Consider the following 72,089-nt stretch of genomic DNA (forward strand, 5'->3'; position numbering starts at 1 on the left):
TCCCGATGGCCAATCGTTATGTTTAGCAGAAGAACTTAACATTCAGAAGTTGCAAGTTATATTCAGAGAAAAATCCTCTAAACTTTGCATCAAATGTACAATATCGATTGATTATCGTGATGAACAACAACTTAAGTTTTGCGTACCCCAGAACTTACACATGTTCAGTGTGTGACAAATTTAGAGGCGACTTCAGATGGACACCGAGAAATATGCACCTCAGTTACAAATGTCGAATAAGCAGAAACTACGTAACAGGAAAGTAGACAAGTCTTACGAGATTAAACGTCCAAAAAATTGTGATTAATAAAAGCAATCTGTGTGAATTATCAGAAGACTCTTACACTTCCTAATATTTCAACTCATGAAGCATATTAAGGCAGACAGCTATCATTTTATTCCTTCAGTATTCGTGTGTTTTCTTATTTTGGTTGGTTGGTTGGTTTAAAAGAGGGGGGAAATGGACCAAACTACGAGGGCAGTTCAATAAGTAATGCAACACATTTTTTTTCTCGGCCAATTTTGGTTGAAAAAACCGGAAATTTCTTGTGGAATATTTTCAAACATGCCCGCTTCGTCTCGTATAGTTTCATTGACTTCCGACAAGTGGCAGCGCTGTACGGAGCTGTTAAAATGGCGTCTGAAACGGATGTGCGTTGCAAACAACGGGCAGTGATCGAGTTTCTTTTGGCGGAAAATCAGGGCATCTCAGATATTCATAGGCGCTTGCAGAATGTCTACGGTGATCTGGCAGTGGACAAAAGCACGGTGAGTCGTTGGGCAAAGCGTGTGTCATCATCACAGCAAGGTCAAGCAAGACTGTCTGATCTCCCGCGTGCGGACCGGCCGTGCACAGCTGTGACTCCTGCAATGGCGGAGCGCGGGAACACACTCGTTCGAGATGATCGACGGATCACCATCAAACAACTCAGTGCTCAACTAGACATCTCTGTTGGTAGTGCTGTCACAATTGTTCACCAGTTGGGATATTCAAAGGTTTGTTCCCGCTGGGTCCCTCGTTGTCTAACCGAACACCGTAAAGAACCAAAGGAGAACCATCTGTGCGGAATTGCTTGCTCGTCATGTGGCTGAGGGTGACAATTTCTTGTCAAAGATTGTTACAGGCGATGAAACATGGGTTCATCACTTCGAACCTGAAACAAAACGGCAATCAATGGAGTGGCGCCACACCCACTCCCCTACCAAGAAAAAGTTTAAAGCCATACCCTCAGCCGGTAAAGTCATGGTTACAGTCTTCTGGGACGCTGAAGGGGTTATTCTGTTCGATGTCCTTCCCCATGGTCAAACGATCAACTCTGAAGTGTATTGTGCTACTCTTCAGGAATTGAAGAAACGACTTCAGCGTGTTCGTAGGCACAAAAATCTGAACGAACTTCTCCTTCTTCATGACAACGCAAGACCTCACACAAGTCTTCGCACCCGAGAGGAGCTCACAAAACTTCAGTGGACTGTTCTTCCTCATGCACCCTACAGCCCCGATCTCGCACCGTCGGATTTCCATATGTTTGGCCCAATGAAGGACGCAATCCGTGGGAGGCACTACGCGGATGATTAAGAAGTTATTGATGCAGTACGACGTTGACTCCGACATCGACAAGTGGAATGGTACCGTGCAGGCATACAGGCCCTCATTTCAAGGTGGCGTAAGGCCGTAGCATTGAATGGAGATTACGTTGAAAAATAGTGGTGTGTAGCTAAAAGATTGGGGAATAACCTGGTGTATTTCAATGCTGAATAAAACAACCCCTGTTTCAGAAAAAAATGTGTTGCATTACTTATTGAACTGCCCTCGTACGAGGTCATTGGTCCTTTGTTCGTAACAAATCAATGCCAAGAGTGTGAGAATAAAATAGATGAGATATACAATGCAAAACGGAAAGACTACAAGAACAAAGGAAAGGCAACGAACACTAAAAGGAACAAAAGAGGGCAAGAGAACAACAGAGAGATTCAAGAAACAGTTAAAAGAGAGTAAAACAAGGAAGCAGATTACAGTGGCTAGCCGACCACGAAAATAAAAAGGAAACGCCAGCCACCCTGCAACACATCAAAACCTTCACCCTAAAAGCACTAGGGTGGAGGACACAGAGGGACAAAGGACAGGCGCTAAAACTCAGATCGAATGATAAAACGCATCCTCACGGATGAAACGTAAAACCAAATCAGCCGATGAGGCGTTGTCTGCTAAAATAAATGATAACGAGTCTGGCAACCAAAGATGAAGTCGCAGGGCACCCAAAGAAGGACATAGCAGAAGAATATGGGCCACTGTCAACCGCACCAACACTGAGGTGGGTCTTCACGGCGCAGGAGGTACCCATGGGTCGCCCATGCATGGTCAACGTGGAGCCTGCAGAGAACCACAGACTCCCTGTGAGATGCCCTCATCAAGGACTTCCACACATTTGTGGTCCTGTTAAGGGCTCACAGTTTGTTGTGGTACTGAGATTTTGCCATTCCATCTCCCAAAGCTGAAAAACCTTACAGTGTAATAACGAATGCAGGTCAATTTGGGGGGGGGGGGGGGGGGGGGGATGCCCATCTCCAGAAGTGGTTTCCATGTAGCCTGTTTGGCCAGCCTGCCAGCAGGTTCATTTCCTGGGATTCCGACATGACCAGGGGTCCAGACGAACACCAATGAACGACTGGATCGTTCCAGGGCATCGATAGACGCTACCAAAGGACGACAAAGGTAGCATTGGTCGATAGTTTTCAGGCTGCTCAAGGAGTCAGTACATAAAAGAAAAGACTCCCCAGGGCGTTAAAGGAGATACTGAAGAGCACAAGAAATGCCCACCAGCTCTGCAGTGAATACACTGCAGTCGTCGGGTAAGGAATGCTGTTCAATACGCCGCCGTGAATGTAGGCAAAGCCAACGCGACCATCAGCCATTGAGTCGTCGGTGTAAACCACTTCACAGCCCCAGAACACATCAAGAATCGAGAGGAAGTGACAGTGGAAAGCTGCAGTGTTAATGGAATCCATAGGGCCACGTGAAGGTCCAGACGGAGCTGTGGCTGAGGCGTACACCATGGACGCGTACGTGAATGGACCCCAAGTAGTGGTGGTAAAGGGAAGGACTCCAGTTCGGAGAGAAGGGACCACACGCGAACTGCAGTCGTTATTCCAGACCTGGGCCGCCAATGTGGGAGATGGACTGCCGCAGGTGGGAACAGGAGACAGTACTTCAGATGCTCAGGGGAACTACGAATGTATGGTGTGTAACTGGCGAGCAGTTGTGCACATCTGATCTGCAATGGAGGGACACCAGTCTCCACCAGTATGCTGGTCACCGGACTCGTCCTAAAAGCTCCTGTCGCTTGTTGAACCCCACAGTGGTGCACAGGCTTGAGTAAATGCAATGCTGAATGCGCTGCCGAACCGTAAACCACACTCTCATAGTCAATTCGGGATTGGGCAAGGGCTCTGTAGAGCTGCAGCAGCGTAGAGCGATCTGGACCCCAATTGGTGTTGCTCAGGCAACGGAGGGCATTGAGGTGCTGCCAGCACTTCTGCTTAAAATGACAAAGATGAGGGACCCAAGTCAATCGAGCATCGAAAACGAGTCCTAGGAGACAATATGTCGCCACTACAGTGAGTGGATCGACATTAAGGTAAAGTGCATTACACACGACTTTGCAGCCGAAAAGCTTAAAGCTGTGGGCTAGAGCCATGACTCCGCCTTGTGGATTGTTCCCTGTAGGTGCCGCTCAGCAACACCAATACTGGAGCAGCAGTACGAAATGCAGAAGTCATCTGCATTAGAGAAGGTGAGACAGAGGGCCCAACAGTTGCTGCTAGACCGTTAATGGCCTCTAAAAATGGAGACACACTTAATACAGAGCCCTGCGGGACTGTATTGTCCTGGATATGGATGGAACTATGGGAGGCACCAACTTGGACACGGAAAGTATGGAGCGACAGGTAGCTTTGGATTAAAATCGGGAGCAGGCCACTCATACAATGTGGCAAGGATATGATGTCGCCAGATAGTGTCATACGCTTTATGTAAGTGAAAAAAGACGGCAACAAGGTGTTGCTGTCTGGAAAAAGTTGTTTGGATGGCAGACTCGATGGACACAAAATCATCAGTGGTAGAGCGACCCTGGCGGAAGCAGCCCTGACATGGAGCCAGCAGGCCACGTGAATCCAGGACCCAACCCAACTGCTGACATACGATACATTCCAGCAGCTTACAAAGAACGTTGGTGAGGCTGATGGGCCGATAGCTATCCACATCAAGTGGATTTTTACCAGGTTTGAGCACCGGGTTGATGGTGCTCTCCTGCCATTGGGATGGAAAGACACCATCGCACCAGATCCGGTTGAAGATGATGAGGAGATGTCGCTTGTAGTCAGATGAGAGATGTTTAATCATGTGGATGTGGATCCGATCAGGTCCAGGAGCTGTGTCGGAGCAATGTGCAAGGGCACTGAGGAGTTCCCACTCTGTAAATGGGGCATTATAGGATTCACTGTGATGTATAGTGAATGAGAGGACGTTCCCTTCCAGCCGTCGTTTGAGTGTGCGAAATGCTGGGGGGAGGGGGTAATTCTCTGACACAGAGCCTCGAGCAAGGAGTTCAGCAAAGTGCTCGGCAATCGCGTTTGCAGTGGTAGATAACACACCATTTATGGTAACACTGGGGACACTTGTTGGGACGGGTACACGAAAAGACGTTTGATCTTTGCCCAGACTTGGGAAGGTGACATATGGCACCCAATGGTTGAGACGTATCTCTCCCAACACCCCCTCTTCCATCATTTGATAAGGTAACGAACACGGGCACGTAACTGGTTAAAGGCTATGAGGTGCTCCAGGGAAGGGTGCTGCTTATGCCACTGTAGAGCTCGCTGACACTCCTTAATTGCTTCAGTGACTTCCGGTGACCACCAAGGGACTGTCTTACACCTTGGGCACCCTAAAGAGCAGGGGAGCGCGTTTTCTGCCGCAGAAACAATTGTTGTAGTCACCTGCTCAACCATCACATCGATGTTACCATGTGGGGGAGATTCAGCAGTGACAGCAGAGGTGAGTCTCCCAGTCCACCTTGTTTAAAGCCCATCTGGGTAGGTGTCTGTGGGCCTGACATATTAGTCCCATGCTGCGACAGAGCAGAGTACAGCGAAGGTAGGTTGCAGGAATCCAAAATCATCAACAAAACACTTTAAGATTAATATAACACTTTATTTCTACAAAAAAGAGAACTATTATTTAAATTGTTGTGCCTCCTATGTGCAAGTGAACTGACAATCTATTACTATTCACAGAATGCAGGCAAAGTATTGTCTTTCTAATACTCAGTACTGATGTTTTTTAAGTCTGCAACCAAACTGGGCTGACCAACAATGGGTCACCAGTTAAATCAGCATTGATAGGAGGTGACAAACTCTGAGTTTCTGGAGGTGTGGTACTGCCTGCTTTTTCAATTGGCATATGAGACAGTACCTTCTCGATACTGTTTTCCGTGGGCCTGACGCTGGGGCAGTGAAGGAAGATGGGGAAGTGGTCACTACCACACAGATCGTCATGTGCTCTCCAGTGGATAGATGGGATAGGTCCTTGTCTTCAAATTGATAAATCAGTGACCAAATAACTACCATGGGCCACAGTGAAATGTGTGGCAGACCCAGTATTTAAGAGGCAGAGGTCGAACTGACACAGTAAAGTTTAAACATCTCTGCCTTGGCCAGTAAGCATGGTACCACCCCACAAAAGGGTTATGGGCATTAAAATCTCCCAGAAGTAGGAAAGGTTTAAGGAGCTGGTCGATCAGCCCAGCTAATACATTCAGGGGTACTGCAGCATAATACATTCAGGAGTACTGCACCATCTGGAGGGAGATATACATTGCAGACAGTTATTTCCTGTGTCGTTCTTATTCCGATAGTCACAGCTTCAAGAGGGGTTTGAAGGGGCAGAGGTTCACTACAGACCGAGTTTAATACATGAACACAAACTCCACCTAACACTCGATTATAGTCACTACGGTTCCTATAATATCCCTTATAGCTGCAGAGGGCAGGGGTCCGCATTGCCGAGAACCAGGTTTCCTGGAGGGCAATGCAGATAGCAGGTGTGAAGATTAACAGTTGCCATAGTTCAGCCAGGCAGTGGAAAAAACCACCGCAATCCCACTGGAGAATGATGTCATCATGACACTGGGAAGGCATGGAACATTCAATGAGGCAGTTTACCCATCAGAGTCACCTGCTGCCACTGACTTTTTTCCTGAGCAGTCTATATCCATTTTGTCTGAGGGTCTGTCGAGATCTAAATCCTCAGCAGACACAAAAATCTCCACCCCATCCTCAGACACAAAGCATGTAGGTAGCCGTGGTGTGGGTGCCACCGCAATTTCCTTGGACTTAGGGCTTTTCTTTTTGCATTTCTCTCGCTGCTCCTTGCGTTTCCCTGCCTGGGAGTACTTCACTGGCACAGTCTCCGGGACTGAGGATGAGCGTGAAGCCCTATGACCAGCTGCTTTTGGGCTCTATACCCACTGGTGGGTGTCATTTTTCACACCAGCAGAAACCTGGGAAGGGAGTGACCCAAGGGACCCCTTCCTAGCAAGAGAAGCTGAAGAAGACTTACACTTCTCCGGCTTAGAAGAGGGGACAGACGTCCCCGATGGTTGGGGGGGTTGCTGCTCCCGAGGTGGGTGGTGCAGGAGCAAGAGAGAGGGAAAAGCCCCCCAGCATCGAGGGGGCAGGTGTAGTCTTCTGGCTTTGAGAGGTGACTTGGATCGGTGGAGCTGATGGTGCCAGAACTGTTGCAGCGGCGGCGTAAGATGATGTCATATGCACAGGATGCAGGCATTCAAACTTTCTCTTAGCCTCAGTGTAGGTCAGTCGGTCCAGGGTCTTGTACTCCATGATTTTCCTTTCTTTCTGCAGAATCTTGCAGTCAGGCGAGCAAGGCAAATGGTGCTCTCCGCAGTTGACACAGATGGGAGGCAGAACACGTTCTTCCCATGGTGTGGCCAGGGAGGGGAACAATTTGGGGTCATACTTCAGTTGCATTGAATTGAACTCATGATCACTTAGAGACTGCTGGTGGACTACGCTTCATCACGAGTCATCCACCCTGACGCCACCCACTCTGACCTGGGCCCCTCTCCACGGGTGTCACCCAGCCGCAGCAAAGGCCACCTGGCAGGATGGCCATTGCCAGGAGTCCCGGTGCCCCAGGGGGATGGGCACCTACTCTTTGGCATGCATGGGGAGCTAACGGCACAGGCATCAGCACAATGATCCCTGTGTGGTCAGGGGACTACAACAAACAGGGTACATGGTGGCTCCACCACAACGGACTGGCTACTGTGCTGGATATCAGGTGCAAAGAAGTGCATGGTCATCGTCGACGCAGAAGGCGACACTGCATAGTGCATGGCGGAAAACACATCCAGGAAGGCGTCCATGCCCAAGAGATGGAGAATGGGCAGTACCGCAATGTGACGACGATAAAGTGGGCTAAAGATCTCAAAGCACGATGGACACGATGCACCATGTAAGGCGCACTTCCCCAACTGGCTTGCTCATCGGGAAAATTTTTGAAGAATGGAGATCAAACACTACAGGAAACCATCACATAAAGGCCAAAATGTGTGAAACTCCTTTTAGGAGCCTCTTACGACAGGAAGGAATACCTTGGGCCTATTCTAACCCCCGGACCCGCAGGGGGGGGGTTCTTAATTTATTAATAGCGCGAAACAACAATGTACAATCGGAACTATTAGTTCACCCACAAACAATGTAAGGTGGTATTTTTTATGTAACAACCTTCACGACTTGAAATAACAAAAACACCTGAAGGTAAGGGTTTCGGGCACCTAAGATGGCGAACATCGGCTACAAGTTTTTGACATCATGACAGCTCCCTTATTCTTACAGCTAACGCTAGTCTCAGAACACTTCCTGCAAACGTGACATCATTTCAACTTCAAGTGCAGTATTGACAATGGCAGGAACTGCTATCGCCGTTCGTAAGCATTCAATGTGGACCTCTCTAACATGGGTAACACATGCCTTTACCGGCAGAAATACACCAACCGGAATTGTCACTGGTTTACACAAGGATGTGTGAAATGAAATATTAGTGACAGAGAAGAATATAATGTTACTGTCCATCATTTCACTCGCAGGATTTTAAGTTGACCTCTTATGTTCCTGCCTAACCACATACTCTGAAGTCGGCCACATTTTCAGAAATAAACAATCAAATACACATTTCATCTTTCGTTTTCTGAAAAGACACAGATGTTAAAATTACATTGAATATTGCAGAAATACTGGTATTACATTCATAGTAAAAGCCAATAAGGTGTTGACAACAGTAATATAAAATAATACTATTTTGTGAGAGGTAAACTTACATTCTTCAACTCCATACACCACGACCTTACTTGTCCATTACACTAATGCCTATTCATGCGATAATTGTCTTTAAGTCTCTGTTATCATAGTACCTCTTCGAGGCTTGTATCATTGATGAGGTATTAACTGACATTTAATGATAAGGGTGACATGTTTACAATACATTTGCAATGAGTCATTGCCTTGAAACGGCATACTGCAAGTTATAATACAAAACAGTTGGATATGCCAAAATAAATATGGTGCCTCCCAAATCGGTTGGTGATAACACAGTGAGCCTCGTGATACCGTAGTGCATGTGACATCAAGATGACACCATGATTGCAGAAAGTACTGCGAGACAAGTGTTATCCTGTTTGCCTCTTTGAAGGTATTCTTGGCTGTTGATATTTGTCACTATTGACAACAGATATCAACAGCCACAAATCTCCATACTCATAACATCCACCAGCTTTCTTTAAAATTTTTTGTGCTTCATAAATTTTATTTAGTCCTAGCCGTACATGTTCTGGTTGTTGTCAACAGGTGCCGCAAGTGGTATTCCACTAGTTCTTTACTGTGATATCGATTGGCGAAGTAACGTCTTGTTCACCTTACTATTTCAGTACACTCACCAACCTCTTCCAATCCAACTTCGTTCCTCGAAGTGCTGCACTTACTGCTGGAAGTTAAGAGAACGAATCCAACATGCAAGTCTCAAAATAAATGAGAGGCTTCTCATTAAGCCTGGTATATTGTGTCAGCTGAATGTATCCTTTTTTTCACAACCTCAACACCTTTTGTTTCTCCCACCCGCTTCAGCCGGTCCTCCTCAACGCAGCATACCACCTTCCTACTCATTGACCTACTACTATCTGATGGCTCCAACCACACCTCTGCCCATCAACCAGCAACAGTACCTACACTTTGATAGCTTTCATACCAAGAACTACCTCCCATACAGCCTGGCTACCCAGGGATAGCCTATCTGCAGTGACAAGAACCCACTTGCCCAGTATGCTGAGGATCTCACCAAGGCCTTTTCAGACAGGCACTATCCCCCTGACCTAGTCCACAAACAGACTTCCTGTGCCATTTCCTCTCACCCCAAATCCTCCCACCACCCCCAAAAACCAGCCACAAAGAAGTAGCCCTGTCACCCATCAACAACCCGCACTTGACCTGAACCTGATCATTTGCTAGGGATTTGATTACCTATCATCATGCCCTGAAATGAGGGTAATCCTACCCAATATCCTTACCATCCCTCCTAAAATGGTGGTCAACAGCCCACCCAACCATCACAACATCCTAGTCTGTACCTATGGCACTCCCAATCCCAAGTCACAAGGATCCTACCCCTGCAGAAGACCCATGTGCAAGACCTGCCCAATCCACTAACCCTGCACTTCCTATTCCAGTGCTGTCACATGTTTATCCTACCCCATCAGAGGCCAGGCCACCTGCAAAAGCAGCCATGTTATTTACAAGCTCTGCATCAATCATTGCACAATGTTTTATATTAGTGTAACTACCAACAAGTTGTCCACGAGGATGAGCGGCTACAGCTAAACTGTGGCCACGAGCAAAGTAGACCACCCTGTGGCACAACATGCAGCTGAACATAACACACTTGATTCAATGGCTGCTTCACTACCTGAGCCATCTGGATACTTCTCTCCACCACTAGTTTTCTGAACTGCACAGATGGGAGGTCTCCTTACAACACATTCTCTGCTCCCATAAATATCCTAGCCTCAACCTAAGGTAAGATACTGTCCCAACACCCTCCACCCACCAGTTTCCAACCACTGTCACATCAGCTGCTCCCCATTCCCATCTCTTACAGTCTGTTGGCCACTCTCTCCCAATGCACCCACCCATCTTTCCCCAGTCCATTCTTTTTTCACCCTGTTTTCCCCATCTCCATGCCCCACAACCTCCTGCTTTCACTGTAGTCCCTGCAGACTCTGCCAGACAGCACCCCTCCACCCATACACTGCTATATCTTCCCCTTCCCCTTCTTTGCCCCCTCTACATTGCTGCTATCATCCCATGTGATAGTTGCATTATGGCCAGAGCTACCAGAGATTGCACTCATGTGTGCATGAGGTGTGCTTTCTTGTGTGTGAGAATGTTGTGTGTTGTTCTTTTTACAATGAAGGCTATGGCCAAAAGCATTTGTGTGTCTAATTGTGCCTGTCTGTAACTTAGCGTGTTATCTTTACTGTAAGTAACTATCTTTTCCTACATTGCTTAATTGTAGCAGGTTCTCTCTCGTCCCTGTGATGTCATAAGCATTGTCACATCCAGTCTTCCTCTACGGCATGCACCATTATTTCCAAGGCAGGACATAACAACATGGAATTAACTGCCCAACCAACAGGTACTGCAAACATGCAACACATCACTTCACCAGAGTAATATGTCACAAGATACACTTCCCTGTAAACAACATTACATAAACTACGTATTTGAGTGACATTCCTGTCAATGGGTTGTAATCGCCCAGTCTTAACAAGTGTATGCATACATTTTCAGATAGTTTGGTAACATTTTTATCGTTTTCCTACAGCCTTCCATCGCTGTGTGTGTTTCAGTATTAGATACATAGTTAATACTGCTAAATAAGCCATTCTCTATACATTCAGAAATTAAACAACAGGCAAAAGGAGGCACAATAATCGCACCTCATAAGATACTGAGAAATTCATACCCTATCTATCTTACTTGAACCAGAGTGTTTCTGTTATTCTGTCTGCTGCAGTGAAGTTCATTCTAATAAAGAATTATCCTCGTATTACACAGAGGCGAAACTACAAGTAGTAAAAGTTTTGGATGCTGGAGTCTACTACAACTGGTGAAAATCAGTGTGGTGAGGAAACTGAATAGGGATTTCTCATTGCACCATGAGACTCAATTTCACAATTATCCAAATGATTCTGAGATGGAAATTGAAAAATGTGATGGGCTCACCAGATCATATACTGTGCACTGCTAAAAATCTTGAGGTGTTCTATGGATAGACCAAATAATTCTGCTTTTAATTTTTTTAAATACATTATGAAGATTGTTATGCACAATAAAGCGGTGCTACAAAATGGCCAAATACCTGCGTACTTCACTGCCTTCCCATCTCTGGATGGATGTACAATCAGTCTGTGGATTTTGTACTCAGTAAAAGAATACCTAGAGATGAAGCGAAATATTTATATGTGAAATATTCTTCTGCCTGAAGCGAATTTGGTATCATAAGTAGAGCAGAGGAAATTACACACTTGACAGGCTTCTATTGACTGATTTCTACATACAGTGCAGTACCCAGTGTCTGTTGTGCCACTAATATGAACAGGTTACTTTTTATAATACTTCATATATTTCAATGTAGATAGTATGCCCTTTTCACCACACACATCAGCATGAGACGTGACATAGCTCTATGAATGTACTGGGTATTATTAGTCAAAGAGCAGTATTTACATTTGTGTGTTTTCTGTGTTATTTTACTCAAACTTGGAAAAGGATTACTCTGAAAGGTAACAAGTTTTCTTTCTTTGTGTACCTATTGACAACTCAACACCTCTGCTTTTCAATAAGTGGTCTCCCTTAATCTAACAATATATAGATTCAGTCATATATTCACAGCCAGAAAGAAACTGCCTACTTTAATACAAAAACTGAAATTTACGATCCTTCCCCGATTTCATCAGATGGGTCAGACAATATTGCCTATTCTGCAAAGGCCATGTTTGTTGATAAGACACTGGCATAGTGGATCATTCTAACCTATTCACACCTAAACTGTCTTGTAAGTTCAAACATGGCCATTTGGCTGCACAATACGCATACATTGTAAGTTTTTTAATCAGAACTGTCTGATATACAGATTTATAAAAGCCATTTGTCAGCGGACAAGATAAATGACACATCGCTAAATAACAAGCATGACAATTTTTTTTTGTGGTTTTCTGTAATACACACAATGGTATAGTCGCCAACCACTGTTACTTTCTTGGGTGAAATGGTGATAGGAACAACCCGAATATCAATAATTAGGACAAAATGTAGGATTTCTCATGATGTAGACAAAAACACATCTTAAAACTTTCTCATCCTTCTGAAAGATGAAAATTGTGTCTGGAAGAGACCCATTAACATTCAGTTCTTAAGTTCTCATATGCACACTAACACTCATTACCTACCAATGTAAAGCAGTGATTAATTGGAAAATTTCACTGCTACACTGGAGTGAGTCTGGAATTCTGAGGACCCCAATGCATCCCACATAGTTGACTCATCTCAGTAGCAACTGAAGTTGACTGTCTCCAAAGAGCCTTAGTTGAAAAATTTAATGCCCTTATTGGAAGCAGAAACAAATAATAATAATAATAATAATAATAATAATAATAATAATAATAATAATAATAATTAGTAGTAGTAGTAGTAGTAGTAGTAGATGTTACTATAATGGAAGGTGGTATAAGTGTGCCACACATTTAGTGGTGATAAAATTGTGCCTATATTTCAAACTGACTTGATGCTGTAGGTAAAAACTTTTGAACTCTCATATTTTACTACTGCAGACTGGGTCATATTTAGGTTAATTTTGATATTTCATTCCCTTATTACAGTTACAAACAGTAGTTCTGCTGATAGTGTCATATCTTAAAAGTATCTTTGTACATAGGGAACAATGTAGTTGTCTGCAAGGCAGAGCAAATTAACAGTGTAATGTAATAAAGCTTTGACTTAAATTTAACTATTATTTCCTTGTAAAGTTAATTTTTTGTGTAAAATTTTAGGAAAATATAAATCACATGAGTATTTCTCAGCATAATGTACATTTTATTCAACAGTGTTGACACCTCTTTTGAGAACAATTAGTTTCATGTAATGAGTAAAATTACTGAAAATAGCAACATTAATTTTTTATGGATCATGCAAGAAATGAAACTGTTTCACACTTTTAATGTTGGCGTGTTAATATCAAGAGGAACACAGAAGCCTGCACTGCAACAAAGAACATCAGAACATGTAACCGAATAACAGCTTAAGACACAGAAGCCCAGAACAACAATGAATCCATCTCAAAAATACAAACTCCCTCTCCAACAAAAATAATATCAAATGGTGTACCTTGAAAAACCTTACACTTAAAAGGTTGGTTTCAACTTCACATGGATTTACTAGGCATGGTCCGGTCCTACTGGAAATGGTATGCTGTTGCCTTCCTCCAACCTTCAAACCGAGTTCCCCATCTAGTTACAAGGGAATCTAGAGTTTTGTGTGGACTCGAAACAACAATGCAACTTTATGTTTTTCACACTAACCCATACTGTCGGATGTGAAATAATTTTTACGTGACAAATAAAAATCTTAGTACTGACTAGGGGTTGAAGGCAAGACCTTTGGATCTGTTGTCTGGCACTTCATCAGTAAGCCAGACTTAAATGTGGAAAATTAATGTGAATGTTGTGCAGTATGGGACACTTTAGACATAATTCAGACAGATCAACTTTATTTACATTTATACACCACAAGGTGTCTCACAGAAGGTGGATGACAATACACTGTGCAACTAAATAGTCTGCCTTCATGTTCAATTCACAAATGGTGCGCATGGAGCAAGACTATTGCTAATCCTTTGTATAAGATCAAATTTCTTCATTCTGCCAGCTGGTCATTTCATGAGATATGTATGGGAAGACATAGTGCGTAGCTTGATTTCCTGAAATGCAAATGGTTTTAACAGTAAATGCATAATGCCTCTCTTCTTCTCTAGTAATTTCTTCAGCCAAGGCACAATTCAAATATAGTAACCTGACAATCTGCCACCCTACTTTTACATAAGCTGACTTACTTCTGATCTCTGACATCAAATGCATGTGCTCATTTTTTTACTAATCAGTCTCATTACTAAATGTCTCTTCAGCAAATCAATTACTGTACATGACTTATGCTCATACTACTGTGCATAAACCTCCAGGATGGAGAAAATCAAAATATCTTAAATAAATATTTTTTAATAATTTACAGCATGTTACAAACATTTTAAAAAAATGTGCACTGTAACAAATATTGTAAATTTCAGTTCTTTTGTACAAAACAGCTTTTAAGACAGCACAGATAATGAGGTTCACAAGTTCTGAAGAATGTTTTGTCAAATACACTTACAGTCGAGTAAGTAACAACTTGTGACAATGCAATCATACAATTCATCCGCACAACACAGTGAAACGAAACAAACAATTAAAAGAAGTCACACAGTCCAATGTAATTCAACTCACATGGATGACGTGTCACATCAAATTCACAAACAACTCAAGTTCATGTGCTGCCAGAGTTCTTCACTTGCTGTAGTGAGAAACAGCAGACATGAGGATTGCAAAGCCACTATGGTTAATTTACACCAGATCACCAATGACGACAATTATTCAATAAGTTTCTTGGCTTTGAAAAATCTTCGTAGGTACAAAACCTGCCATGTCGCCAAACCCAAAAGACAGCACATACTGAAAATGCTGAAGTACAGGACTCGGCTATTTGTTGATTCTGCAAAAGAAAAGACGTGCTTCTCAATAATAGTACCAACACATAAAAAGCAAAATATTCAGACATTCACAACAGCAGAGCAAAGTAACAAAAATCTACATCCAGTTACAATGTGTATGGCATACAGTAAACATGACAGCTGTTGGCTGTATTCCATTTATTGATCATATGAGGAAAATTTATTATTTTTTATTCTTTCATACCCAATGTGCTTTCATTATGCAAATTGCAAGAATTTACAATGTAATTCTATTTGTAGGGCATTCTGTGGGTTCTGATGAAATAAATCAACTTATTGTTTTTTATTAAAACTGCTTTCTACGGGACTATCAAAACATTTCTTACTCATATTCTTCAAGTGAAGTCACACTTCACAACAGGTTAAATAAATATTTTCGGTTTATACAGCTGCCATATTAACAGACTGTGGCACAGTATTTATGAGGAACTGAATTCTATAATGAGATGGGGGAAGGGAAGGAAGGGTAAGGGTGAGAGGAAGACAGAGTGAGTGAGTGTGTGTTGGGGGAGAGGGAGGAGGGAGAGGGGGAGAGGGAGAGGGGGAGAGAGGGAGAGGGGGAGAGGGGGAGGGGGAGGGAGAGGGGGAGGGAGAGGGGGAGGGTGAGGGAGAGGGGGAGGGTGAGGGTGAGGGAGGGGGGAGGGAGGAAGAATTCAGCCTTCACGATTATGTTGTCAGAGCTTTTATTGGCCATAGTCTTGACAGTCTACTGCATGAACACTGAATGCTCAAATAATAGTCAGTGGAATCTCATTTATCAAGACTAGGTGGGGCCATAGATCATTCGGGTTATCAAAAATCCGAAAATTCTGACTAAATCACGACGACATTGTTTAAGTGCCATAAACACACCCACTGTCATGCAAACACACTAATTACATATAATTTTAACACACATTTCAAGCATATATTGAAGAAAAAACAGTTTTATACATTGAAATAATCAGCAACTTTCTTTTGAGCTAGAGTCATAGGTTTATGTTCAATAAGTTCAGTTGAATTTGTTTCCTATTAAATGTACAAATTGTATAGTGGACTTACAAAAGACTGGTCATAGATTAATCACTAATGTTACAGTACCAAATTCGGCAGCAATGCTTTTAATGAATACTACTCCATCCTTCCTATGCAGAGTATCTTTTCATCCACGGGCACTACCAACTTTTCTCTCTTTGATGATGTTTTACATTTGCAATGAACAAATGCAATACAGTACCATACTGTACCAGGATCTGTGTATGGCAATAGGTTGAATTTAAACCTAATGATTGTCATCAATAGAGACCGGGTTACATGCATCATAAAAACTTTAAAATATGCATGAAATATGCTTAAAAATGCATGAAAAGTGTCGAAATATGCAAGACTAGAAAAACATGGCAGTTATCGCGTGCATTATATCTCAAAGTCGAGCCTGTACATACCAATTATGATGAAGAGCGTTGGACATGCAAAAGATCGGTACATTTAGAATGCTGATGTCATTTTCTGAATACTTTCTAGTAGAGTTTAGGAAGAGGGACTTTCTGGGGTTATTTTTTAAAAATTTGCAAATCAGGGATGCACACTTCAAGAATTGTTCCTTCTTTGCTATTGTTGGTAACAAGCAGATGCGATGCATGTGAGTTGCAGCTAAACAACTGATATGTAAAACATCAACTTTGAGATATATCGCATGCAGAAGGGGCATGCTCAAAAACTCTAATATTTTATTTAAAAAGCAACATACAATCATCAATTTTTTTGAACAGCATTAACTATTAATTTATACAATTGGACCAAAGCATTATTTACAATTTATTTTACATTTTTCTACTATTGTAAACATAAACAACCAAGTACTGTCCCAAATGTTCGGTAGTAAGATTGTGTCTTTGATCACTCAAAACATTTTTATAAGCAGGAAAGGACCATACTACATCAACTGAGGTAACTGGGCGGTATTTGAATTTGGGTGCTATGTTGGCATTCACTGTTTCTGGTAAAAGTTCACCCGTCCCATTAATACAACTATCAATTTGGCACAAGGCTTCAAAGCCTGGGTTATAGTTTAAAATGTTTTCAAACTTTTCTTTAAGTTTTCTTGGGAATATTTCTGGCAATGAAGAGTTCACTAGAATAGTTTTATTCATTAACTGAATAGATTCATTCAATGCCAAACCCTGAGTTTCAAGCTTTTTAATACTTGCAGGTACATGGGAAAATGAGTGCTAATCACAGCAATGTCATTAAAAGCTTTCTTGCACTGGCAAACTGACAAGGCCTCTGCACTATCGAAGTCATTTACTACCATTCTGATAGCCTTGAAATGTTCATTGTAAAACACAGCTTCGACCCAGGTACCCCAATGAGTTATCACTGGTTCGGGAGGTAACATTTGGTAGTTTTTCTTTGTAGGTTTTGATGTGGACAGGAGCCTTCAGAAACACTTTCTTTGTTGATGAAATCCGTTTATTTACATTCACAAATGTGGAACATACTTCTTCAGCAAGGTGATGTACTCCATGAGCAAAGTACGTCACATGAATCAAATTGGGATAAAATACTCAAAGGGATTTTCCTGCTGTGATCATATACAGAGGTGCAACTGAAATAAACACGAACACCCTATTAACTGCAGATGATTCTGGAAATATTTTTCTAATGCCCTCATTCACAAATCTGGCGATCACAGAATGATTTACTTTTTAAAGTTCTTTGCAGGCCGCTGAATATGAAGAAGGCTCTTCTTTTACCGCACCAAAAAATACATTTGCAATGTAACAGCCACAAGTGTCTGAAGTTTCATCAACCGAAATCCATATAATGCTGTCCTTGAGTTCACTGCTTATTTCTTTCAGAACATTTACATAATTTGCAAAAACAGACATAATGTCTTATGGGATAACAGCAATCAGTGATTTTATGTTACTTTAAATCCGTCTTGATTGCAAATTTTTTTATTATTCATATGACCAGTTTCGGTTCATTCAGAACCATCTTCAGATCTGTAAAAATAATTATACTAATTTACTATTTCACGAAAGCAAATCTTTTTCATCCTATCTTATCAACATCAAATGTACCAGAACGTACCTGATATTTAAGTTACAGGAGTAACCCGTCCAATTCAGCAACTTTCACATGCTACGTCACATAAAATTGGTTGGCAGAGTGCACGTCATTTATATTAATTATGACACTATTACCGACAGGTGGCGTCTGGTACATTTGTTACATTACATTTGCACATACTGTATTCAGTAGATCTTTTTTATATTAAAAATATTTAATTAAAATATGTAGATGTCAAAGCTAAAATCTGTACTTGTCAGGATTAAAAAACAGTAAAATTATCATTTTTATACGATCTAACAGGCATAGGGCGATTTATATATCTATGGTGCTGGTGTGAACTTGTTTTCTTCTACGGTCTGCTTCCGTGGTTCCCGCCACTTTGGTGTTGTGCCGCGGCCGCTCAGTCGTCTGCTGTCCATCGCCGCGGGCAAGAGGGCCGCACAGGAGGGCCCCGTCAACGACGCCAGGCGTTGCACGCGTCTTCCGGCTTCTCCACCGCGCACCATCTCTCATCCCTCGGCCTGGATCTCCATACGCAACAGTTGTCATCTTAGTAGGTCGTCATAAATGCTAAAATAGGCGTTATGATTGAATTCGCTTTGTTCGTTGAGGATTAAATCCGGATCTTTGTTTTTATGGGTGTATATTTCGATCTCTTCTAAAATGTCAAGGAACCGTCCCTGAGCGGCCGCGGCACAACACCAAAGTGGCGGGAACCACGGAAGCAGACCGTAGAAGAAAACAAGTTCACACCAGCACCATAGATATATAAATCGCCCTATGCCTGTTAGATCGTATAAAAATGATAATTTTACTGTTTTTTAATCCTGACAAGTACAGATTTTAGCTTTGACATCTACATATTTTAATTAAATATTTTTAATATAAAAAAGATCTACTGAATACAGTATGTGCAAATGTAATGTAACAAATGTACCAGACGCCACCTGTCGGTAATAGTGTCATAATTAATATAAATGATGTGCACTCTGCCAACCAATTTTATGTGACGTAGCATGTGAAAGTTGCTGAATTGGACGGGTTACTCCTGTAACTTAAATATCAGGTACGTTCTGGTACATTTGATGTTGATAAGATAGGATGAAAAAGATTTGCTTTCGTGAAATAGTAAATTAGTATAATTATTTTTACAGATCTGAAGATGGTTCTGAATGAACCGAAACTGGTCATATGAATAATAAAAAAATTTGCAATCAAGACGGATTTAAAGTAACAATTTACATAATTGTCGGTACGCTATTGAAATATCGTGCGAGAACGACGTGAACATACAGCTGGATTCCTGAATGTCCAAGATGTGATCTTGGATACCAGCTTTATCCGCCACAAGGTGTTCTAGCAAAAGGGAAACCTATTTAGTGCTAACCAAGAAAAATAGTCATTTTATTTACTTGCAAATAATGTGTGTCCCACAATAGTGGGTGATTTAAGTTATCACCTACTAAAAGACATCTCTTAAATTTGTTTTAATAACCTCTGCAGCTCCAAATTACCTTTAAACATAATTATTCCCAAATAAATAATAATTCACTGTAGAATGAAACACACAAATACAAGGTGTACAACTTTGCTTCCGGCATTTGCCGATAGGTGGCAACAACGGTAAGCAGCGGCCGAAAGAAACAGGTCGCAGATGTCACGCAGTTAGCTTGGATTTTTTGATTCAGAAAAAAGGAACTTTGGTCCCGTGTGAGCTGAAACCAAGAGACGTTGAATGGCGTGTGTATGTTTGTGAACAGTTGCTTCAGAGGCAAAAACAGAAGGGATTTCTGTATTGTGACCGGGGACGAAAAATGGGTTCATTACCATAATCCTAAACGCAAAATATCATGGGGCTATCCCAGCCATGCTTCCACGTCCACGGCCAAACTGAATATGCACAGCTCCAAAATCATGCTCTGCATTTGGTGGGACCAGCTCGCCGTCGTGTACTATGAGGTGTTAAAACCAAGTGAAACAACTACAGGTGCTCGTTATTGAACGCAATTAATGCGTTTGAGCAGAGCATTAAAATACAACGCGCCAATACAGCGAGAGGCATGATAAAGTTATTTTGCAGCATTACAATGCTCAACCTCATGTTGCAAAAGAGGTCAAAATGTACTTAGAAACGTTAAAATGGGAAGTCCTACCCCACCCGCGGTATTCTCCAGGCATTGCTCCCTCTGACTATAACCTGTTTAGATCAATGGCACATGGCCTGGCTGACCAACACTTCCGATCTCATGAGTATGTCACAAATTGGATCAATTCATGAATCGCTTCAAAAGATGAACAATTTTTTCGACAGTGGATTCGTACACTGCCCAAAAGATGGGAGAAAGTAGTGGCCAGTGATGGAAAATGCTTTGAATGATATATGTGTAACCAATTTGTTTCATTAAAGCCTCAAATGTTGGGGAAAAAATGGCAGAAGCAAAGTTGTACACCTTGTAAAAAGAAAAAGAGTTTGAGAGTGACCTTCAGCCAGGACTGAAAAATACTTTCCAAATCAAAAATGCTTTAAATTATATTGATCCATACCATTTGTATCTCTCATTTCTTCTTCCCGCTTCCTCATAAGAGAGAAGTCTTTAACAATAGCATCAGATAAATCTTCAAGGCGCTTTAATTCTACCTCTAGAGGTTTGAGTTTAGCTGCTTCTCCAATCTGAAATGAAAGTTAAGGGTTTGCTAAAATACTTGCAAAAGTATAGAAATCATGTAAATAACATGCCATAATGTTCTCTAGGAAGTTAAATAGTCCTCATACATAATGTATGAACTTGTGACACCCAAGAAAGGAATGTATATTCATTTCAATGGCACAGGCTCAAGACCAACAAAATGATTTACATACATTACATATAAATGGGTTACCAAATAAGCAGCAACCAGTCGCAAAATCATGTTCTCTTTATTTACTTTTGCAAATCGATTTCAACTGATTAACAGCCATCATTGGTGCTATAAATACAAGAATAAAAATAAAAATAATTAATAACAGTGACCAAATGAATAAATGTACATAAAGCAACGTAAAACCAATTAAATGTATATGGAAGCATTAAACCATTTAAAATGCACATACAAATTTACCTTTCAACGAATATGTGCCCTGAGTAGTAACACTGTCTTAAGCAGAGGTCAAATATAAAGTGATACATCGAGAATTGAGTGTGACAACGAGAAATCATAAGGGGGCGCTGCAAAGCAAACCTGCCCTCTATGCGAAAAGATACAGCTAAAATAAAATAAAAATGAGAAGAACAAATGACATACAAAGTGAGGTAAAATATAATTATAAAATTCTGAAATATTTACAAAAAATTGATATACTGACAAAGATTTTGTCAACCACATAGTACAGTTATATATGCCAAAAAGCGATTGTACAAATTAGTAAAAAGCAACAAACATAGGTGAGAAGCACACCATAGAAAAAATTTTAAAATACTTTTTAAAAAAATTTAAAATTATTTATCATATTATCGAAGAGCAAAAGTTAATCATAATGCCAAAACGTAAAACGGTGTTGGCATCCATCTAACATACAGTTAATGATGTTCAAGAAGATCGGATATTAATTTTTTTGCATTGTGGCTCCATCTGCCGAAAAAAGAAAAAAATCTGATCTTCCTGAATACCATTAACTGTACGCTAGTTGGATGCCAACACTGTTTTACGCTTTGTCATTATGATTAACTTTTGCTCTTCGATAATATGATAAATAATTTTTAAAATTTTTAAAAAGTATTTTAAAAATTTTTAAAAAGTATTTTAAAAATATTTAAAAAATTTTTAAAAAGTATTTTAAAATTTTTTCTATAGTGTACTTCTCACCTATGTTTGTTCCTTTTTACTAATTTGTACAATCGCTTTTTGGTGTATATAAACTGTACTATGTGGTTGACAAAATCTTTGTCAATATATCCATTTTTTGTAAATATTTCAGTATTTTAACATCATATTTTACCTCACTTTGTATGTCATTTCTTCTTCTCATTTTTATTTTATTTTAGCTGTATCCTTTTGCATAGAGAGCGGGTTTGCTTTGCAGCGCCCCCTTATGATTTCTCGTTGTCACAGTCAATTCTCGATGTATCACTTTATATTTGACCTCTGCTTAAGACAGTGTTACTACTCAGGGCACATATTCGTTGAAAGGTAAATTTGTATGTGCATTTTAAATGGTTTAATGCATCCATATACATTTAATTGGTTTTACGTTGCTTTATGTACATTTATTCATTTGGTCACTGTTATTAATTATTTTTATTTTTATTCTAGTATTTGTAGCACATGATGGCTGTTAACCAGTTGAAATCGATTTGCAAAAGTAAATAAAGAAAACATAATTTTGCGACCGGTTGCTGCTTATTTGGTAATTTTATGGTTTACGGTCACTGCACAACCTGGGAACCACGTGGAGCCCACCATTCATATAAATGGGTCATTGTTAATGCTAGAAATGATTATCCTATGAAAAATACAGTGATATATTAATTTATTATTACTACTATTAATTTATAAGTACTGTTTACCACACTTTTGTTTATATTTCTGACATTTCATATACACTATCCTCCCATCAAATTTCATCCTTGAGTTAGCATATTTTTGTAGACATTATACACTTTTCCCCCATGTCTGATTGCTTTAATCACAGTTTACACTTTTGGAAGTAATCTGATCTGTATAGCTTTCACCTCTGAAAGCTTAACTTTTATTTACTTTCTTATGTCATGCATGTCTTAATACTGCAAAACTGCACTCCAACATCTTACTTCTGAAGGCTGCATTATTATTATTATTATTATTATTATTATTTAAATGGCCTCCCAGAGTATCAAATTCCCAGTTCACAAGTGCATACTATCATTCACCTCATCTAGTTTATCCTTTATCAATCAGCACATCCAGTTCCCCATACCTTTAACTAAATTTTTTTCTCGTCACATACTCTTGATGCTATCTGCATTGTATTTACCAACCACAGACTACAGTGTTCTGCAGGTCATACCATTTAAGAGGTGTTTTAGTTTTACACCTTTGTGCACAACAATGCCTGGCAGAAGTTGAGCCAAACAATATGAAAGCACTGGAGTAAACATATTAATAGAAATTATAACTTTTCTTCCCTAGTGATACTGTGCCTTTCAACTTTCCTTTTACTGTTACAGCCGTGGAAGTGTGGAGAGTCACCAGTACATCTGTGATCTGGTGTGTCATATCTATATGTATATAACAAACCAAATAAAAACACTGGTACTGGAACTGCATACTTAAAACTTCCACAGTTGTACTGCTATTGCCAATCTCTTGTAAACTACATAATTGCAGAGACTCCAGTGGAACAAGAAGCACAAAATCTTGTTTATAAACCAGTGGAAATATGTAATGTGGCCCAACGAGTGCAGTGTTACGATGCTTTTTACCATCTTGATACATGATAGCAGCATATCATCCCAATGGTCTTGCAACTATGCTGAGTAGTACATCACACCAACTGGGATGTCTAAAGTATGTCATCTCTGTCTACAACTCAAAACAGGAGGATTATCGTCATATAAAGTAGTATACTGTTTTAAAATGCCATAACCATTTGACATATTGAAAACGAAGAATGGGAAGACTGGAGAGTCTGTTAAGGAATTTGCCAGTGTAATTAAGGAAATTTGGAGTACAGTAGAGAGGGAAAATACATGACTACTGAAGAAACAGGAAGATGCAGTGGGCTGTATGGCACTAATGCCACAGTATAAAGTTGGTCAATGAGTGATGCTACCAACTTCATATACGCTGAAGGGAAAACAAAGAACTTTTCTGCAAAGTATAAGGGGCCAGAAAATATCAAGATTCATTTGCCGACAAGAATGACAATTGTGCATGTAGGATGGCTGAAACCTTTTCAAGGGAGTCTGGAAGTTATACTGCAGGTAGGAGATGCGGACCGCAAACGGAGAGTGAGAAGAAAGATATTGGAAGAAACAAGTAGTTGTGAATGAATTGGTGATGAGGAACCTGTGTGGAGAAGGCCTAGGAGATAGTAATTCAATTTTTTGTACTGTTAGATATAGGTTTAGTGTAATTAATATAAGCAGCTGTGGAGCAGCAATGAATTTAACGATGTGGAAAGTAATAGGTTTTCCAGCCTGCACATGAGATGCAGAGAAGGGGAAATGCTGCGGTTCGTTGAGGGACAACTGATCTTTGTCAGGGTGGAAGTGTTATCAAACCAGCACCTGGAAGGGGGAGTGCTGTTTGCCAAGCATGAAGACTTAGTGATCACCAGTCATCACTGGGTGATACAGTTGATATTCAATGTGTGGGAGATTGGTCACAAGATGAGAAGATTGTAAGAAGCACAAGGCAAATTCTGCAAGGGAACAGAAAGGCACATTGTCGGGGTGTGTAATAGTGTATAACGTGCGTACGAGAAATTAAGGAGCGAGGTGACCCCGGTACTGGGGATTATTCCACATATGCGAAGAAAGCGGGGTTGGATCGACGCTGGAGGCTGGCTTATGAAAACCATATTTGGCACTGCTGATGAGGAAGACATTCGAAGGATGAACGACACTGCAGAAGAGTTTAAGCAGTGGGAAAAAGGGAACAAAACGGTAAATGATTGGCACACTAAACAGATTGCAACTTTAGAGAGGTACGTATTGCATAACACACAACTACTACGACAAATGACTGGTGAAGTAATGCAGTATGCCAGAGCTACAGAAGAGGCATTTAATCAGAGTATCAGGGAACTACAAGTCTTAGATAAGGAAGGAGTAATGACAAAATGTTTGCAGTCCATAAAAGATAACGTTTGGGAAGCACAAGGGAAAGTAACAGAACTACAAGAGGCTATGCAGCAGGCCATAAGAGGTTAGCTAGGGGTGGACTTCTGGTCACTAGAGCAATATTAAGAAGGTCTATGGATAGTATAGAAGGAACTATTGCCAGAATTGGGGTTGGTTTTACAACCCGAGCACAAAAACTTGCCTTTTTATATCGAGGTACCAACAGCATCAATGAGAACTGATGGAGTGAAAGTTTACATTTCCTTTTCTGTACCAGTAACAGGGAAACAAGTATGTTATGAGTGCTACATAGTCCATGCAATCCTGGCAAGTGGGGGATATTGAAAGCAATGATTGTTATTAATTACAAAAGACAAGAGAAAATACGTAGAAAGTCACAAAAATGTTACCAAGGGGAATCACAGTGTCTGAATATGATAATAGAGGCACAGGATCTCCGTACAGTAAAATTGCTAATGGGACAAAAGGAGATAAGAGAACGCAATAAAGAAGTGATCGAGCTGGAACTGTACTTTCAGCAGGCTGAGGCACATTGGTTGTACTCTACCTTTGACAAGATGATAGTAGCAGCTAGTTTTTTCGAGCAGAGGAAGCTTATGTCAGCACAGAGGCTAGAATTAAATTGGAGTGGTTTGTTACTTAACAGAACAGCTTGCGAGATAACGGGGCCTACTTTCAATCTGCCAGCTGCAATTTCAGGGATAATTCACCTGAATACTTCGCAGCCTTATTTGTATAGGCCAGAGGAGCCCATAGAGGTGCTATGTGCCACAATTTAACCAGCTTAAACTCTAGTTGGTTGGTTTAAGAAAAATTACAGGGGGCAGGAGGAGAGGGAAGGGACCAAACTGCTTGGTCATTGGTCTCTTGGTCTACAAAACAAGGCCACAAGGGAAAGAATGTAACAAACAGGACTTACTGCACAAAACCTGGAGAAAAGAAAAACCACAAGAACTACAGAAGGGTAGCCAACACTACTATGGACAAAATGAGATAAGGCGACCACAGAGGAAGCAAGAAAAAGTAGAAGGGATTAAAACAATAGAGCAGAGAACTGCGGCTAGCTGGTTAAAAGAACAACAACGGATAAGCCAGCCACTCTGCAACACAATAAAACCTCCAACCTAAAAGCATTAGGGTAGAGAACACAGACTGACAAAGGACATGCACTAAAACTTATATGGAACAAAAAATGTATAAAATGTAAAACTAAATCAGTCCATGAGGCACTGACACCTAAAACATTGGGAACGAGTCTGGTAACTGAAAAGTAGGACACTGCAACAGAATGTAGGCCACCGTCAACCAGCCATTGTACCTACACTTGGGTGGGTCTTCACAGTGGAGGAGATAGCCATGGGTCAGCCATGCATCACCAATGCTAAGCTGGCAGAGGACCACAGAGTCCCTGCAAGAGGCCCGTATGGAGGATTTCCACACATTTGTAGTCTCCGTTATGGCATGCAGTTGATTGGGCATATCTAGATTATGACATTCCATATCCCAAATCCCAAAAAACTTGTGGCATAATACCGAACGCAAGTCAGTTTCAGTGATGCTGATCTCCACCAATGGTTTCTGAGTAGCCTATTTGGCCCCACCATTTCATGGGATTCCGACACATCCCAGGGGCCGAACAAACACCACTGAACATCCAGTCCGTTCCAGGGCATAGATGGACTCCTGGATGGTCACTACTGAAGGATGGCAAGGGTGCACTGGCCAACAGCTTGTAAGCTGCTCAAGAAGTCACTACAGACAAGGAAGGACACACCAGCGCATGAACTGATATGCTCAGGAGAATGGGATATGGCCACCAGCTCTGCAGTGAAAACATTGCAGCCATCCAGCAAGTAGTGCTGTTCAGTTGTCCTGCTTGAGCATAAGCCAACGTGACCATCAACTATCAGTGTCTTAAGTGTAGACTATGACAGAGCCCTGAGATGCTTCAAGAATCAAGAGGAAATGACAGCGGAGAGCCTCAGGAGGGACTGAGTCCTTAGGGCCATGCAAAAGTTCCAGCTGAAGCTGACACTGCGGCCTACGGATACACCATGGAGGTGTATGTGTATGGACCCGGAGGGGAGGTGGTAAAGGAAAGGACTCTAGTTCACAGAGAAGGGATCGAATGCAAACAGCGATTGTAATCCCTGACCTGGGCTGCTGATGCAGGAGATGAACCACCATGGTTGGGAAAAGGAGATGGTAATTTGGATGCTCAGGAGAGCTACGAATGTGTGTGACGTAATCAACGAGCAGTTGGCGTCTGATCTGCAATGGATGGACCCCACCTCCACCAGTAGGCTGATCACGGAACTCATCCTAAAAGCTCCCATCGCTAGCTGAACCCCGGTGGTGCACTGGGCCTAGTAACCACAACGCAGAGGGCGCCACCGAACCATAAACCAGATTCCCGTAGTCAAGGTGGGACTGAACAAGGGCTTTGTACAGTTGCAGCAGTGTAGAGTGGTATGCACCCCAACTGGTATTGCTCAGGCAGCAGAGGGTATTCAGGCACTGCCAGCACTTCTGCTTAAGCTGACAAGTCCTAAGAAATGATGTCTCCACTATGGGGACTGGATCATCATCAAGGTAAAGTTCTGGTTCCGGATGAATGGTACGATGTCGACAGTAGTGCATGACACGGGAATTCGCGGCTGAAAACTGGAAGCCGTAGGTTAGAGCCTATGACTGCACCTTATGGATGTCTCCCTATAGGACCGCTCAGCAACACAAATACTGGAGGAGCAGTAGGAAATGCAAACATCATCTGCATGCAGAGAAGGTGAGACAGATGGCCCCACAGCTGCTGCTAGACTGTTAATGGCCACTAAAAATAAAGAGACACTCAATACTGGGCAGGTCAACAGGAAGCAACTCGTGCACATGGGTAGTTTTGAATGGATAGCAAAGAAGGATGTTTCGTAGGATTTTATGCATAGTGCGCAACGGTATGTTCAATGTCCAGGCAATTCTCCGTGTACTACACATTTGCTTACCACCACTCATCTCCTCCTGCATTGCTGTGGCCACTGTTTCCACTGATGTGGAACCAATTTCCTTCCCCTACCAGGTTGTACACCAAAAGAACAGTCTTTTCGAATTTCCGAATCATTTTCTCTGGACCCACAGCAGTTATCGGACCAGCTACCTTTTTTCAAACCCTTCAGTGTCCAGAACTTCTACAGAACTGTGTGTGCACAGTCATCATTCTTGTATTACAGCTTTACAAGCAGAGCATGATCCTGCATTGAGACAGTCATGGCGAACATTGCAAACATGAAAGGAGGAGAAGCCGTGTACCCGGCGTGTTTATACCAACTTCGATGGGTCATGCGCATGACAGGTGTTTTCATTTACATATCCTGAAACATACAGTGCCCTCTATTCATCAATTTTCAGACTATTTTTTTTCTTCTGCCATATGTTTGCCCCTTCTCCGATAATATTCCATTGCGATTTGACATCATTCTGACCAGTGATGTTATTTCTACAGCTTTTTGGAAGTTTAATTATAATCACCCTGTACATTACAGCTTCTGGCACCTGTCTGCAGCTTAATGTCTCCTCCATATGGTGAATAACAATCTATCATTTGCATAGTATTATTGTTATTCTGTTTATTTTATTGCATTAATATGAGCCAGAATAAGCATACAGTTAATAGCAGTTTAACAATACATAATTATTAAAGGAGCTACTAACAGCTTGACTTATTCCACATACTTAGAATGGTGGAACTTGCAGCAGTGTGTCAATAAGTAAATAAAAAAATTATGAACTTCACACACAGATGAGTTTTGCAATTTCTGCAAGTACAAGAAAAATTCCACACTGTAAAATGTGTACTGATAATGTCACAGAAGAAGCAAGTCACTTAGTAAACTGATGTACTACATATATAATTTTTGCGTGAATGATCAGGATAATGCAATCTTTTGACTAGTTCTGCGGCTAAGGATGGATAATTCTGGGTTGTACTGCACCACTTGGCTCTTTGTACATCTGACTTGGTAAAAGGTGGGAGCGAAGTGCACATAAAATAGTTGTAAAGCTGTTATATGCAGCTTGCAGCTATCAGTGAACAACATGTAAACAAAAGAAAACACACACTACTATGAGAACATGAAACTTAAGTGTTGACTGTACAATGATTCAAACGTATATTAAATAAAAATCTAATTTAAAAATCAAACAAACAGTTCTCACTTTACAGTGTAAGACCTTGAATACTGTGTGTTTAAGAAATACTACTTAAATGGATATTACTGAGTGCAGCAAGGTAAAACTTAACTGAATTACAAATCAGCTTATCTACCTTCACCCTCTCACATGGCAGGAATAATACTTAAAATATTTTGAATTACTATAACTATTACAATGATTTCTGCAAGACAATTTCACTAACTATTCTTAACCTCATCTACATTTTCATACACCCATTTTTAAATTAAATTCAACTTTACACAAAATGGAAGATAATCTTTCCCTCTAACGTATTGGACATATTTAATTATCATAAACCATTATTAGAGAAATGCCACAACACTCTCGTAAAACAGCTGATTCATGATGCATTTTAAATGGTTAGTGGTGATACACTGGTAGAAATTTAGAAGTGGGAAGAAAGAACTGTTACTGGAAAGCAGACACAACAAGGCATCTCTAAGGGTAAGCTAAAACCATACATTGTGATGTGTCATGTAACACACATAAGAAATTTTGTATCACTTATTAAAATTAAAAATAATTACTTTTTATAAGCATGCCAATTAAAGACTATCACTTGTTAACAGGGAGTGACTTGGATGTAAGACAGTTTTTAATATTTCCATATATAAGTTAATATTTGCAAGCCAAGAATAAAAAATTAATTTTCAGGTACAGTGCTCCTCAAAATGTAAACTCCCAGCTTATAATGCAAATGTAACATGTTAGTGTTGGGTATCAAAACTGGTGACTATACTCTGTCTTAAAACCAAATGTTCATGCAGCACGACGACAGACAGGACGGATTTCTTAAACAACAAAAATTTTGGTAATTTAAAATGGAAGGGGTTAAGTGGAAGACGTATCACTGATTTGCACTTTTGTAAGGTTCACACTGTCAAAAAAATCACACCCACAAGCATAATGACTAAAATAACCAAATTACCATCTTAGTTGAAGAACCGGAAGCCACGAACACGGATGATACAAAAATAAAATTAAAAATTAAGACCAATAAATATAATACAAATGAACAAATGTAAAAACATTGGCATGCAGTGGGATTTATACTATTGCTAAAAAATCTGATATATGCAACAAAGAATCAGAAAAAGCTGTCTACATTTACCAATGTAATTTCAGTTGACCAAACCATGAACTTAAATACTGAAACACTGTCAGTAATTAAAGAATATATCACTCTGTGAAGAAATGTCAAGATACACATACATCTAAAACAAAATTTACAGTTGAAACAGTGCAGTATGAAGTACAAGAAATATTTAATCTTATAACAGTATACGGATAACTACCAGAATCTTCTACGTGTGTTATTCCTTCTGGTATATGGGTATTGTTTTGAAAGTGAACGATGAGGGAAGTCCATGAAACACTTAGATTTATGCATCCACATGGGCCATCATCCTTTTAAAGTTTGAAAATCACACTTGTAAGGTTCCATTCTCCCACATTTTGTCACGTAGAAATCAACACAATGACTGAACATACTTATACTCTAAGTCTAATCTCTTTTAAATTGGTGGAAGCAAAATGGTCCTATCTTCTCTTCTCCAGCTATCTGTATTATTTGAATATTTATTACTAAAAATGCAAGAAATTGCATTTTTACAAATTATTTACTAAAAACCCCACCCAAAAACTTTTGAGAACCACACAAAATATTGTTTGGTTAATATGTTAGAAGTCAGTGCAAACACAGTGGGCAATCATGAGAAAATGAAAATATTGTAGATTTGGAGAGTATCAGGTGGAACTTCCAACATATAGTTTTTTCAGCAAACTTTGAAATAGTGATGTGACACATTCACTCTTGACCTATATGATTTGAGATAAAATTGCCCACTTGGGGCAAGATAGTGACAAGACATTTTTGACACATATATGACTTTTTATCACAACTTACAATACACTCTCCTGAACAAATTTACATTTTGTGGCATGTCATTATCTTTCCCAAGTAGTTCATATTATAATTTAAATTTTTTATTTTACCCAGATAAAAAAAAAAAAAAATTAGGTCAGGAAAAACTCTTCTGTTTGCTATTGTACACCCTCCTCCTTTCTCCATAAAATTACCTTTCTGCAATTTCTTCTATGCACATTTAGCAAATTTTATATATTTTGAGTAGGTTTAACAGAAATGAAGCGCAACTGAGAAAATGTCACTTGACTGTACTACACCGCTGGCAAATATTGCGCAAAAAATGAATGTATCATTAGAGTAAAAAATTTGTGAATTGTGTAAACTTCATAGAAACATTGAAAATAAAATTTATATCTTACTGTTTACGACACCTACTGTACGCAGTTTCTTATTGGCACAACTGGCAGATGCAATGAAACCAATCGTCCAGTGAGATTTTATAAATTACCTACAAGGATTAAACATTCAGTACTGAATAGCAAAGAAACTTAGGACTTTCAATGCTTTAATGTGTGTAGGAGTTTCATTTGCACTAGAATAACAAAATTCCTACCACATAAGTAAGGTCTATTTCCAGTAGTGTTACACCAGATGTTTTGAGCACTGCAGCTGATGACCAAAGGCAGAGCAAATATTTCTCTACACAAGAGCCTTAATTGCAAATTGCAGGGAAGTCAAGTAGGTGAAGGGTTCAAGTTACATGAACAGAGTGTAGCTGTCTACAGGTGCAATGACTAACAATATTAATAATCAGTCACAGAAGGCTTATTATCTCTTCCACATTTTTTGCTTTCTTCCTCAACCATTGTGTCTCACTTCAGTCCTCAGATATCAGAAATTGGTAAAAATCAAAAGCTTTTGGTCAAATAGTGTTATCTGCCTCAGCACCCTTTCAAAAACCTTTGAGGTCCTGCAATACCATAGTGAAGTAGTAGTAGTGAGAGTTCTGTTGTTGAAAATGAGTGAGCTGAATTGGCTGCAGCTGTGTGAACCAAGCATGCTATTGTCACAAAAACCATATTAGCAATGGATGCCTCTTGAGTAGTAGCAGCAGCAGTATAGTAGTAGTAGTAGCAGCAGCTTCTTTATGAACTACTTGGACAAAATGACTTCAATACAGCAAGTGTCTACAGTCTTGGGCTGAGGGAACGGCTTCTTTTCATAGGCAAAAAGACAGAAACAAGAGTTAAGAGCACTGTCCTACATGACTTCGTTAATTCTTAATCCTCCCCTTCCTGGACCCATTGGCGGGCCTATCTCACCACTCTCTCTTTATAACCCTGATGTTGCCAATCTACAACTTCTTGAACATGCTCTGTAAGCTGACCTGCTTTTTATGTATATACAAACTTTTACTGAAGGCACAAACGTGGCAAACCAGCTTACAGAGTATGTTGGAGAAGAGCAATACATTGTCAACATATAATGCTAACCTCTCTTCGTGGTTTTCATATATAATTAAGATAGAACTACTCATGACAAAGTCACCATCAATACCATTTAATATTTTTTCTAATAATAAATATATGCAAGTCATTTGCACATAGCTGCTAATTTTGTCAAAATGTTTAAGCTTTTCAACGTCTCTTCTATGCATTCCCTTTGTAATATTTCTTCCATCCTGACACATAAAAGATCGACTAATGTTGACAAGGGTGGTGCCAACAAGTGGGCTTTGCCTCTAACATCACAACCTGGCAGCACATATGTAGGGAGAACAGTTTCAGGTACGCAATGAGACACGAAAAGAATGGCAAACTCTGAGTATCAAATGTAAGAATGCATAGTCTCATGGCAGTTACACTGAATAAAAAGTTACAAATGTGCCTATCAAAGACTGCTATCAAAGACTGTTTGAACCTAGTACCCCAGCTCTTTGTAAGTGAAATGGTCAAGCTATTAAGGTACACACTTACATCATCTTATTTCCTGTACAACAGTCAGTATTACGATCAGACAGACAGCATTGCAGCAGTGGGTAGCCTATTAGCTCCAACCATTGCAAACCTCTTCATGGAGAATTCTGAGGATATTGCCTTAGACATGGCACCATAAAGCCTAGTTGTTTCTTTCAATATGATGAAACGTTCATCATATTGGACTTGAGGAAGTCCACTAGTTCTTGGAACACCTCAACGACATTACAGTAACATTCAGTTTACTATGGAGGTAGAAGAAGATCGTCCTCACTCAACATTCTCATCCAGCACATCTGTACTTGCATGCCATCAGCCATCATCATCCAGGCAGAGGTGCACTATTTTACAACCATTGGCTCATTGTGCAAGAATGATATCAGATGCTGATAACCTGCCCCATGAGCTGATCCACCTATGGAAGGTCTTTAATGAACAACAGCTATAACATCTATCAAATAAATGAAGTGACATCAAGCAAGACTCACAACAAGACCGACGAGAAGCAGGGAAAGAATCTTGCTTTCTTGCCATTCTGTCGCTCCGTGTTGGGCAAGATAAGCCTCCTGCTTAAGTGACACAAGATCAAATCGATTTCAGGCCTCCAATGAAAATGCCTCAATTACTCAGACCTGTTAAAGACGTAGCAGGTGTCAGAACACCTGAGGTCTACAAGATACTTGTAAGTATGGCCAGTCTTCTGTCAGACAAACAGTAAGCACTGTGAAACGATGCAGGGAGGAGATGAGATGTTTCATCACTTATGCTATCCCTAGAAAATGGACACTGGGTAAAATTTGACGATACGTCTGCCACGGCTCGTACAAATGGCTTCTGTAATTGTGTAATTAAAGCAGCCATTGAAATAAAAATCACCAATAACACCTTAAACAAAGATGGTGGCCTGCAGCTCAGTACGGGATCCAGTGATCGTGTGATTGAAGCGGGCGCATTGGACGCCAAGACAACATATGCCTGTATATGGTGATGCTGTGGGCACAAGTGACATCACAGCTTGCAGCTAGTGTTTATAAGGAGTGCACCAGCAGCCCACTGGCAGTCGTATCACTTGACAATGGCCGAAAGCTCATGTAATTTTAATTACTTGACACAGTTGGAAACCCAAGAACTTTTTATTCACTTGAGCGTATAAACCTGTAAGTGTCTGCAGTTACATATGGTCACATCACATAAAAGTTGCCTTGAATTGTTGCTGCCACAGCTTCAAATTTTTTCCCTATGCTTTTTGGGAATGAAAGTTGTAGGGACAGACTGATCTGTAGTTTAGCCTGATGACTGTGACCTGGTGACACAATGAATGTGACGTCATGAGAAAAAATTGGTTCTAGTCATAAGACAAAGTTGCTGGTTATGGAAGAGCCTATGTTGATATTTCAGTTGTACATCATGTGCTTCAAAATTATTTTTATAGAAAATATCGCATGAACCTTTAATATCAAGAGCACTCCTTTTGCAAATACATTGTATATTCAGTGGTTTTGTACACTAAATTGTTTGTCACAATTACCAACACAATTACACAAAACATTTAAGTATCATCATTGTCCTTTATGGATACTTAACCAGATGATGTTCTACTATTAAATAACCACAAAACATACAGATCAATACACACAAAAATAAGGATCACCATTTAGTTCTGGTGCTGTGTGTCACATGTCTGTTAGTCTCCTTGAAATTTCCACAGTTTAAGCTCCTGACTATTTTACACATCATACATACAGCAGTACGTGCCAGAATTGAGCAGTTATCTTATAAAAGTACACCAGAATCTTCTGCTTAGGTTATTAAACTATGAACTATGTAAGGACTCCAGCACAGAATTTTCTTTTCACCCTATTCTTTGTATGGGATGTGACTGTACCATTTAAATAAAAACATCAAACTTCTCAACAGACTAAAATTCAATGGGAGCTATTAGTCATTTATCTCTTTTTACTTTTAACCTGATATGCCAGCAAGTGGGCCATCTGAGAATGGTTCATCCCAGCACACGTCTTCAATCGATTACCAATTTTCATTACAGTGACCTTTCAGTCACCAAAGAGTGCATCATTCTAACAGGGAGATGTCCCCATGGATGGGATCAACTTTTTGAAAGCATCTACACAGTGGTACAAGTTAGGGTCCCATGTAATACACCCTGCAATCATTTATGAAATTGGGTCCTTGCTTGTGAGTAATCCATGAAAAAGAACTTCCTGTGATCCTCTACAGTTTGAACAAATACAATTAAGCAGAGTGGCAGCGCAGCACAGATGTTAAGATACATTCATGGCGTGCAGAAAATTCTGAGTTCATATCTCATCTGGTGCTTTGAAATTTTTTATTTTTTAAATCTTTGTCTTAATAACCAATCATTTTTATTAATTGTTCAAAATGCAATTTTTCTTCATTTCTTATCCTTTGCCACACCATTTTCATCAATGTATTGACTTTTTTTATTTGCTCTCATTCTTTCTTCATTTTATACCATTTCATTTCGAATCATTGTGTTTATGGCTTTACTTATTTATATTTATCTATCATGACATTTAAAGATTTTAAAATGTCAATCTATCAGTTGAGAATAAAAGATGGAATAATATATTCTGGATGTGACATGACAGTCAAAACATCTTTTTTTTACAAGACACAATTGTTTTGGACAGTGATAGTTGCACAAAGAATTAAAACACACATTCATATTGCACTATGGAAAAAATAACACTGATGAAGATGTAAACAGAGAAATGAAAGAAAACTCCAGAATAATGAGGAATAGAAATAAATGCCAAAACATGGATGAAAATATAAAATTCCAAAATGAAATAAATCAAATCAACATAATAAATAAATAAATTCAAAATCACACGGACAATTTGATATGAAATAGTACAACAATAAGAAGAAATGAGAGCAAATAAAGTCTGTAAGTTGTTGAAAATGATGTGGCAAAGGATTAGAAATTAAAAAATAGAACCAAAGAACTGTATAAAAAATGTCAGTCATTTTGACAAAGATTTAAAAATACCTGATGCAATTTGAACCCACAACTCTGCATGTCATGAATGTATTTTAACCACTACGCTACACTGCTCCTCTATTTACCTTTATCATTTTTAAGGCTCTAAAGCAATGTGCAACATGCATTTTTGTCTATTACTTGCAAATGAGGGCTCACTTTGATAAATGGCTGCAGGGTGTGATATCTGGAACCCTAGCCAACACCATCATATAGACGCTTTCTGAAAGTTGATCCCAGCCACAGGATCTCTCTTTGTTAAGCAGTAGTTGAGACACTCATCATCATATTCCACATCTCAAACATGCTACACCATCATCAAGACAAGTATGAACACATCCACACATTTTCAAAACATTCAAAAATCACATTGAAGTTACATCTGAGTCACAAGAGAGTATGATGCCTGGAAGTCCTGGATGGGATATAAATAATACTAGGAGTACAGGAAGGAACACAACAAATTAATCAATGAATTCACTGTATAGCTGATGCACATAAACATGATGGAAAACAAAGCTGAGGTTTCGAAGCTTTGGATACAACGAATACATTTTTACCTCCCTCTCAGATTACTCCAGAAACACTCTGACAACATCGAAGTCCATCAATCTTCAACAGTATCTACATTTTTAAGGCTGCTGTTCCATCCATGCAAAAGGTGTCTCCCACATGTTACAGCCACCAGTGGACAGCTCACCTGCAATGATGGACACTTCCTTATCCAGTAGGTTTGAGGTCTTCCTAGTGCCTTCAAAGACAGGCATTAACATTTGAACCTAGGCTGCAAACAGATCTGCCATGCCCCCAATCCTCCAAGTGCCTCCACAAATCGACTGCAGAGTAACTCCCTCTCATTAACCAATACTACCTTGGACACAAACATCTTCACCAAAGCCTACACCAGCGCTTCGACTAACATGTCTGAAAATGATGTTGCATCCTTCCCACCAAAGTTATATCCCACTGCCCATTTAATCATTTAAAAAAAGAGAAATGATCGTATGGCATTGTTGGCCGGGAGACCCCATTCGGGGTTGTTCGGCCACCATATTGCAAGCTCTTTTTAGGTGATGCCACATCGGTGACTTGCGAGTCAATGATTATGAAAATGATGAAGGACACACAACACCCAGTCCTCTGCCGGGAATCGAACCCAGGCCCCCTGCATGGTAGGCGGTAACACTACGCTATGGAGGTGGACTAATCAACAAAATATTCTGGTCTATCATTATACCACATCTACCCCCAGCCCCTTGCTACATGAGTTATATCCTTGTAGAATACAACCTAGCAATGATCCACACAGTACATTCTATGCCAATTCTGTCATCAGCTTATCCTACCATGGGGGTGCGACCATTCAGAATACTACGCAAATGAATGGCCATAGCCAAACTGCCACCAGCAAAGTTGACCACCTAGTGGTAGAATATGCTCCTGAACTACGCTTCAGAATCAGTGTCACCTAAGTTTCTCCTGTACAATACCAGCTTCTCTGAATTACACTGACAGGATCCTGCAATTCTTCGAAGAATATTTATCTACCGATTCAGCAATCTCCCACTTCTGTTTCATTCTCCTCCTCCCAATCCACTCCATTCCGCTGTGTGCAACCCACCCCCACCCCCACATTGCTTACACCATGGCGAGTTCAAGCTAAGTTTTCAATCATGTTTATGTGCCTGCAAACTGCTCAACTAGATGACGAGTGGTCAATTGTACTCCTTCCATTATTTATATTAACATCATGAGTACAGATACAAAAAGAACAGAATTTAAATAAAGAAATTAAACAGATGACATTTTATCCCAACCCAAGAAATTAGTGAGGAACATAAGGGAAAAATTTGATTAATTAGAGTAAAATAATCACAATAAACAAATAGTTCATTATGAGACAGCACCCAGAACCACTAACATTTATACAGCATAAGCTGGTACCACTATCCAAAGAGTTCTGCATTAGTCTGAACTAAACTTACAGTACCAAATGTAAATTGCTGTTCAACACAGAAATCAGATACATTTATGTGTGAAGAAATTATTAATGTGAATACAGAGATTGTACATTCTATGAAGGAGCTATTAAATTATGGTGCAGTAAAGATAGTCCTACCAGCCATTTTTTCCATTTCTTTCCAATCTAGATAAACATGTACATAGCAGTTTCAAAAGTGACAAAGCAGCTCCTACAAAGTAAAGGCAATATCTTAGATGACATAAGCAGTAACTCTCATCCAAAAAGAATTACTTCCCAAAACATATTGAACGCATATTTAAACAAACAAAAATTGTAAAAGAAACTGGCTATGACTTTTGGGGTTTAAAACAAAACAAATATTTTTGCAAGATCACTTGGCAAAATTTCAGTCCTCCCTTTAGAACAGTATAGCGGTCACTTCAGAGAGCTGTGAATGGTATAGAACTGGCACCAGACACTCATCTGACCATCCACTCCTGTCTCATGGCATAGATGTGCATGTCTTTGGCTGAATTGAATCAGCACAGTAAGATTAGTTGACTTAGAGACACGGCAGAAAAGAGTGTGTTTTGATGTGGACATAACCATAAAGTGAATGAAACTGCCTGGTTATTTCATATATCAATGCAGATTATCCTGTATGTCTGCAAGAGATGGAGTACCACTCACAGCCATGTAACATGGCAGATCTGTCACCACAGAAAGATCATAACCAACAAGGACCAAAGATGATTGTCACAAACAACTACGAAACTGGCCAGCAGCTGTCTGAAGGTATGTAGTGTGGTCCAATTTTGCCTCTTTTTATACGATTTAAAGCAGGGCCGGCCATGGTGTGCCAGACTAGATGCAAGCAGGGCCTGGTATATTTCAGCATTGCTCAGTCCTCTGAAGTACCCGGAAATGTACAACATTTCATTAAGTATTGCATGTGTCGGTCAGCACAACTCTCTACAGTTCCGCAGAATAGGGGTGTCAGAAATGTTCCCTGTACCCTTCACTCGTCATTCGTAGCACGAAGGACATTCACGTGTCCAGTAGCTGTCTACACAAAAAGAGGCCGTTTAGTGATCTATCATCACAAGACTTTAAAAAATGATGGGAATGACACAAGAGAAGAGTGAGAATTCTCAGTACGGATTATGCAATCACATAAGTGACAGGTACTGCAAATTCACTATGAAACAACATTACAAAACGATGCAGAAAGCATTCCAAGACTTAGCTGAGAACAAAAGAGCAGAAAATGCAATCAACAGACCGGATTCATTGTTCTATACATCAAAAAGCACTATGCTAAATTTGCAGGCATGGAACATGTGAAGAAATTGGTGGCAGAATAGTAAAATTTCAAAAATTCACACACATTATTCCACTGTCAGTTGCAGGAGCTTTCAAATGGATATGAAAGAAGAGTATGGAGACTTTATATATTACTGTAAAGTTCGCTGGTTAAGTCAATGGGCATGCCTGGAACGATTTTTTTATTTAAAACTTGCTAGGAAAAAGGGCGTGCAGAATTGAAAATGAGAACATCCAGGATGGATTGCAGACCTCGCATTTTAAGCAGACTTTACTGCAAATTGCCCATAGTAAGGCACTGCATGGTGAGAAACCACTTATTATTTAATGGGGACATATTTAAAAAGAAAATTGTATTGAAGGGACATAGTCCAACAAATGCAGTCCAGTTCCCTAAACTCACTAGGGTTAAATAAAATTTAAGGTTCGAACAATACAGCGTGGCCTTGAAAGAATTGCATGGCAGGTCTCCTGAACATTATACGGATACTGCCAACCACACTTACATCTGTTTTCGAGACTGTTTGCCATTTCAGTTGACGGTGACCCTGTGCATGTGCAGATGTAGCTGATTAATCTGCAAGGTAAGTCCCATTTTAAACACTAATCCTTCTAATGCTAAAGTCCATAATGAGATTGCAAAAGTGCTACAACATTTTGACAAACACGTGTGAGAGACTTTTTTTAATTATGACCCTACATAAATCACAACTATGCAGCAACCTGAGTGTGAAAATCTGTGAAATTATGTCTGTCTGTGTGTTGGCAGTTTGTAGCAGATGAAAACTATATTATGCCTTCAGTGCACCAAAAATAATTTAATAATACTGAAAACATTTGGTTTTGAACTATGTTGTTAAGAAATGTGAAACATAAAACCAAGTCGTATGCAGTGCAACTGCATTTCCCTTTAAACGCGGCGTGTTCACAGTTTCATCCATTTCTCCCTCTTTGCACTCCGATAGCATGGTGTGGCATTGGCAGAAATGTGCCAGCCAGTCTTAGCACTTAGGCACTCATATCAGGTCACGGTTGGCGAGCCGAATTCTTGGCAACCTCGAGTGCTGAATGCTCCAATTGAAGCATTTAACCCACGGAGTATGGAGGATGCCGATCAGTCCAGAACTGGTTATGTCATGTTTTGAGAGTGTTTTCCACATCATGACTTGTGTCCCCTTATACAGGTTACCATCAACATGAAATGAGATGTTTATTTCAACATTATTAGCGAACAAGTGTTCCTCTTTCTTATACATGTCCACAACAAGTGTGCTGCAGATACTCTAGTATTCGCAGATGAAAACTGTGTTCACAGGGCTGCACACCCGTTGTTCTGGTTGGAGGTACGCTTCAGCAACCTACTGTATTTCAATTGACCCATTAAAAGTCCCAATGTTAACCCTGTAGGAAATATCTACTTATGTGGAACAACAGGTGAAAGACAGCAAACATTGTCCTCATCATTTGATAGCTCTACAGGATCTAATCATCAATGATTTGTTGCAGTCGGATATTACATATCTAAAGGAACGACTTGTGGACACACTTTGCAAACAAGCCGTTATCAAGGCTGGAGGCGATGTTACACAGTATTAGCATCTTGCTCCCAGGAGATGACTAACTGTTTGTCCAGTGTGCTTAGTTTTGAATTCATTATGGTCTTTTTCTTTATGAGTGGATGGTCCTTCAAGATTTTGAATCAAGGAATGCGACAATCATAAACATTTTTTTATAAAAAAATTCCAAAATCTTTCAAAATGGTTCAGAGATGCTGGAAACGTACACAAGATGCTATGTAAACACTGTTTGGTCTTCTACATCGGCATGACTACCACCAAATTATCAATCAGGATGAATGGGCACAGGCTGAGGATGTATACTGGCAACTCGCAATATCCTGTAGCAGAGCATGCTCCAGAACATGACATTCATGACCTCGGCGCCTGTTTCACCACACATGCCATCTGGAGTCTTCCCCCAGACATCAGCTTCTCAGAATTCTACAGGTGGGAACTAGCACTACAACATGTCCTTGGTTCTCGCTACCCACCTCCCCTTTGTTTACATTAATTTCTTCTGTCTCGGCATTTCTTCACTAACTACAGTTTTCTTCACTCCATTTCAGTGTTCTATATCTTTCAATGTCTTTCTCGTCCATTTTTCACTGCCCCCCCCCCCCCCCCCTCTGTTCTGTACAATGCACTTTGCTTTTCACTCTTATTAAATCATGCATGATGAGTAAGCAGTAATCTCTGTCAGCATATTACCCCGTCTTCCACCTTTAAGCTCTCAGGTTATCAAATCTTATCTGATGCAGTCCCCAACAATTGGTCTTTCCTTCTCATCCTGTATGGTAAGTCTCTCCTTACCTGCAGCTCTGGGGGACTTTCACGAAATCTACTCCTTTTCCTAGACCTCTCCAGTCCTTTTCCTTCACCCCTCTTCCTTCCCCTTCCTTCTCCTTCAAACCCTGTAGGAGCCACTGTCTCTGAAAGCTTGTCAATTACAACCACTTTTTATGTGTGTGTTCTGCCACTGCTTGGTGAATAGATTTTTTTTGTCTATCCCATTAAATAATTTTCTAACTAAAGATAGGTGTGATCAGTCAAAATCAAACCAACATGTTATCAAAAATACTTCTGACATTCAAGAACTTGTTCTTCATACTACAGAACATTCATACTGCTTCCCTTTACTGCAGTGTAGAGATGAAAATGTTGAAACCAGATAAGAAAACTATTTACTACTTCCCATAAAAGTCAAGAATGAGAATGAAGGCAATGTGATCCATGCAGTCTCCACTACTGATGACAGTTTGTGGGGTATTATACTACACATAATTAGGAAATAATTGACTGCTGGATACATTAAGTATTTTCTAACAGCTAGTTCAATCTTCCCCCCACACGTAAGAACTTCAGGAAATTACTTTAATTAACACCAGGTACAACAGACAACACTGATAGGAGTTACGAAGATCCACAAACTTACACGAGTCAAGTCCAATTATTTCCATTAAGCTGATTGTTGAAACTTAGAAAATCATATCTCAACAATTACATTAGCCATCTTTGTGTATTCTGTAGTTACATTTTTGACCCTGATGAAAATGCAAATTTTCCTCACTGTTGTCTGATATTTTCAAGTTTTTAACAGGTTTGGTTCAATATCAAGAATGTCACAGCCTGAAACCCCCATATTCCTGTAGGGTACTAAGGATGGTCCAATAACTTGGATTTTAAAACACACACAACTGTTCAGCATAATAGTCTCTGCAGTGGTAAAATAGTGCTGATTAGTAGTTGCCTTGTTGACAGCATTACTTGTCAAAACTGGTGTGTTGTACTGCATTCCCACATCCATCCTAATAAATCCCCGTGTCAATCCTGCACATTGTGTGTGAATTCCCTGTGAGTTGCCCAGGTAGAAGACATGTCTCTCACATATTGCTACTACATCCTACTGTATGTCTTTACAACAATATCCATGTGCACAAGCTGCAAATTCATAATCAACTGTGATGCAACAGCAATGTTTTACAGATGCATAACAAACCCGTTGACTACCAATATGAATGGCCACCAGCAAATTGTCGCTACTTGCAAACAATTTTTTTGTGCATCCTGCATATCACAACATCAATTGCTTTGACAGCTTGTTTAGGTATACATGCGGGTCGACCGAAGCGTCCGATCCCACCCGTCGGCTTTGACTCGTTACATAAGGCTGTTGTGGTGTGTGACATCACGACGGCGCGGAATTTAGTTTGTGAGAGTGGTGTGTTTGTAGGTGTCGTTTTGATGTAATCGGTGGTGCTCTCTGGTGGTGGGTTAGGTGATGTTTTTGGTTTAATTTGCGTGTGTGGTGTGTTTATAGGTGGCGTATTGTTGCGGTCGGTGGTTCTCTCTGGTGGTGTGTTTATTGGGTAGCGTGCTACGTGGCGTATGGGGTTCATTTGCATGATAGCATTTCACGTGTGTGGTATCAGGACTGTGCTTTCAGCAAAATATTTTTCAGTGAGTTAACGATTTTAGTTTTGTTATTTCGGCGTTATTGTAGTTTTTTTCTGTTCGTCGTGTGTGAATTTTGGTAAATTGCTTTTTTTAAGTTTAAGTCTTTGGTAGGTATGGATATTACTGACAAGGTCAACAGTTTTCGGTTGTCAGCGATGATGGGGGGACAGTGCTTTGTCTCTAATAACATTTCTTCAACTATTCGGATTTTTGGATTAAGTCGTGAAGTGTTCAGTATGTCGTGAAGAAATGAGGCTTACTAAAGTTCCGGCGACTCGGACCAGGGACGGCTGTATGTGGAGATGTAGTAAGGTTAACAGGTCAAGGGAAGTGTTCGATTCCAATGTGTGGTTGTGGCTGTGGGTGTTCTGGCATCGGGAGTTGCTGTTGAGCTATATAGGTCAAGGGAAGTGTTCGATTCTAATTTGTGGGATCGGGAGCTGCTGTTGAGCTATATAGGTCAAGGGAAGTGTCCAATTCCAGAGGATATTGTGTGGAATTTGGGGAGTTTCGTGTTATTGTTTTGTGTGGTTTGGTATGGTGGTGTGTGTCTAAATTTGTTTATATTTACTTTTTCCCCACCCAAAAACCCCAAATTTCCGTGTGTGTGTGTGTGTGTGGGTTTCTCAATGTATTTTTGTGTTTGTGTCCATGTTTCCGTAATGACATCATAGGCGCCATATTGGAGTCATAGTGTATGATCGTTTCTGCCATATTTGTGACGTCACAGGTCAAAGCAGACAGGTGGAATCGGACACTTCTGTATTTCCATACATGCCATTTGCATTCCTCCTCAACCAAAACAACAACTTCTCCGAGCAGTACAGACAAACTGATGCTTAAGCATATTTTCCATTTCTGCGATATATCCCTCCTCTAAATATCTGCTAGGCTGCTTCTTCGATTGCCTTCTTTCTCCAGCTCTCCCACCTTTGTTTGTGCTTGAAATAGAAAAAATATCAGTAGCTCAAAAGCTCGTAAAATTTTCCCTACTTTTACACGTGTGTATGTGCCATGTAATAACTATTCCTCAGTCCCATGCTCAGACTTCCATTACAGACACTACATTAGCATCAAATCTCTTACACTTCAAGAAAACTAAATGTAATGTACTAACACCTAATTATAAATAACTAGGAACTATTACCTAAAGAGCAGTGAATTATTTTATACAGAACACTTTTAAAAGCAGTAGTATTCTGAATGAGTACAGCACAATACAAACATCTGTGCAACTGTACTGATTTAAGTAGTATATTCGCTAACACTGAAAATATAGGATTACATGTTTTCTTCATTCTTGCTAGTACCTAATATCAGATTTTCTTATCTAAGCAAAAACACAATGTCCAAATATCACGAAAGAAATTGGCCATTTTTACATGAAAGAAAATATTGTAGTAATTAATAGAAGAAAATTAAGGTGTGATAGCTAGACACGTAATTAAATCATAGCCATACTGCTGCTTCATGTAATACACAAGTACATTTTGTCTTATTACATACTGATTTTTCAATTTGTTTCTGTGCATATAATTCCCCAGAACTAGCAATATACACAAGCCATTGAAATAATTTTAAGAGTGACATCACGGGACACAAAGGTACTGTCTTCTTTTCTGTTTGCATATTTAACTTGTAGACAGCATTCATGTGTTCCATTAACAATACGTTCTTTAGTTCTTGTGGGTGATGCCTTACATTGTGTTGTTTACTATAATACTGCTGTTTTGCTTTCACCAGTGACTACATTGCCAAACGTCATCATGGTAAAGTGAACCACAATGTAGCCCAATGTCTAGGTATCATTGGGAGTGGAGAGATTGGTTGCAAATTGGTGAAACCACTGAATGTGTCATCATATTTCTATATTTCTATTGCAAATTCCAGAGTTACGTTTGTGCCCCTGAGAAAAACTACTATCTTCCTACTGTGGTCTGCTATTTTCAAATTTTTAACAAGTTTGAAGAGGTTGACTAAAACACGCCCACTCAAATCCCCTATTTCTGTGGTGGCACTATTTGTTTGTTGTTTGTCATTTGCTAAAGTTTGTATCAGTGATGATGTCCACTGGTCACTTGTTGAGACTTTGATCTCTGCCATGACACTGACATACAACCACAGAATTGAATTTTGTACTAAGCTCAGTTCCCCACGCCAAAACTGAAGGACAGCGTTTTTATAATTAATCAATAAGTACAAAAGATTATTTTGCAAAAATGTTTTTATATATTTCTGAATAAATTAAATTGATGAAATGTTTGTTTAATATCTAACTTACTTAAAATTACCTCATTCTCTACATATGTAAACTTATTGACATTATTCAGGGTCAGCAGACTGGGATGGATATATTTTAGAGATGACATTCTTACTCCATAACTGTTTTGTTATTACAAATAGCTAGCACTGTTTACATTTTTGAAACATATCTAATATAAAATACTTACACCTTCATAATTTCTGGCCTCAACACCTCTTTTGGTAATAAGAGAAACTTCTTGGACTACACCCCTCTGATCTAGAGCAAAAGAGAAACAAATGACAAACACTCCACACAAAAAAATCAACATGACCATTTTAATCTTCAAGGGTAATAACAGAAACAACACTACTTTACAAAAATGCAATATCTTTGAAAATAAATATTTGTAGCATCTCTTTCTGAAAATAAGAGTGTCACAATAACCACATAACTAAAGCTGAATTTTCACATGTTCTGGTTTAAATGTCAAAATCTGTTAATATATTTAATTTCATACCATGGCAGTTATTATGTAAGTGCAGTATGGATGATAAACTGTTCAGCCATGACAATAATGTGAACTTTTGAAATGTGATGCAACAGTACAATGCTGCAGATTAGATGGGTACACATATACTAATGAGGCGGAACTGTAATAGGGAGAAAAGAAATTAATATCGAAACTCGGACGAAAATAGGGGCGCAGTTAGGACAAGGAACCATTAATTTCTTAAAAGAGGGAAGCTTCAGGACAAAAAATTGTAGGGAGTGACCAAAGCTTGCCTATGTACTGTATGGTGAGCAGGTTCAGATGGCTATATGTTGCAGGTTGAAGGGGTCAATTCTAGTGTCCGATACCACCCGTCGGCTTTGACCAATGACGTAATGTGTGCTGTTATTTTAGCCCAGTGTGGAGAAATCCATCAAGCCAGTCTTTAGACCAAAGGCAACATCAGCACAACAGTTGTTAGTGCATCAAACATTAAGTTGAATTCATTCTGCAGTAGGCCTACATTATACAACTTTCAAAAGTCATTCAAGTCGCTATCCCGGACTCCTATAATTTGCCATTTGTAAATCCTTCACACGAATATTGATATATTCGTTTTCTGTATAGGAAACTACTGTAACACAATAGGAATACAAATATGTTCAAGAACAAAAAATTAATTATCAGCATCATTTACAAATAGTAACGATGGGACAAGCAGTAGTTGCAGAATTTTACTAAACTGAGGGAACTACGTGAGTTTTCCTGTTCCAACTTCCCATGTGAGGTACATCGACGAACTTTGAAATATACGGCTTAGTCGTGCGCCTTTTGCGAAAGTAGTGCATTCATTACCTGTATTACAACAGTTGTATGCATGTGCAAATAGCGTATTTTGAAAGAAAAAGAAAAAAAATGTCTGGCGAAAACACACACACACACACACACACACACACACACACACACACACACAACATATGGTTTTCATAATTTACAATTTTCATATGGAGTTTCCAATACTTACTGGGTGGCACACGTGATGTGAAACATATTTCAAATTTATCGTACGTTTCAGTCACAAACGAAAATTTTCCTTTCGATATATCCTCCTTCTGTGACAGAATATGACCTTTTGAATCTCTAACCTAAATCAGAAAACATTTTATGAGTGAGTGACTCCACAAATTTACAGTAAATTCTATCATTACTGTCAAGAACCCACTATATAATCCACTTTCTGCCCTGGAGCTGGAGATACTTCATAATCCCCCGTCACAAGAACGTCAGACTGGATTTCTTCTCTCAAACATTTTTGTGTATTTGGTTCCATTTTCCACATTATTCCTTCTACATTTCTTATAACGGCTATAATGCCCAATAATAAATAAACTAAATCCATTTCTGTAACAGAAAGAGCTAACTACCATGTATATAGCACAACACACTGTCAAATATTGTTAACTTCCATTCGCATTGCATCAAATCCAAACACAGATGAGTTGGCTTTACTCAAAGATTTTCACACGTGAACGTCATTTCCTGATATAAAACATCTTTGCAACTATATCGATAAAGACGACATTACACACGCAACTAACCTGTCGCCACAGCTAGTGGCCTACTGCAGTTGCATGTCATGCGACAAGCAGTTCAACTTGTTTGTGCTTTGTGGGTCACTTTCCTTCCACCACTGCTCCCTGGTGGCAGTATTTCGATACACAAGTATCCTTTCGCTGTTATCGTGGAGTAATTGCAGCTTTATTCCATTCGCTTTCAATGTGTTTTCATTTTATCACTGAAAAACAGTGAAATCAGTGGCCGGCAGGTAATTTTCGCAACTTTTGGAACTACATGGACAGCAACATATGTTTGTTTTTCCGGATAAGTATGTGTGTGTGTGTGTGTGTGTGTGTGTAAGAGAGAGAGAGAGAGACCAAGCATTGTATAAGTTATGGATTATATGCAGAAAATAGCTCCCGAGTGTGATATGGCGACTGTTAAACTCAAAACTAGTTACTCGACATGGCTATGTCAGCGAATGCAATAAAATTACAAACTCTTGAAATACTGACGTGTCTGCAGATGATATAACACGCCAGCTGTTGGTTAGTTTATTTTTATACATAGCATTTTCGTCTCTGAGTATTATTTCTTTCATAAAGTGTAAGAGATCCGTGATTTATCCCAGTGCCAAATCCATTTTCGTATCCAGAATTTGGGTTTCGTCTTCTTTGTATTTAACTCTTGTCACATTTCTAATGCTATAACCTGCACTGTCCACATTCATACCCGTCCATGTGATTTCAGCTGACGCCATATTGAAAGCTGTGTAACCACGTAGAATTTGTGGCGCCCTGGGTGAACGGTAGCTCATGATGCCTCTACAGAAAGTCACAAGCTGTGGTGCCACGTTCTCAGCTGTTCTGCGCTTATCGCACCATTAACTGCTAGCAGCCAATAACGTAAATTCTCTCCCCGAGCGGCTAGCCGCGAGTTATAAACTAGACTGTGAGCATCTCTCTCTCGCATGTTGCGCTTTGCCGTATTTCGCGACCATGCAGTTTCATTCATAGAGAGCCCGAATTATTCACTAGATTAGATTAGATTAGATTTACTTTCATTCCAATTGATCCGTAGTGAGGAGGTCCTCCAGGATGTGGAACATGTCAGAAAAACAACAATACATGACAAATATTTAAACTAAAACAAATAAGCTAATGTACCATTCCACAGGTCCCAAGTGGAATGATCGTCATTTTTTAATGAACACTAAGAGTCATTTTACAAATACTATTGCACTGAATTTAAAATAAAAAAGTTTTATATTTATTTATAAGGTAAGAAACATGTAATACAACTACTGTAATACTTATTTACAATGAACACATTACTGCACTGAAATGGTGCAGAAGTTAGATTATACTTACACACACACACACACACACACACACACACACACACACAAATTTTCAGTGAACACATTACTGCACTGAAATTGTGCAGAAGTTATGTTGTACTTATATACAAATCAGTTGGTTTTCCTCAGAAATTCATCAATGGAGTAGAAGGAGTTGGCCACCAATAAATCCTTTAGGCTTCTCTTAAACTGAATTTCATTGGTTGTTAAGCTTTTTATGGCTGCTGGCAAGTTATTGAAAATGTGTGTTCCTGAATAATGCACACCTTTTTGTACAAGACTAAGTGACTTTAAATCCTTGTGAAGATTATTCTTATTTCTAGTATTGATTCCATGAATTGAGCTGTTGGTTTGAAAAAGTGATATATTTTTAATGACAAATTTCATTAAGGAATAAATATATTGGGAAGCTGTAGTTAGTATCCCTAGTTCCCTAAACAGGCTTCTGCAGGATGTTCTTGAGTTCACACCACATATAATTCTTACTGCACGTTTTTGTGCCCGGAAAACTTTAGCTTGGCTTGATGAATTACCCCAGAAAATAATCCCATATGACATTATGGAATGAAAGTAAGCATAGTATGCCAGCTTTTTCATTTTTATATCCCCTATGTCTGACAAAATTCGCATTGCAAACAGAGATTTGTTAAGACGCTTCAGCAGTTCTGTGGTGTGCTCCTCCCAGTTGAATTTATTATCAAGCTGTAATCCCAAGAATTTAACACCGTCCACTTCTTCTATCTTCTTGTCATCATATGTTAGACATATACTCTTGGGACACCCCTTACAAGTTCTGAACTGCATGTAGTGTGTTTTTTCAAAGTTTAGTGACAAAGAATTGGCTAGGAACCAGTGATTAATGTCTACAAATATTTTATTGGCTGATCTTTCTAAGACTACACTTGATTTGCTATTTATTGCAATGTTTGTATCATCAGCAAACAAAACAAACTTGGCATCTGGTAATGTTACTGATGAAAGGTCATTGATATACACAAGAAAAAGTAAGGGCCCCAAAATGGAACCTTGTGGGACCCCACATGTAATTAGTTCCCAGTTGGATGATGCCTGATAGCTTGATACATGTCTCTTTCCTAATAACACCCTTTGTTTCCTGCCAGAGATATAAGATTTGAACCATTTTGCAGCATTTCCTGTTACACTATAATATTCTAGTTTACTTAAAAGGATATTGTGATTTACACAGTCAAATGCCTTTGACAGATCACAAAATATACCAGTTGCCTGCAATTTTTTGTCTAATGAATTAAGTACATTTTCACTGTAAGTGTAGATAGCCTTCTCAATATCAGAACCTTTTAGAAATCCAAACTGTGACTTTGACAGTATGTTATTTGAGATAAGATGGTTATAAAGACGACTGTACATTACTTTTTCGAAAATTTTTGAGAATGCTGGCAACAGTGAAATTGGACGGAAATTTGATGCTATTTCTTTATCTCCCTTCTTAAACAGTGGCTTAACTTCAGCATATTTCAGCCATTCGGGAAATATTCCACTGATAAACGACTGGTTACACAGATAGCTTAATATGTTACTTAGCTCAGAATCACATTCTTTAATTAACTTTGTTGATATTTCATCATACCCACTAGATGTTTTTGATTTTAAAGATTTTATGATGGACATTATTTCTGTTGGGGTAGTGAGGGTCAAATTCATATTATGGAAGTTACTTGAAATGTCTGGTCTAAGGTAATCCATAGCAGCATCTACCGAACCTGACAACCCCATCTTTTCAGTAACAGTTATAAAATGTTTGTTAAAAAGTTCTGCAACACTATACACATCTGTTACCAATGCATCATTTACTCTTAATGCTATTTGTTCCTCTTCATGTCTGGTTCTACCGGTCTCCTCCTTCACTATATCCCATATTGTCTTTATTTTGTTATCTGATATGACTATCTTTTCCTTGTGATATATTTGCTTTGACATCCGTATTACAGTCTTTAATATTTTGCAGTATTTCTTATAATGTGCTATAGCATCAACATTGGAAATGTTTCGGATTGACAGATACAGTTTTCTTTTTGTTTTACAAGATACCCCTATTCCTCGAGTAATCCATGGCTTCTTTGTAGACTTTGCTCTAACCTTGGTAAGTTTTGGGGGAAAGCAGTGTTCAAATAAGGTAAGCACTTTATTAGCAAAAATGAGCACTGTAAACATCAGTCCAGTGAATGTCTCTGAGGAGTGTCCTAAAATAATCAATTTTTGGCTTACTGATTACCCTCTTGAGCTCAGATTTAACAGATTTTATATCCTGTTCAGTATTAACATTTAACAGAAGGAACTGCATGTCATGGTCTGAGAGGCCATTGACTATTGGTTTTGTAATATAATTTTGTTCATTTGACTTTTCTATAAAGATATTATCAATGGCTGTTTGTGAGCAAGTGGTTATCCTAGTGGGGAACTTTACTGTGGGAATTAAGTTGAATGATAGTGTTACTAACTCAAATAGGTTCTTATTGGGAGAGTCTTTAAGGAAATCTACATTGAAATCACCAGCAACCACTATTTCTTTGTTTTTGGTTGTTAAATGGGCCAGTACAGCTTCAAGGTGGTTTACAAACAGATTAAAGTTACCTGCAGGTGCTCGATATACACTTAATATTATGAAAGATTTTTTGTGAAAATCTAATTCTGTTGCACATGCTTCCATATGCTGTTCTAGGCAAAATTTATGAATGTCTATGTTCTTAAATTTATGACAGTTCCTGATGAATGTGGCAACTCCTCCTTTCTCCATTTCTGATCTACAATAGTGAGATGCTAACCTAAACCCTGTAACACTTAAAAGTTCTATACCAGTGGTCACATGATGTTCAGAGAGGCAGATTATGTCAGCTGGGTTTGAAGACTCTAATTCATCTATGCAGATAGTTAATTCATTAATTTTATTTCTCAGTCCTCGAATATTTTGATGCAATAAAGATAGCTGACATTTCACATTGACTGACTTAAAATTGGATGGAGTTAAAATATCTGCTGACAGTTGAAAATTCTTAACCAATGGCTGTTTATGTTGATGTAATAAGCTGGAATTATGTTTTTTGATTTCTTTCTCAAACTGAAGGTTTGTCTCAGTTCTAACCTCTCTTAAAATTTGTTTTCTTTCTGTCCTCCCTACCCTAAAAAAGGGTCTTTTCTGAATCCTATAACCACTGGTATTTTACCACTCATGACAGTGCCTCCCCCCTTTAACTTTCCTGCTATTTCCCCAGCCAATTTACCCTTCCCCTTCCTGTTGAGGTGAAGGCCATGCCTAGTATAATCCCACCTACTGACAGAATCAACATGAACCACACCAATGTGTGACCCCGCACCCGACATGAGCAGCCGTTCCAGCTCCAAATTAACTCTCTTGACAGAAGAGTTCAAATGAGGTTGGTCATGGCGCCCAAGAACAGATACAAACTCAACACTGGTATGCCTCGATGCTGATGCAATCTTCGCCAGGTCACACTCTATGCTGTACCCAGGATCTCTGTCAATACTGTTACCTGCCCCACCCACTATAACCACGGTGTCTTCCTTAGTGAAATCTTTGCAAAGTGATCCTAAATCCTCTGTCACCTGCTCCAGACCAGCACTAGGTTTAAAAAAATTGGTGACCTGGTATTCTGATCCTAGTTCATCCTGCAAGAGTTGGCCAACACCTCTTCCATGGGAACTACCTAACAACAACACTTTCTTTCTCTTTACTGATTTCCCTACATTCTTACTTTTCAATTTGCTGCTGAAAGTTTGTTGTGCCCTGTCTACACCTGTAACTGCTTGAGGCTCACCAGCTTCTAACTGAAGCAACAGGTCAAATCTATTTTCCACATTCACCATAAAGCTGTCAGACAAAGTTCTAGGCCTGTTCCTCCTGTTGCCTGTTGCCACTTCCCACCTCTCTTTACCCTTCTCCCTCCTTAACCTGTCAAGATCTCCCCTGGCCTTGTCTAACTCAGCCTGAAGGGCAGCAATTTTCCCCTCCTGTTCCAGTATCTTCCTATCTCTACTACAAATCCTACAAAACCACTGATGAGTCTCATTTACTTCCCCTATTCCCACGCCACTACAGTCACCCACATGGAAAAAACTACAGCACCCATCACACCAAAGCCCCGACCTAACAATTCTACGGCAAGTCAAGCACTTTTCACTCATGATAAACGTAATAATTTATTAAGAATAAGTCAGTTAAATTACAGATAAACACGAAAATATGGTTACACAAATTTGGCCTATACGCAACTGTGTGTAAACAAAAACAAAAGTGCAAAGTTTCTGAAACAACAAGTTAAACTTTACGCTACTTTCCGGAAATGCTAGTTAAATAATGAAGAGGTACGCTAAGTTAAATTGCTGGAGAGAGCAAGGAACAACTAAACGAAATTCTATAGATTTGCTGCAGCAGAACGTAAACAGAAAATACGACTGTACGGTCTTTTCGCGTTTTCTGCTATATTACGTAATGAGAAATGAAACCTTTAATGGTACACTTAAACGGCACACTAATACACTTATTTACCACGTAATCAGTACTAATCTATGTGTTTTATAATCTAAAATAACTTATCTTTACGAGAACACCAAACCTCGCGCTAGTCGCTTGGCTGCAGGGCTGCCAACTGCCCAACTGCCTCGGATGTCGATGTTACTTTCTTGTAGCAGTATAGCTATGGATGTGTATCTGTAAACGTTTTAGTATGATTTCATAATGAAAATGTCATGTGACGGCAATAAACGTGAAATTCCTCACAAGAAACCTTAATTACATTGCGTGCCTATGGAGCATCGTCCTCGTCGTGCGACTGGTTTCGTGATTTCCTGTCAGAAAGAGCTCATATGTAGTAAGCGACGGAAAATCATCGAGTAAAACAGAACTGATATCTGACGTTTGCAAGGAAGTATTATAGACGCTCCTCTGTTCCTGATCTGTTTGCACACTCTTAAACTGTTTGCAGATGATGCTGGGATTTACCGTCTTATAAAGTCACCAGAAATTAAAACAAATTTGAAAAGACTTAGGCAAGATATCTGTATGGTGAGAAAAGTGGTATTTGACTCCAAATAATGAAAAGTCTGAATTCATCCATATGGCTACTAAAAGGAATCCGCTAAATTCGGTTTACAAGATAAAACACAAGATTCTAAAGGCTGTAAATTCAACTAAATACTTAGGGATTACAATTAAGAATAACTTAAAATGCAACTATCACGTGGATAACGTTGTGTGGAAAACAAACCAAAGACTATAATTTATTGGTAGAACATACAGCATGTCTACTAAACAGTCTACTTACACTTTCCTTTTCCACCCTCTGCTGTCAGGTGTGGGATCTATAGCTGATAGAATTGATCGAAAAAGTTCAAAGAAGGACAGCTCGTTTTGTATTTTCGCGAAATAGGGGAGAGACTACCACGAATATGATACACGAATTGGGGTGGCAATTATCAAAACTAAGGCGTTTTTCGTTGTGGCAGGATTTTCTCATGAAATTTCAGTCACCAACTTTCTTCACAGAGTGCGAAAATACTTTGTTGGCGCCCGCCTACACAGGGAGAAGTGTTCATCACAATAAAATAAAAGAAATTAGAGCTCGCAAGGAAAGATAAAAGCGTTAGTGTTTCCTGGATGCTGCTTGAGAGGGGAATGATAGAGAAATAGCTTGAAGGTGGTTCTATGAACGCTCTGACACGCCCTTAATTGTGAATTGCAGGGTAATCATGTAGCTGTTTCACAAGCAGTCGATGAGGCTTATGTCCCGCATTTATAACTTCTTCAAATGTGAATCTGAAAGCGATACTTCTGTTTTTGACATTTTGAAGACTCAAGAACGAACTGCAGAAACATTTTTTGGCAAGAAAATTGTACAGAGAATAATAAATAAAAGTGTCGGAGCTGTAAAAAGCTCAGAAAAATTTGTTTTCTTATTGCCTGAAAATCACTGAAATCGCAAGAAACCTGTAACACAAATAGATGGTTTTGACATCGATGTTTCAAAGCGCTCTGTGTTTGAATGTATCTAAGAAGGGAATATCCAACATCACAAAAAACATGTTACAATTATCCCTGAGTAAATTAGCTTCAAAGGCGGCGATTCGTCAATGTAAATAATTTAAAAATACATTGGTTTTAAATATGTTAAGAAAAGGGTTTTTAATTGAATGAAGTCACATAGAAGCAGAATGAAGCATGTCCGTTATAAAGATGCACAATACAGAAAGAGGATGTAATTCTACAGTGTATTACCTTGATTAAACAAGAGTGAATCGAAATCATTCCATTAAAACCTGCTTGGAAATGAGTGATGGTAATGGCGGTTTTAAAGGATCCTTAGGAAAATATTCTTGGATATTTACTCTGTGTGCTGCCTCTTCTTCTGATTTGGTTCCTGAGAGTAAACTTGTATTTATGTGTAAGAGAAATAGTAGTGACTACCATTCCGAAATGATCCCTGTCACTTTCAAAAAGTAATTCACTGAACCATTCTTGCCATACCTAGCTTCAAAGTCGGTCATTGAAATTACCGTGCCAGTTATCATTTAGCTGTTACAGAGCAATGACCAAGTATGAGCACCAGGAAAGGGGATATTGTGCTCTGGCTGAAAAATAAAAGTATTCCAGACAATATAAGCCAGGCTCGTGCTGAACTCCTGCAGCTCGTTGATGTAGAAAATTCACATGACAGAATATATAAATCTGACTACCTTGCACGTGAATGTGGTCACACAGCTTTGTGTGTACCCACATATAACTGTCAGTATAATCCTATATAATTAATTTGTGCACATGTTACAAGCTATTTGGGGAAAAAACAAAACATTCAAGATAACAGACACTGGAAGGCTTATGCATGAAGCAATAGACAGCAGCCTCCATCAGTGTGTGCACACTGTGTGTCACGCTGAAAAATTTCAAAAATAAGACTTGCACAGGGAGGTGAAGATGGATAAAAGCCTTGAACATATCATCCTAAATTTAAATCAAACGGTTTGGACATGGACTCAGATAGCAGATGGTATTATGATGTAGACTGAAACAAAGTAAAGTAACGATCTCTCTTGGTTTTAAAGACTTATGGCTTAAAAATGTTTTTGTCAACGTATCAGTTCCATACATTGGATAAATTCATCAAAAATCTAGTATTTCGATCCGTAAATCCCTGCCATTTTCATGGCAAGAATTAGAAAATGCCTTAAAACGTAAGGGAGGGCTACCTGTCGAGATATTGGTGTTTGACGTTATCGGTCAGCATTCTGTCGAGTTATTTAGAAAAGATGGTTAATTGTTAGCCCGCCCAGTGGATCAGAAATGAGTTCTTCCACTGTAGTGTGGAAGAAGTTAATTTAAACTCATAATGCCTGTCGACACAGAATAATATGATAACATACTAACAATTTTTACGATATTCTTTTGCGCTAGTGTTTGCTACCAGCAATTCGTTTTTACACATACTGTTTGACATTGAACAGCAGTAATCACACCCACATACTCACACTGTACACATTTAAAAAATTATATGAAGTAGAAGCAGTTGTCAAACAAATGTAAAGGTGTGGACAAATGATTGATGTCAGTTTTAAAATTCGAATGTATAATATAATGTACCAAAGGCAAATGAACATGACTGTTGTCTGCATCAACACAGTTCAGCAATACGGACTTCATTTGCCTGCTCTCTGCTGCCACATGTATGCAAACCTCATCCCCTCCACGCATCCCTATCGTTTCGCCTCTATGCGTGGAAGTGCCCTCCTGTGTGAAGCAGGCTATAGTTGCGTATATGAATCTGGCTAGAATCTGTGATTTAATTGAGCAATAACATAAACATCAGCTTGGATCACTCTGTCTTTATTTGCACAAATCACGCTTTTTCAGCCGCATTAAAATGCAGATGTGTTTTCGTGCTGTTTTATAGCCATTAATGCTTAGATATAATACACTGTGAGATGACACACCAACATATCAATCGATCGAATTCATTTTTAAGTCTTCCCATAGATCAGTCACATACATGGAATAAATCAGCTGTAGTACAACAAAAGAGAACATGCATTGCTATTTTTAGAATGAAGAAACATTGTGGCATATCCATCCACAAAGTCATCCCATAAATCAGTCACATATATGGAATAAGTCAACTGTACTACAACAAGAGAGAACATACATTGCTATTTGTAGAATAAAGAAACAGTGTAGCATATCCATTTACAAAACATTGCAAGTCATCTGGAAATACAACATATGTATCCTTAGTAGTTACAGAACAGGTTAGAATATAATAGAATCTTAATTTACCTTTTGGGGGGTTTTTCATACAATTGGCTTCATCAGCACTTTCAATAGACGAAACGATACAATATTAATTACCTAAATATGCATGTGCAATATGCCTATAGGTCTATGCTAAAATAACAGTGATAATAGAATAATCACACATACAATGGAATATAATAATAATAATGATAATAAATTATATTAATCACAAATACAATAGTACCATACATAATTATATGTTAAATTAAGTACCAGGTAGAAAAAGTGTAAATGCTCATACATTAGAGTCTCACACATATACAGGCATAGTTCATGATATACTATTGACTGCCTAATGCATATACCTGTGTGTTGCTATTTAGAAACCCATAAAGTGAGTAGTACAGCGTACATTTGAGCCACACTTCTATGGCATGCTTAAGGCTATTCATGGATAGATCGCTCTGTGTATTTGGGAGTTTGTTATAGAGTTTAAAACGTGGATACTTACACCTCTTATGTTTTTATGTCAGTCTTGAGTACAGAAGATCTAGAATAAAGTACTATGGACATGCACTTGGGACCTTAAGTTAAAATTCCCTTTCATTTCTTTAGCATATATTAAAGAAGTGTAGACAGACATACTAGACAGTGTCATTATCTTGAGTTCTTTAAAGTGATTTTTGCAGCTTTCCCAGTTCAGTATCCCATACTGTAGTTGTGATTGCAAGAAAATAAAGTATTTAGAAATTAATAAATATTTGCTAATTATGTGTCTGACCTTGTGCAGTAGGAAGAGAGTATGAGCAAGTTTTCTGCCTACATAATTTTTATGCTTACCCCATGTAAGTTTTTGATCTACATGAAGTCCCAGTAATATGACTTTTTTTTTGTATCTTGTTTGAATGCCTTCAGGGTAAAACATATGAGTTTGTTTTTTATTTTATTTGTAGATGAAAGATTGGCCGTGCACCAGTTACTGCTCATTTCAGTTACTACTCTGCTCTATTCTAAGACACATTGTAGATTTTTCCCATCTGTAATTAGTGTCCTGTCATCGGCGCATGGTATACTGTCAAATGGCATGTACTTTGGGAAATTATTGACATACACAATGATCCAAGTGCTGAGCTTGTGGGATTCCTCTCTTTGTTTTCTTAGGTGTCGAATTTTCATTGTTGGCCTTTACTAATTGTGCTCTGTTACTTAAGTATGACTGAAATAGTTGTAATTGCTTATCTAAAACAGCATAATTTTCTAGCTTTTTTATCATTATGTAATGTGTGACAGAGCCAAAGGCTTTGCATAAATCTAACAGTGTTGCACAAGTGAGTTTCTTGTTCTCATATCCTTCATGTATGTTACTAAAGAGACAATCTACTGCTTTTGTTGTTGATAGCTGAGATCGAAAGCCAAACTTCTGGCTGTTAGACGACATATAAGGAAGACTGGTCCCAAAAATGGCCCCAATTATCCCGGCCCACACATTTCGACTACACAGATGCTGATGGTTTGCTGTCACCATACCACTGGTGCTCTGCACACTATCGCACAGATGACTGTTATGAAACTTGAAGATACCACTCTGCATAAAGATGGCCTCATCTGTAGATAGGATGGATGGCACAAATCTCGCAGTCATGGTTACCTGGTGAAAAAAACAGTGACAAGACTGCCCCTGATGTGGAAAAACTGTCGCTAGCAGGCCTTGCACACGTGGTAAGTGATAAGTGTAGTAACAATTGACATGGAGAATGTTACACAGGGTCATCTAGCTTACCCTGCACTCGCAGGCCAAATGTGTAGTACTGAAACAGGAGTCGCCTTCCACGGTGTTAATCACATTTCCCTCCAAGTCTGGTGTCCAAACATTTTGGGTATGTCATTCACGATTTCCAGCTTCCTGAAACGACCCTGTTTTATACAAGCGGTGAAACGCTGTTGCAAACATTGAATGCTGTGGTTGTTGACAGCAGCGATACAACTGATACAACTTTTCTGCCCGCCACCTGTTACCATGTGCCTTTCTGTAAGCAAACATCATGTCAGCAAGCTCTCAATTCGAATACGGAGCCATTGTGTACAATGCTGCATCACATCCACTTCAAGGTGAGTAAGCAAGAGAAGTGAATTGGACACAGCATTACCAATTACTATGGCAGGAGAGGGCGCTAGGGCATGACATATGAGTAACAGTACCACCCTCTAGGAGAAAACCATGCATACTGTAACTGATTGGTACAGTGCATTACACCACAGTCTCTGTAACAAAATATGACTAGATAAATGGCCTCTAGCTCAGAAACCAAGTGTTTCCGAATGTAAGTTGAGTAGACGTCTTTTGTTCCATATCCTCTCAGCGATTAGTTCTTAGATTTGTTGAATGGTGAAAAAAATCACTCTATATATACATCTAAATATAGATTTTTTCTTGTTTTTTTATGTTGTTTGCCACACAGGGTGTAAATAAATATGTACAACATATGCACACACACAAAATTACTTACACTATGGTAAAAGTGTCATACTACTACTGTGCAGATACTCTCTCTCTCACTCATTCTCTTCCTCTCATTCAATCACAGTACCCCACCCACACTCTCACTACAAGTGAGCAGTGTGAGAGTGGGAGAGTCCAATCCCGTGATCACAAATGACCCTTTTATCATCATGAGGTGACAGGCCGATTTTAGACAGCAGCACAGTATACACCGCATGTCCTCTCGATTGAATACCTGTTTGGCATACCATGTGCGGAGCTGTAGTGCAGAAAAGCGAACACCCCTGCAGAAACACCGCAAATAGTCTTTGATAGAGAGGGCTCTCAACGCCATATGATGCACCCACTTATCCCACCTCTGGGTGGTACCTTCCAATGTGCAATACGCATACATTTTTGATCCCAGACTTACAGACGCCACAATCGGCAATCCATTCGCCTTATACCTCCAAGGCTAACAAGGTTCTTGCTTTGTGGAATAATACCATAAGGATTATCGACTGTGTATGATGATGTGTCGAATTCATTAACATGGTACTTCATCACTTCATATGAATCACAGTTCTTCACCCAACAGATGTCTGTATGAAGAACTTTAGAATCTATGAAATAGTTTTCGCAAATGCATAACGAAAGCTGTACATGTGGAGTTTGGATAGTCTAGTATGCACATCCCCTCATAATAGTGGCTGATACAGGAAGACCTCAAGGAAGGGGCGCTAAAGATATCTTGAGCTACCTTTACTTTCACTGTAATAAAAAATAATCACTTCACATGCAAAGTTTACACATATACAATACAATGCCATCTTATGATATAAAAAAGTTACAATTCTCTTCCTTAAATGATGAATTCTGTGCACCTATTCTTCGCAGCAAATTGGCTAATTACATCGTCAATAGGACAATCAATGTCAGGCTGAGTCTTCAACAGAGCTAAGCCGTTAAGTAGATCCTCCTTCATAATGTATCGAGATCACTAGAATGGCTGCCACTTTTCTCTTGGGTGTGTGTTAGCTGTCTATGTGCCAGAAAAAACGTATAAAATACGCAGACACTTGTGCTACATGGGAAAGTACAACTACTCGATAACTCGATTCAGTCGACTCGACTGACGAAAGAAACGAACGAATAGCGTGCGGGCTGAGTGGTGGGGGCTGCGCGGACGGTAATGCGGGCGGCCCCGCAAGGGGGGGGGGGGGCGCCCCGAGCGCCCACCATATGTATCCTGTGTCCGCCACTGCCTCATAAATAGGTTTCATAAACTCTACTGCAGTCTTCGTCGTCTCCACCGCAGCAACAACGCGTGATTCTAGCCAGCTCCATCCCCAGTTTGAGACACTGCTGGAGAATACGGTAATGAAAAATGTGTCTTTGCTTTTTCACCGGTTTTGTCATCAATTTTGTAGTGGAGCCTCCTTGCGAAACTAGTTGCTCTGGACCCAATGGGAAATCGGCGTGTGCACCATGCAAACCAATAGGGTATGTGACTTCTGCCTTCATCATATACCCTACATAAGAATCAGGCGCTATACCCCCATGATTTTTCCACCCAATCCCTTACATTCGTCTTCAGGTACCCATCAAAACTCAACAATCAGCAGTGATTGTTACATAGTGTGCCCTTGTAAGCTATTTACATCCAACTACATGATGTAACTCAAGTCAAGGGATGCACTGAACCTGTCACCCCATTTGTGGGTTATTTGCCTTTGCGTGTCTATGGACACAGTGGCAAAGTCCCACATGGATCCCTCGCTCAAAGGAATGAAGCATGTCAGCATCGGTCAATAATTTGATGCTACACTCCACTTTCTCACCCCAAGACAACCCAGGTGCCGTGTAATAAAAGGTGGGCTGCAGAGAATATGTTATCATGCATGGACTACCGACTTTCTCGAAAATGTCCACAAGCAAGCTCACGTCTGTGTCCATGTAAAGCTGTGCATACTCTCCTAAAGCAGAGATACTGAATTCCTACCAGACATTCACTGCATGCCCATACTCTGCATCTATAAGGTTGCTGGAGAATGCAGTTATGTCTGGTAGCCTGCTGTCGTTGAGTTTTGCCATACTATCCGCATACATGTACAAGAAAACCCTGTCCTTTGTCTCAAGTTGAAACTTTTCCTTGTCGGAAAGTGCATCTCGAGTGATATGCATATCCTCCTGAGGCAGAGTTTCAATGAGCTTCTGGAATTGTGCCTGTATAAAACGTAGCGTGTCAACGAAGCGGAGCACAATTCTTGGCGTCATTAATTTGGAATATTAAATGTATTTCTTGATGCCCTCAGGTAGGGCTCTGAACTGATCTTTCTCTATGCCGAAATCAGAAAAGTGCTCAACTAGAAAATGAGTATCATACCCACTTAAACTATGGAAGAAAACGGGTATGTGCGTTGGTAGCTGGTACTTCAAACTGCACAAATTGTGATCTGCGCCGCAGAGCATCTCTCTGAGATGACAGTGGTTCCTATGAGGAGTTTCTGCTCTTGTATCTAGTGGCAACGCAGAAATATGACAGGCAACCACTTTATTGCACAGATCTTGATTCTCTTTCGATTTAGTCCTGGGAACGTTGTCACTGTAAAGCTTATCAACCTCTCATGAAAGTTTTTCCAGCTCAGTGAACATCCAAACTGCAGGATTATACCCAACGTAAGATTTGTAGTGGTTAAGACTCAACTCATAGAACGACACAATTTGGCACACTGTTGCACATGGTACATGTTTTTCTGTAAAGCTGGTGTATGAGATCAGGGGGTCACTTGCACACTGGGTCAAAGGTGTGAGGAGGCATTCAGTGTCGTTATACACTACAAATGGGCATCGCTCCTGATGATAAGCATTTTTAAACTTTATGAATTTGTTTTACTCAGTGGGAATAGCAACACACACTGGGCCCATGGAAGCGCAATCTACTAGATGCACTGCTAATAACTTGTCTGACGAGAAAGCAAAATTTCCATTTACTATGATACTTACTCACTTGGGTGGAAAGGAGTTGGGACATGTCATTGATCCAAACATAATGATAATTATTACCATCAGAGAAGAGCAGCATGTTTACATGAATATTATGCTCACCAGCAAATTTTGAGAACTGGAGGGGCCAACGACAATATGCTTGTCCTGCTCATCTCACTTGCTTTTCTTCTCCAGACCATAAACATGAACTGATATTCCGGTATTCTATCCTTAAATTTAGATATGTCCTCGATGTTGATGGGGAACTAGATACCATTCAAGTTATAATATCCACGAATATTATCACCTATATAGTGTGTACCAAGACGATCAGTGTGATCCCTGTATTTCTAATTTCTCTCTCAAGCCAGGATTGACCATGCAAAAGAAGCCTGATCCTTTTTCTTTTCGACATTAATGCATACCATCTTATTAGCTATATCCTTAGAGCGCTTGATATAGCTGGAACTTCCATTTACCAGATCATAGACATGTGGACTCCAGATGTAGTATTTGGCTGTGCTTCAGCTGAATCTCTCACTTCCATCTCAGGAAACCGGTCCATTATAGCACTCAAGGTGGATTCAAGAAACCACCGAGTGAGGTGGCGCAGTGGTTAGCACACTGGACTCGCATTCGGGAGGATGACGGTTCAATCCCGTCTCCGGCCATCCTGATTTAAGTTTTCCGTGATTTCCCTAAATCGTTTCAGGCAAATGCTGGGATGGTTCCTTTGAAAGGGCACGGCCGATTTCCTTCCCAATCCTTCCCTAACCCGAGCTTGCGCTCCGTCTCTAATGACCTCGTTGTCGACGGGATGTTAAAACACTAACCACCACCACCATCAAGAAACCACTCAGCGATTGCTGTGCCCTGCGTAATTTCCCCCAAAAGATAATGAAGACTTGTCCCTTCAGCGCCAGAGCAACTTAGGGGCAGGTGCGATAGTTTGAGGAGGGCAATTCACTGCATTTAATTGTAAGATACTGTGGATCATTGACTACTTTGAGGAGCTCCGTTTCCATAGCAGGAAGGCACGCTCTTAGAAACCAGCAAACCTGCAGTATGGTGTCACTGACCTGATGTCCTCTAAAAGGACCGGAGAGGGATCTGCTGCTATCAACAGGATCATCCCTATTACTAACAATACTACTATTAGAGGGTTATGATGTTCATCCTGTTGATAATGGAGTCAGTGAGGTGCACAGGGGTATGTGCTGAGGCACAAATAACTTTCATTGCCGGCGATGATTCTGACGAGGCTGAGAAAGAAGATGAGGTGGTGCTTCCAGGTCAGGCCAGTGGGAATAGCCTGGCTATGGCGACAGCTCTCGATGCTGCTGCTGCTGTAGGCCTAACATGCTAGCCTGAGGGCTGGTAGCTCGATGCTTCATTCAGAGACACAGTGCTGGGGTGACTTTGGCAGTCCAATGTGGCTGCAGCCTCTCATGTGGCGACTAGTGTTGCTTTTGCTGTGCAGCATTTCAAGGAGCCAAAAGGAGTGCTGCATACCATCCCACCAGCTGATAAATGCTGGTCTGAGCAAGCAGGACAAGTTGGTGCTGGTCTGCTGGTAAAAGGTAAAACCAGGTAATACAATGGCATAAAAAGGTATAATTCACTGATGTTTTGTTTTGATGATGTTCACAGGAAGGACATAGCTGCACCAGAAAGAAATCGCCAAAAAGCGGACAGTCTCATGCAAGGTACGGAGGGTAAGGTAGGAATAACAGGATGGTTGATGGAATGAAAATAGGAAAGAAGGCAGCGTGGAGATCCACAGATAGGAGAAGGAGGCCAAATGTGCCATTAAAGAGTAACTTGTATTGGATGACAATATTTTGTTCCAATCTATGAATTTAACATTAACAAAAAAACGATGTATGAAAAAGTAACCATAGGTAACATATGTCATAAAACAGTTATATAAGACTTAATAGAAATCACAAGGTATGTAAAGCAAACATTAAAATTATATAATGATGAGTTATAGATCAATACTTGTAACGAAAAGTGTGTAAACCAAACATGGAGACTACCTAAATGGGATTTACATAGTAATAAATGTAACAGGATGCAAAGTTCTGCGATCAGGAAATCTGTATAGCACTAAGGAATAGTAGAATAGTACCAATGTGCAAATGAAATAGTAAATTTGTGTCAATACTGAATGCTGCTTTCCTAAAAAATTATCGAGAAGATACATAAAAAAAGACAAGTAAGCCATGGATGACTAAAGGAATTAAAATATCATGTAAGAGAAAGAGGAAAATTTATATGAAAGCCAGAGTAACTCAAGATCCAATATTACTTCCATACCACAAAAATACTGTAGTATTTTAAGGAAAGTCATTAAAATGTCCAGAAGTGTGCATATAAGAAGATTAAACTGTATGGGGCATTGTGAACTGAGAGGCAGGACACCCAGTCAGAGTAAAAGATTCCACAACAGTTAAATTAAATGACAATGATGTGACTGATAATTCACAAGTTGCAAATACTTTTAACAACCACTTTCTAAACGTAGCAGCAAATATAACATCAAATTGTTCACCTGAAAAAGCAAGAGAACATATTAAAAAATCATTCCACAATACTTTAAGGAGCTAGAAGTACCACCAACATCCTTCACTGAAACAATACAATTCTAAAAATTCTAAAAAACAAAAGCTCAAGTGGGGTTGACGGAATTTCAAACATAATTCTGAAATATTGATTCAACTTAATAAGTAATGTCCTTAGCGACATATGCAAATGCATCACTGTCACAGGAAATTTTTCCAGATATGGTTAAATATGCAATAATTAAACCACTTCATAAGAAAAGTGATAAGTCATACTTTAATAATTACCATCTAGTTTATTTACTGACATCTTTCTCCAAAATATTTGAAAAAGTAATGTTCTCAAGAATAGTTGCTCACTAATGCGCAAACAATTTACTTAGCCTATCACAGTTTGGATTCCAGAAGGGTTGCTTAACTGAGAATTTTAATTATACATTCACACATCAAATAGTACAAGCCGTAAATAATAGTATATTTGGAACTGATGACTTTACACACAGCTGGTTTGAACTATACTTTAATTAAAGTACAGAATACAAATGTTGTGCTCAATATTTCAGACAGTCTCGAAAAGGTAGAAAACCTTAGTGACTGGCGAAAAAAATCACAAACGAGTCCTACAGGATTCTAGTTTTAATTTACTTCTATTGCTTATATACATGAACGAGGTTCCACTTCACATTAAACAAGCAAAACTGGTACTTTTTGCAGATGATACTAGTGTTATACCAAATTCCATTAGATAGAAAGCAACTCAAGAGTTGGTAAATGCTATTTTCCAAAGAACTATTAATTGATAAATTTGAAAAAAATGCATTACACTCAGTTCTGTACAACAACTAGAATCACACCAACAATGGATGTAGCACAGGACTAGGAGTCAGTAAGTGGGACAGAATGGTCCAAATTCATATTGATGAAAAACTGAACTGAGTTCCTCAAACAATTAAGTCCAGCTACTTTTGCTCTTCACATAATTGCTAATCTTGGAAACAAACGAATCAGCCTCCTGACATATTTCGCATATTTCTACTCAGTACTATCGCATGGAATAATTTTCTGGGATAACTCGTCACTTAGAAAAAAAGTATTTATTGTACAAAAGCGTGCAGTAAGAATAATATGTGGTGTTCAACCACGGGTGACATGTAGGGACCTCTTTATGCAGCTAGGCATTTTAACTGCACCAATACAACACATACATCACTAATGAAATTCGTCCTAAATATTCCATCACAATTTGAGAAGAACAGCGATTTACACATCTATAATACTAGAGGTCAAAAAGACCTTTATTACTCATTGTTAAAGCTGTGAGTGGCTCAAAAAGGAGTTAAATATGCAACTTCAAAAATTTCTCATCATCTCCTGTCTGACAGGTAGCAAAGCAGGTTTTAAATCTAATTTGAAATCATTTCTCCTGGACATCTTCTTCTATTCCATGGATGAATTTTTACTAAAAAACTGGTAGTGTAGCTGTGTGAGTACAACTAAAAATAATAATGTGTTCATTAATGTTAACACTAAATATATACACACCCTGTAAAAGCACTCATTTCAAATCGTTTCGAAAAAAATTGTTCGCATGATCTATGGAAAATCTAACTAAGTGGAGTGTACGGGACAGCACTGCAGTCATTGGTACACATGAGAGAGGCAAGAGCGGACACACAGAGGTGAAATCCGAGCCAGCTGACGGCCTAACTGCAGGGCACCTACCTCTAGGACGGGTTCAATGGCTAACAAAATGAGGCCAGTTAGCTGTTCCATTGTCTGGCAACCACCACAAGGACGTCAGCTATGTTCAGCCACAACACAGAGACAGAGTCACTAGCAGTAGGTCAACATTCATTATATGTCACTCTGTTAATGCGGGTTGCATACAGTCAGGGACAAGCATACATTCAGGGGAAAACCTGATTTATTTATGACCCCCTACCCCTCCCCTTAACCTATTGTTATGCTAAGTGATTTTTGGCTCATCCTTATGAGAAACACCACCCCTCTCCTCCTCCCCCCCTCTGGGAAATCCCCAACCTTCCCCATCCCCCTCGCCAATACAAGCACACTTCTGATATCAAATTAATTGACAAACTAATTAAATTGATCAATTAATAACCCTCTTTTCCCTCCAGGGGACCCCCCAGTCCACCCCTTCCCCACTTCCCCTCCTCTCTATCACTTGGAAATTGGTGAGAAAAGGACTCGTTCTTTGCTGGAATGGAAGGACCCCTCAATAGGAAATTCAACTACATTGCAGAGCGTATAATAATACTGGGTGAGTCACTAACTATTGCCACCTAAAACAGCTCTGGAAGTATGATAGTAGCTGAAAAATTTGTGGGACAATTGTTGCATGGGACAATGTAGGCCATAATATGACGTTGGTTTTTTGTTGCTAGGTGGGGTCGCTTCAGAGACATGAAGGTTAATTTTGTTTTTTAAATAGGATGCTGTAGTTTGGTACTTATTTTCTGATAGCAGCTATGGAGACAAATCCATTGATGTGTAACAGTGAGGTCTTTGAAGGTAAACGAAGGTCACAAAGGTGGCATGAACGTCCATTTAGAGAAGGTGTACGAAGGATGACTTTTGGTATCAATGCAGTGCTGCAATACTCTTATCATAGATTGAGCGGTATTCCTTATCACTTCGGCACTTATTGAAGCACACACTCTGACAGTTCTCTCTTGTATATCATGCAAATAGTAAAATTCGCCGAATATGGCGTATCCATTCCTGCAAGAAACATTAGGTATGTTATTGGAAGAAATACCTTTAGAAACAAGGAACAGATTGTGGTATCAACACGATGGGTCTCCAGCATATTTTTCGCTGATGGCTAGAAATGAGTTGCAGAGATAATTGCCAAATCGTTGTATTGGACGTGGAGGAGATGTGTCATGGCAGGCTCTTTTACCAGACTTGACACCTCTGAATTTTTTCTTGTTCGGATTCGTAAAAGACATTGTTTATAAAGATGTTCCAACTACACCTGAAGATATGTGAGAGAGAACTGTCAAAGTGTATGCTTCGATAAGTGCCAATGTGATGAGGAATACCACTCAATCCACGATGAGAAGATTGCAGCACTGCATTGATACCAAAGTTCATCACTTTGAACTCCTTCTGTAAATGGACGTACATGCCACTTTTGTGACCTTCATTGACCTTCAAAGACCTTACTGTTACACATCATAGAATTCATCTCGATAGCCACTATCAGAAAATAAGTACCAAACTAGAGCATCCCATTTTAAAAAACAAAGTTGACCTTCATGTCTCTGAAGCGACCCCACCTAGCAACGAAAAACCAACGTCATATTATGCTCCCCATTATCTCATGCAACTTTTGTCCCACAAATTTTTCAGCTCCTGCCATACTTTCAGAGTTATTCTTGGTCGTAATAGTTAGTGACTCACCCTTTATATTGTTCATTTATAAATTTCAATTTGCAGGGGTTGGATCTCTTTTACTCGCCAGGAAAAGCTCACCATTCTCTGCAGTTTTTGACGATACAGATCTTGTAAAATATATCAAAAAGAAGTAATTAAATAGGTCGCTTTTTCCAATCATGCAAGGAATACCGTCACAAAATCGAAATAACTCACCGCACGTAATTACTTTGTTAAAAAAATCTGCTGAACCCGTCTTCGCACCAAACGCAGTGCAGATGGACCAGGACATTGCGTGCCCAAGCGCTATCCACCTAGCATATTGTCGCAAATGCAGGTCGGGTGAGAGTCTGCACACAGTGTGGGCGACAGCTTCATCCTATTCCACTGCCCCAGACGGAATGAACCAGACGCACTCACTGCAGAGACTCCTGTGTCCCCTATAAAAGATGTCCTGTGACTCTCATGGAACTTCCTGTGAATGGAGCATTCTGATTGGTTCTTAATGAATTTACCAGCCAAATTGCTGCTGTTAGTGTGGGAGCACTGTCCGCCACTAACTACTAATTACGAGAATTTCAGCGGAAAACTATTTTGAACAGATGGAAAAATATACAGTAGTCATATTGCACCTAAAATAAAGACCTGCGAAATTGGTCTAAGACCGTGGAAATGAAAACTATCGTCAAAGACACTGCGTCAATGACACTGCTCTGCTACTGTCGAGGAGAGCTACAATTATTCGGCGTGAAACCGATCTCTAACCAGGCTATACCATCACAAACGACTGTACCACCATACCATATACAGCAGTCATATTGCACCTAAAATAAAGACCTGCGTAATTGGTCTACAGACCATGGAAAATGGAAACTATCGTCAAAGACACTGCATCAATGACACTGTTCTGCTACTGTCGAGGAAAGCTACAACTTTTCGGCGTGAAACCGATCTCCAACAAGGCTATATCACCACAAACGAATGTACCACCATACCATATCGTTGTGGTAAAACACAATTCGTATCCTGCATCACTTCTGCATCCTGAATTCGGCTATTGACCACCTGACACTCGTACATATACCATGAAGACTGACAGATCACAGAAAACATAAGCACTTGCACCACATATAGTACTCACAGCAGATGGGGACCACTCCCCGAACTGGTGTACAAGGGCTGGGCTGGTTCACCCAGCAGAAAGACGTCCGCTAATGGTACTGTTACTGGTCTGGCCTGCTTGCTGCTGTGGTCTCTGCAACGAGCTACGACCATCTCCAGACTCTGGGATTACAAGAACTCCCGAATTAATTTCGATTTCAACTGCAATATCCGATTTTAAAAGCCAGAAAACGATATATTGATGACATTTTTCTGCTGAAATCATAAAGGAGCATAATTATGAAAATTTAATGTATTTTCTCGTAGTCTGCCAGAATACAATACCACTTTCATGACTATTCTCGGTGTCAACCACACAGCAGTATACTACCAATCGGTTGTAAAGTATAATTCCGAAGATAAAGAGTGGAAATTATATCTCTAGAAAGCCAAAACTTTAGCGAGGTTATTATGTGGGACATGCTGCAAACCAATGAGTAACTAGATACTTATATTGTCTGTGAAGTTTTTGCATGAAAACTCGAAAATAGAGGGAACTGGTAGTTCCACTCGCATTTTTTAACGAATACCGCTGCCAATGACATAACAGATCATCCTTGTACTTTTCGAAGTCAACTAAACCTTTAATACCACTGTTCTACAAAAAAACCTTTTCTTCCATTTCTGATAAAAAAATATTGTGATCCTAGTTGTATTTTGAGTGCTGAATTGAAAACTGTTTTTGGTTTTTTTCTGTCAGGGATAGTCTATGAGTAATCGCAATTTTATTTCTCTTTTCAGTTTCTGATATAGTGCAGCAAACGTGAGGTGAAATTCGACAAACAAATGCACATCTTTATGATGTTATACGTTCATCACATTAATGGAGGATGGGATCTAACATATAACACAGTAACCTTTGTGTATACACTTTGAAGCATTTATTTGACATGAGAAATTACAGAAAATTATCAAACATTGAGCCACTGTCTTGTAATGCACATCACTTTTTTCTCTTGTATTGTGAATCTTTCTTCTCTCGAATGATATTCCAGCAATAATCTGCTAACATAGAAGGTACCCACTTCCCTTCACAGCGCCTTTCTATGGTAGAAATGTCTTTATGGAATCTTTCCCCATGTTCATCCGAAACGTCACTACAACTCTCTGTGAAGTAGTCCAGATGAGAGTCCATCATATGTACCTTCAAAGACATATTGCACCCCAAATCCTGATATGCTTTGATCATATCCTTCACCATTGCTTTGTAGTTAGTAGCTCTTCCTTTATTTTTGCAGCTGAAAGACGGGGGAATTTGGTAGCTAGATATGCAAACCGACAGCCTGTTGGATCCATGGCCTTCACGAATTGTTTCATCAGGCCAAGTTTGATGTGAAACGGTGGAAGTAGTATATATTCAGGAGCTACCAGACTTTCACGTTGTACGTTCTTTTCGCCAACTTTCCATCTTCGCCTAGGCCATTTCTTTTTCACGTAGTGAGAATTTCGGTCTCGACTATCCCACTCGCAAAGGAAACAGGCATACTTTGTGTAGCCTTGTTGCATTCCCAGTACCATAGCAATTACCTTGAAATCTTTTCATTTGTGTTCATTGTATTTTAATGAATTTAGCATCCTTTGTACGAATTCGTAATTCTCTTTTGTCAGACTAGCATAAGCTATTGGAACAGAGGGTATTTTATTTCCGTTGTGGAGCAACACACCCTTCAGACTTGTTTTCGATGCATCTATGAAAAGTCTCCACTCCTGTGAAATATAAGTGAAGTTCAGCACTTTCATCAGGCCAGCAGCTTCATTGCAAAATATCAGTGCTTCGTCAGTTGAAAAATAAGAAATAAAGGCACGTTCTCTGTGCCTGAACACACTGATTTTAGTACTTTGGTGCAGTAGATTATACTCTTGTAACCTTGAACCAAGCAGTTGCGCCTTTTGTTTACTTAGTCCTAGATCACGAGCTAAATCATTTAAATCTGCCTGTGTTAACAAATGTGGCGATGACTCACTTGTGCGGTGATATAAAGAATCATTATCTGTGATTTCTTCACTGCTACTTATTTCACTGTCACTCGGAATTTGACCTCGAGCTCTTGAAGGTACTGGAAGATTGTCGGAATGCTGCACTGGCATTCTCGCTGAAGGCAGATCTGGGTAAACAATGTGCCTCTTTGACTTTTTGTTTGTAAAACTGTGAATTTTTGTTAGACAGAAATAACAATCAGTAGCATGGTCCTTAGGCTCCCTCCACACCATGGGAACAGCAAACAACGCCACATTCTCTTTACCTTTCCACCACTGAATTAGTTTGCAGTAACGTGTAGTACAACAGAAATGTAGTGCCCATTCTCTATCTTGGTCTCCTACCTCTACTCCAAAGTAATGTTTGTATGC

At 39.6% G+C, this 72,089-nt stretch overlaps 1 protein-coding gene across 2 annotated transcripts; it reads right to left on the reverse strand.

Moving 5' to 3' along the window:
* Positions 1-14,379: 14,379 nt before the first annotated feature.
* On the reverse strand, positions 14,380-47,472 carry LOC124600780 (transmembrane emp24 domain-containing protein bai). 2 transcript variants are annotated; one of them, XM_047136190.1, is made up of 6 exons: positions 47,177-47,472; positions 46,979-47,099; positions 45,670-45,740; positions 29,981-29,983; positions 20,549-20,675; positions 14,380-14,928 (listed from the first exon to the last, which is right to left on the reverse strand). In XM_047136190.1, the coding sequence occupies exons 1-6, from the start codon at positions 47,351-47,353 to the stop codon at positions 14,807-14,809; spliced, it is 621 nt and encodes a 206-aa protein (XP_046992146.1). In that variant the 5' UTR covers positions 47,354-47,472; the 3' UTR covers positions 14,380-14,806. The 2 variants fall into 2 exon arrangements, with proteins under 2 accessions (XP_046992146.1, XP_046992147.1); XM_047136191.1 differs by lacking the exon at positions 29,981-29,983.
* Positions 47,473-72,089: the final 24,617 nt, after the last annotated feature.

Source organism: Schistocerca americana, chromosome 1, assembly GCF_021461395.2.
Source record: "Schistocerca americana isolate TAMUIC-IGC-003095 chromosome 1, iqSchAmer2.1, whole genome shotgun sequence".
NCBI lineage: Eukaryota > Metazoa > Arthropoda > Insecta > Orthoptera > Acrididae > Schistocerca > Schistocerca americana.

Excerpts from the sequence above, each read along its gene's own strand:
- LOC124600780 (XM_047136190.1), bottom strand. The coding sequence starts at position 47,353 with ATGGATTTAGTTTATTTATTATTGGGCATTATAGCCGTTATAAGAAAT. Across the intron at positions 47,100-47,176 it reads GGCAGAAAGTGGATTATATA|GTTAGAGATTCAAAAGGTCA; the intron begins GTGGGTTCTTGA and ends TTTCTGATTTAG. Across the intron at positions 14,929-20,548 it reads AGAAATGAGAGATACAAATG|AATCAACAAATAGCCGAGTC; the intron begins GTATGGATCAAT and ends TTTCTTTTGCAG.